Source organism: Ahaetulla prasina, chromosome 2 (assembly GCF_028640845.1).
Source record: "Ahaetulla prasina isolate Xishuangbanna chromosome 2, ASM2864084v1, whole genome shotgun sequence".
NCBI classification, from domain to species: domain Eukaryota; kingdom Metazoa; phylum Chordata; class Lepidosauria; order Squamata; family Colubridae; genus Ahaetulla; species Ahaetulla prasina.
In genome coordinates, this window is record NC_080540.1 from 61,563,543 (window position 1) to 61,618,547 (window position 55,005).

General features: G+C 40.3%; 1 protein-coding gene and 1 long non-coding RNA gene across 2 annotated transcripts; one reads left to right on the forward strand and one right to left on the reverse strand.

Annotated features, from left to right (window-relative positions):
• The first annotated feature begins 18,513 nt into the window (after positions 1-18,513).
• Positions 18,514-22,520, forward strand: LOC131190138 (uncharacterized). The gene is made up of 3 exons (XR_009153233.1): positions 18,514-18,543; positions 20,330-20,392; positions 22,397-22,520. It is a non-coding gene; the product is annotated as an uncharacterized LOC131190138 (long non-coding RNA).
• Positions 22,521-24,700: 2,180 nt separating this feature from the next.
• On the reverse strand, positions 24,701-45,028 carry LOC131190136 (cytochrome b-c1 complex subunit 1, mitochondrial). Its single transcript, XM_058167161.1, has 13 exons — positions 44,870-45,028; positions 42,316-42,456; positions 39,980-40,066; positions 38,754-38,883; positions 38,140-38,338; positions 35,009-35,088; positions 33,464-33,579; positions 31,777-31,920; positions 30,851-31,011; positions 30,049-30,134; positions 26,703-26,791; positions 25,625-25,700; positions 24,701-24,920 (listed from the first exon to the last, which is right to left on the reverse strand). Exons 1-13 carry the CDS (start codon positions 44,942-44,944, stop codon positions 24,856-24,858), a joined length of 1,449 nt encoding a protein of 482 aa, XP_058023144.1. The 5' UTR covers positions 44,945-45,028; the 3' UTR covers positions 24,701-24,855.
• Positions 45,029-55,005: the final 9,977 nt, after the last annotated feature.

The window sequence follows — 55,005 nt, forward strand, 5'->3', positions numbered from 1 at the left end:
CCATAAGGGCAATTTGATTGACACATCTGCTGAATAGGTGCAGACGAATTAAGGCAGGAATTCCCCAAGGAGACTTTCCCTTGAAGAGGAATGAACTTTATCACCTCTACCAATACACAGGGCATAAATCATTGACTTGTGGACAGCCATACATTTCACACCAGGGAAAAAATTGTACTGCATTGAACTCTGTAACCGAATTAAAATATCACAGAATCCCTAGTACGGTTCTGCCTTGCCAGAGCGTATTTTTCTATTGGCCTCCATAGCTACCTATCTTTTCCATTGAGAACAAATCCCAAAATTCAAGATCATATACAAGACTAGAGAATGGTGCAAGGAGATACCTCTTTTCTCTATGAAGGTTAGTGAGGATTCATTAAGATAGAAGATCCTCGGTCATTGGAGTATAATCAGTTTTTCAATCTTGTGAATCTGTCTGAACTGGGAGCTTGCAGAACCATGTAATAAAACACAGAAAACTTAAGTCTTCAGAATTTTAGTGGGGTAAGAGACCCTGACCAGAATATTCAGTCATGCATCTACAACCCAAAATGGTTTCGTTCAAGGACAAATGTATCTCCTTATCAGGTTATTGTGAGACTTGAGTTTTAGAGTCATCTATCAAGGACACGGAAGAATGCTTTGGGAAGGGATGTCTATGCTAATCTTCTTTTTTTTTTGTCACTCAAAACATGCAAGTTAATGGCTGCTTAGCAAAGTGGATGAAGCATCTGAAGAGTTATTGGCCTTGATGCAAGTCTTGATGCGGAATTTCTCCTTTGGGTGAAGCGTAGGCTTCCAGCTAGCCAGCCAGCCAAGTCCATTAACGTGGAAAGGGGATACCCCTGAGAAGAGGTCAGCAGCTAGAGGAGGTAGACAGGAAGTGCCTCTGGCCCCTGGATGGAGACAGACAGATGAGGGCCCTGAAATTTCAGCCCTGCCCCAGACCTGCTGAAACATGCTGCAGGAATGTTCTTAGAGTGCCAGCAACCAGCAGGACCTCAGTACTGGGATCGTTCCTGCTCTCACGTCAGACTGATGAAGACCAGCAGTCAAAGGAAGAAGCCACATCATCTAAAGTAAGAAGTGTGACTGCCATTCTTGCTCTAGTCTGCCCTCCTTACTAAACTAGTGGCAGGGAGGGTTGATTTTTTTTGGGGGGGGGGGTGGGAGTCTTTTGAGGATATTTGTAGGAAGAAAAGAATTCATGCTGGAATTCATGAGGTAAACATTGTCTTTTGGCTTCAAAGTCTCTTAGGATGAAATTCATGCTTGTAAAGACATCAGTGGACTAGAAGTTTCCAAGACACTCCACTTCCCTCCCTGGAGGCTTTTGATCTAAAGCCAAACCATTCTCCCAGACAACACCGGCCTGCTATAATGGTTCCAGACCCCCTGAGATCTAAAACATAAAGCTTCCATTTTACATGGCCTGGACTCTCTCCTCCTCCACAACAGATGTGAAAGTTTCCAAGATCACTATATATAATTGAACAAGATATAATTGAGAGCTAGTCATCCAGTAGTTTCTGAGATGTGATAAAACCTGGATTGATTAATTTTATCACAGTGTAAGAAATCTAGGGCTACTGTACCTGGCCTACAAAATCTAAGCTGGCCACTAGATGGCAGCAAAGAGATGCTGTCATCTTTGCTGCCATCTGCTGTAACTCTTTGCTCTAATCTTAATATTTCTGTTTTCCAGATGTATAGTAGCCCAGGTTATAGCTCGTCACATGGCAACCAGGAATGGAGTGAGCAACCACAATTGGTTCATCACTTTACGCTTTGATAAATAGTCTAGCACACTGCCTTTTGATCTGGATATAGCCCAAACAGATGAGAAGAAAATTAGGGTTCAGATCAGCCCAGCCTGGGTCCCAATATGTGGATTTCAGCTTCTGAAATTTTGAACAATGGCCATGCTGACTGGGCAAATCTGGGAAACTGACTCAATATATCTGGAGGCCAGATTGTGAAAGGCTGTTTTAGATTTCCTGAAGTCTGTTCCGAGCTGCTCCAAAGGGACAAATTAATAGTTTCCTTAATTCAGTAAGCACTCCAGATCTTTGGAATGTGTGCTGCAAAAACATTCCTTTGGTGTCCACAGCTGGAAATTAGCTCCTGGATTAAATGGATGCCCACTGTTCAGACCCAAGTAGACTCTTGCAGGAGGAAGGTGCCCTGTTAATAATTGCCCTGCTTTTCCAGAGCAAAAGAAACGATCTTCCACAATCTGCGAAAGCTTTCAATTGCTTAATGATCAGGCCCATTCTGCAGAGTGCAGGTTTCAAACAGGAGGCGGTTCTTTGTTCAGATTCAAGTGGTCCACAATGACTGCACAATTAGGGTGCCATTTGCTCCAAAGATACATAGAAAAAGGGTTCTCACTTGAGTACCTGGTTTCCGAGCAATTCCGACCTGACCTAACTGCAGGCGAATGCCCTGTTTGCAGCTCCTGGAGAGTTAAGTCGCCTTCTGATTTCCAATCAGCAAAGGCATCGTATCCTCCATCACGGCCTCCACAAAAGTTCTTAAAGCAACCAGTCAGCTGAGAGAGAGAGATCCTCAAGGGCAGGAAAGAAAGGAAGCTGCTGCGGTATGGGGCCTATACCGGTTATGGTATGGGCCCCGTATCGTACCGTAACCGGTTACTGCATGGAGTAACAGTAGGTTACTGCATGGAGCGAGTCACTCTTTCTCTGGGCGACCCTCCCGTGCATCTTAGCAAAGTCCTCTGGAATCCCGAAACACAGACTCAATTAACAGCCGAAGCAAGAGGCCGGCTTCCCCCTCCCACACATATTCCAGCTTCTCTCTTGTTCTCGCAGCAGATGGCCGCCCATCACTTCGTTCCCGCAGCAACACCTGCAGCAACCAAAGAGAAGGCACAAAACGTGGGAGAGGGGAATGTTTCAGTGAGGCAGCCCTCATGGGGCCTCTGTCCTGAATTGATTATAATCGTTTATAATACACATCATTTTTTTTACTCTTTTTTTTTTATGCAGGGCGATGCTAGCAGGAGTGGAATGGAAAGGAAAATCACTATTTTCATTTCACCATTTTGCTCAAGGATGAAGAACTTACAGCCTGCCAGATGTTGTTGAATAATGACTTCCACCGATATATGAGGCTGAATAACGACTTCCTCCAGTAGTACCTGGAGGACAGTGTATTTGGCATCTGATGAAATGGCCCGGTGATTACTACACTACATGGCGGCTGTAAGTCAGGGGTGTCAAACTCACGGCGTCACATTGTCACGTAACATATCGTGTCTTTTTTCCCCTTTGCTAAAATGGGGCTGGGCATGGCCAGAGCGTGACACATTTGTCCTGTGGGCCGCGAGTTTGACTGTAAGTTCTGCAAAGCTGCCAAATTGAACTGCATGTCTGTATGGGAAATCCTGATAGTTTACTGAGCCAAGTGAAGGGTGACATAATTCCACAGCCTCTGCAGGAGGTCCCCTGTCTCACAGGGTGTTCTGGGCATTATATTTGGGTCCTTAGAGTGGATTATGTGCGCAAATGTTTGTGCCTTGAGCAGAGGGAGGAGAGCTACAGGTCTCCCTGCTCCACCTATTCTCAGTGCATTCTGCAAATTGACAGGTTCTGGTGAGCCACCTCTGATTAACCGTATGCTGTCTACGTGCTGTACTTGACAGGGTGGCTCAGTCTCAGCAGGTGGAGTCGGGTCTGCAGCGGGTGGGAGGCAGGCAGGCAGGTTATTGAATTGCTTGGTCTTATGTGAGCAGGAGCAGCTGGGCAAAACGCCAGCAGATCCTTCTAGACCTGTTTTAAAGATGACTAACACAGTTCTTATCAAAAGGTGCAACAAGGAAACTTCATACTTCTTCAGGAAGGCAGCTTAATTATTCGTCCCTGCAGGTTACTTTGGCTCACCTGGAGTGTGAGGGACTGCCTAGATTAACCCCTAGATTCAGTGGTGGGCATTGCTCCCTAAAGCTGATTTATAGGCAGCTCACAGTGCTAGGACTCCACCTTCAAAGTCAGATGGTAAAGCAATTAGATCATTTCACCCAGTTCTTGTTTTATTTTTTTATTGGAGGGAGGCTTAAATTGTTTGCATCTTTTTTTCCTGAAAGAAAGAAAACTTCACATTTAAGATGGCAACTCTGTATGTAGGTATCTGCCTTGTGTGCCACCCTTTGCTGTACCAAACACGAGATTGGTAGAGTTGTATGTTGTCCTTGTGTAGAATACATATAAAACGTTCTCTATACTGTTCCAATTTAATTATATAAGTCACTGAAACAATCCGTCATGGAAGGGTTCACCAGGGTTGATTCATTTGATCTGTCTAGCTAGGTGTGTGTGTGTATGTCATCTTCCTTTCTCACTGCTCGATATACATCCCTCACAAATGAAGATGTAGAATGACCAGATGGAGCTTCTTCAATGAGTATATGATCAATACGACCTAAGTTGTAAAGGTTAGGTATGATCGATCTTCGAGTTGAACCTACTTAATGGACAAATCCATTTACTTTTCTTGACACCACAAAAATGCAACGTAGTTTTGGCATTTCTGGTGATCTTCCATCCAGGTGCTAGTTGGATTCAACTATGTTGGCTTTTGAGAACAACCAAGATATGTAAACTGTTGCTACTCTAGCAGATATACAAAAAAATTAAAAAAGTCACACAGAGGCTGTGAATTTGATGACCTATAGTGCATTTCTTTCTAAAATAAGCACAGCCTCCAGAAAAAAAGAAATTTGTGAATGTGAGTCTGAGTGCATACATGCCTATCCTATAGTAGTGATGGCGAACCTTTTTGCCATCACATGCCAAAAGCGGGAGGAGCGCCGGGGTTTTTTTTCGCACATGTGTCCACACCAATAATTCTATGCGCCCTGTCCCTGCACATGCGCACGCAACATTTCCCATGCTCCCCCCCACCCCCGCTTTTGGCATGGTGGGCTCGGTAGGCCCATTTTTTTGCTCTCATCAGGCTTCAGAGCCTTTCTAGGAACCGGAAGTTGGCAAACAGGCTGTTTTTGGCCTCCGGAGGGCTTCCGGGTGTGCGTGAGGAAGGCTGTTTCCCACCCCAGGCTCCTAGAAAGGCTCTGGAGCATGAAGAGAGCAAAAAATAGGCCTTCCCCACTCCCACCAGGCCCTCCGAAAGTAGGAAACAGCCTTTTCCCCTATTGAGGTAGGCCCAGAAGGCCCGAAAATCAGCTGGCGTGCTGGAGCTGAGCTCACGTGCCCAGCACTTGTGGCCTGTGTGCCATAGGTTCACCATCATGATCCTATAGTTATATTTATCTGGCCACTGTGGGGAATTGCCTTTTATATGTGTTTGAAGAAACTGTCAGCTGTTAAAGAATACATTTTCCAGATCTTACTAGAAAATTTTACTGGATCTTATTCTAGTTAGTTTGGGACAAAATTAAAATGGTACTTAAACTGCCAAAGCTGAGGAACAATGGCCTCAAAATGAGGTTAACAAAGAGCAACACAATCAAGCAAAATATTTACCTGTCAAATATGCATGTAGAGATGCCCATTTAGAAGCAATTACTCATAGCATCATCCAAGCCATCCATATATCAATGTAATAGTAACGAAGAGAGGTTTATAGCACAGGTTGGGCGATGCTGTGAAGATCCACTACGTTGTTAGGAGGAGATCTTTGTATATAATGTTTGTGCACAAGAAGCATGTAGATCACACGATTATCCAACCTTTTGGCTTGCCTGGGCTACAGTGAGTGAAGAGGCGTCTTGAGTTGCATATAAAATATATAGTATAATTAGATAATTGTTTTCTGAGGTTTTCGCGGGTATTTGTATGTAGGTCTTTGGTTATTCGGGTTTTCTCCCACGTAAAATTGGAAGTGTCTTGGCGACGTTTCGACAAAGTCTCATTCGTCATCTTCAGGCTTCAGCTTCGTGCTTCTGGGAGCAATGTGTGATTGCAGCTGTTTCTTTCTTTTTAACTGCTAGTGGGGGTTTGAACTGATTGGTTGGGAGCTTGGCTGTGCTCTGATTGGATGGGGTTTTTTGTGCTCTGATTGGCTGGGGGTGTGTTCTGTTTGGGTGGGGGCTTGGTTGTGCTCAGATTAGTCTGAATTGCAGGGGGATTTGAGCTTGTGAGCTGCATTGCTGTTGTTTGGCTTCGTGTTCGTGGTCGTGCTACATCTTCATAGTGGGTGTCAGTCTGCTGCATGTATGGATTGGAGGGGTTTGAAATGGCTAATGTTGCAGCTGCGGTCTGGCTTCTGGTCCTTGGTCGTGCTAACCAGACCCACACTCACGAGGTCCACCCAGAAAGCAGACCCAAACCCACACTGATCATGAAGCACGACCAAGGACCAGAAGCCACACTGCAGCTGCAACATTAGCCATTTCAAACCCCTCCAATCCATACATGCAGCAGACTGACACCCACTATGAAGATGTAGCACGACCACAAACACGAAGCCAAACAACAGCAATGCAGCTCACAAGCTCAAATCCCCCTGCAATTCAGACTAATCTGAGCACAACCAAGCCCCCACCCAAACAGAACACACCCCCAGCCAATCAGAGCACAAAAAACCCCATCCAATCAGAGCACAGCCAAGCTCCCAACCAATCAGTTCAAAACCCCACTAGCAGTTAAAAAGGAAGAAACAGCTGCAATCACACATTGCTCCCAGAAGCACGAAGCTGAAGCCTGAAGATGACGAATGAGACTTCGTTGAAACGTCGCCAAGAGACTTCCAATTTTACGCAGGAGAAAACCCGAATAACCAAAGACCTACATATAATTAGATAACTATATATAAATAATACACTCCCCTTTATATGTATGCTTTTATTATCTTGTAGTGTTGCATTACTAGCTGTTCAGGTTCACATGTGGCCCATGGGGTATTGGGTTGGACATGCCTGATGTAGAGTGAGAGGCTCTACAAGAAATCTAAAAGTTTGCAAGAAATCTAAAGTTCTCCCAAAGTAGTTGTTTATTCATTCAAGCATGAAATTTCCATCCTGTCTTAATTCAGTTGGACTTAGGTGATATATAATAAAATACAGTAATGGCTATAGAGCAGGGGTGTCAAACTCGTGTCATCATGGCATTGTCACATGACGTATCATCACTTTTTTCCCTTCGCTAAACTGGGCATGGGCATGCCCAGTACATGACGTGGACTGCGAGTTTGACACTCCTGCTGTAGAGTATGAAATCATAAAACAGAAAAGAACATCACAATAAAACTCATTCAAGAGTCCATGTCTCTACAATCAGTCCCCCACAAAAAAATCTTCAGAAAAACCAGGTCTTTATAAATTTCCAGAGGGCTGTGAGAGTTGGGCCTCCTCTCACCATGATAAGGAAGAACCTTAGCAAGATCTCTGAGGCAAGCAGGCAGGTTCTATCTTACCTCAAGCCTGGTTACCACCAAATTTCAATTATTATGTGACCAATGGGGAACATTATTAAATACAGTGTTTTAAACAATAAAAATATTATATAATTAAAAAAGGGGCAGTTTGCTGTACTGGTGAAGGTGCTGGATGATGGGTTTTAGGCTTCCCTTAGGCATGAAAACCAACTGGATAAGAGTCTGCTCTTAAAAAAATAGTTTCATTTGCTACAAAATATGAATTTCTTGGTAAGTTTTTATTTGGCCCTCATTACTTAAGGATTGTCTGATTTTAAAATATGGGACATCAGATTCCTATTTTTAAATAAGGAAGGAAAAGCAAGTACTGTAGGTGGAAAACCTAAAACACTGACGAAATTTGAAGAGAATGCATACAATATTGTTGCCTTTTTTTTTTTTTCTTTTGCAACCTAAAAGTGATTCACTGGGCTGGAAGAAAAATTACTAAAAATTTGCCCCTTTCTTTGGATTTAATTGGCATTACTTTCTGATGGAATATGGCCCAATGACCATACATTAGCTTTTTAATATTTTATGCCATCCTAGTGAATCTCCATCAATTATAACCAACATGTCTTATAGTTATGCTATACGTTGGGATTGATGAAAGCTGTAATTCACCCCATCAGATTGCCAGAAAATTAGCAAGAGGAAAGGAAGAGAGATATAATCTCTGAATTGCTTCAGAGTGGCTGCATTCGGCTTCTTTGATCTCTTTCCAGATGAAATCCTTTCATTGTTCATTCAGGTTTGGGTGGGCTGTGACTGGGCATCTGCAAGCGATGATTCAAAAACTCCTCAGATTCAAAAACTCCTCAGATCTTAAGTCAGAACACCAGTGTCCCAACAACAGCAGATCTACGAAACTGACTTAGCAGAGTCCTCTGAGCCAGCTGTGCATCTTGAGGTGGGCTTATTCTCTTTACTCTTTACTCTTCCTCTAAATCAGGGATGTCAAACTTAATTTCTTCAAGGGCCGGATCAGCATTGTAGTTCTCCATGGGCTGCCCCTGCAACATATTGCTGGCCAAAATGGGGCACGCAGGGCCTGTGCACCCCCGCCCCCCATACCCTGTTTTACCTGCCAGAGGCATTGCGGGCTGGTCCTTTCCTATTTCCAGACTGGCCCTGTGGGCCAGATTAAAGCGCCCTGTGGTCCAGATCCGGCCCACAGGCCTTGAGTTTAACACCTCTGCTCTAAATCCGCACTGACCTGGTTTGGACCTTATACTGAGACTACAGTTCAGTGCAAGATAAATGAATGTATCTCCCTCCTCCTTTAGTCTGTTCTAAACTCTAACTAGATTTTCACATGAGGAAATTGAAAGCTTGCACGTTTTTAGCGATCCAGTGAGATGTTGCCTTTAAAAAAAATGAAATATACATGTTTACATTTTTATTAAGCCTATGAATTCCACATCACTGCTGGAGCTACTGCTGTGATTAGACCTGAGAAATTACCATTAATTTTATTGTTTCTCACTTCTTTTCACCAAAGATAGATAACATCAACTATGGACAATGCACAATAGTGTTGGTAATATAAAAGTAGACCCTTCTATTTTTTTCGTGAATGCCTTTGATTCTTAATACTTGCCAAGTCTCACTGAAACTTATTCTCCTCCTTGTTCACGTGAAATCTGAATTTGGCCTTTCTGGAAGGTTCACAAAATGCAGAACTCACATGGAACAATTAGAAAAAAAAAACCCTTATTTACGGATATCTAAGTATAATTGCAGCTCTTCTGTTCAGTTTCAAGAAACATCAAGAATAGAAGTAAAAAGGAAAGGATAACATTTTTTTAAAAAAAAAATTAGGTCTAGATGAAGTGGTGAAAGACAGGAACAGGTCCAACCCTACCAACAGGCAGAAGAAGGATAGTGGATGCTGTTTAGCAGTTGGAAGCAGTATTTTGGTAAATAAAAACTGCCCCATGCAGTTCGCCTTCAAGTCTCCATTAGTTTGAGCCCTCAAGTATGATAGTTAGTGTTGAAGTTGACATTTGGATCAGATGGTGTGTGAGGAATGAAGATGCAGGGATTGACACAATCTTGATTTTCTTCTAACAAAATCTCATCGGGTAATTTGGGGAGGGGGTAGCATCATTTTCCCAATTCTGTTTGAAGAAATGCCATAATTTCTTACCAGTAGTCCATATTTGTTTCTATATTTCGATCCTCTTTATTTTCTCCCCAGGATTTTACCAATAAAGAGAATATCTGTAGCTCAGACTCTGAACTACAGAGTCTTTGGTGCTCTCTGAACTTGGTTGTTTTCTTGCAGAGACATTTCATTACCTGGCTAGGTAAAATCATCAGTGCTAGAAGGCAGTTAACACTTCCAATGTTAGAAACCCCACTGCCTTCTAGCACTGAAAATGTTGCTTAGCCAAGTAATGAAACATCTGCAAGAAAACAATCAAGGTTAAAGAGGACTAAGAACTCCACATGCCTTATTTTTATCACTGTGTAAATGCAAACGTATTTAATGACTATAGTCTGCTGAAGATGTCCTTCCTTCTGTATCTATGAATAGAGGGGGGCAGGGTATACCTTCCCTTCTGAACCCCACCAATACTTAGCCTGTATTGGCAAGAAGATCATGTGCAATAAGCAGAACATACAAGCAGGGATCATCCACAACAGATGTTTGTTAGACACCACTAACACATTTTGTAAAGCAGATCCAGATGGTTCAAACACAGGAGCCAGCCAAGTATTACAAGGAAGGAAATAAAGCTGTATCTGGTCTTGCCAGCTACTTAGTTTGCAGAGACTTTATTTCTGGTCCACAATGTAGTAATTCCTTCTAAGCTTTGGAACCATTTGATGCCACTCCTGATTACTTCATCTCAGAGGTGCTCACTTTTTTTCTTTAGCCCTTCAGTCTCCAGGGAATCCACGAACAAAAGTTCTTTCTCTGGCACCAGAGAAAATCCTTTCCTTACCCAGATTTGTAATTAAAGCAGGCTGAACTGGAGGTTGCTTTTGGCAATCACAGCATTAGTAGCAGTGGAGATTGCAAATAAATGGAGAAGACAGTTGCACTACAAAGCTTTAACCAAAAACTGTCTACTATTGACCTCACCCCATTCCTAAGAGGTCTGTAAGGGGGGGTGCATAAGAGCACAAACGTGCCTACCGTTCCTATCCTATTGTTTCCTTTCATTATATCCAATTAATATAGTTATTACATACTCATGCTCATATATATGCTTATATATTATATAGTTATTTTCATGCTTATGCTTATATATACTGTTGTGACAAAATAAATAAATAAATAAATAAATAAATAAATAAATAAATAAATAAATAAATAAATAAATAAAAATACATTAAGAGAACAGCTAAGCTGTGTCAGAGAGGAGGGCTTCTTTACTTGGGGCCCAGGAGAGTTTTCTGAGGGGGCTGTGGGGAATGAAGACTTTGGCAAACAGTTCAAGAGCTCCTGCTTTGAACAGGCAGGAAGGAAGGATCCCGCATCTGGCTGTGGGGTGACTAAAGATTTCTCTAACTTTTATAGTTAGGAACAGCAGGTCAGCTTGTATTTATGCTGCATGAGTCAAATCTGCATCCCTGTCTCCAAGATCACTTCACCATATGGTCGTGTTATAAACTCAGCTACAGCTAAAATCAAACAGAAACAGACCTCCCTGATTGGAGATCCACACACACTTAGCCCTAGACAGGCACTTTTCTTGCCTTTGTGCCTATTCTGATTCTGATTCTCATAAATTCTCCATGAGATTCCCGAACTTCTACCTGTTGTTAACCTTTCCCCAAGCATCCCTTATAAACTTGTTCCCAACCTGCTAATCATGTTGGATTGGGCTGATGGAACCTGCCCTCTAACAACTTCAGCAGAGCCAGGTCAGAAGGTTCACACCTGTTCACCTATTGAAGTTTCTACAATACCAGTATTTTGGTAATATTAATAAAGCAGAATCGGTCAGACCAACATGAATTTTTCTCTAGGCAGCATGGAAAACTAATTATTGTCTAGGAAACATGTATAGGTTTTTCAACTTTATTCCATGTTTCCTTGGGGAGTTCAAAGTTCTCCCCCATTCTCTTCCCACAAACAACCCTCAGAGGTAGGCTCAGCTGAGAAACAGTGATTGACCAAAGGAAAGTAGGGGCCTGTTAATATTCTTTCCTTCATTGTTTCTGACAGATTTTCTGCTTCTTTTCCTTCCTTCCCTTTGGCCATGTAGGCAATAGGATAAGAAAGAGCAAGACTTGGGAAACCCCAATTTCAGCGAATTAACAACCTCTCTCAACCCTTTTTACACAACCCAGCTGAGCCCAGGGCAATTGCAAGCCAAGATTAAGTGGTATTTCTTAATTCTCACAGTTAGTTGTACGTGTTTTGGTCATCACATAATAGCCTTGCTTGGCTCAATTAAAAACATATGAATTTTTATAGCTTGAGGGTGGCTTGCAATCTGGATTGCTCTGATCCAAGTCCAATATTTAAATCACTACAGAAATCCTGGTGCTCTTGGTAAAGACTCAAAATCCAGATGCCCTAAATCAGGGGTGCTATTCAGCAGGTTCTGGAGAACTGGTAGCAGAAATTTTGAGTACTTTGGAGAACCAGCAAATACCACTTCTGGCTGGCCCCAGAGTGGAGTGGGAATGGAGATTTTGCAATATCCTTCCCCCAGGAGTGGGGAGGGAATGGGAATTTTGCAGTATCCTTCCCTTGCCACGCCAACCAAGCCACGCCCACAGAACCAGTGGTAAAAAAAATTGAATTCCACCACTGCCCTAAATATATGTCTGACTGTGGAGGCAGCAGAGGTGAGCAAGAGGAGCAGAGAGAGATTAATGAGCTGATAAAAGGCACAAGGAAGTCTTCTGAGAGGAAGGGAACTAGAGGGTCTTACAATAAAAAGGGATATGAAGGTGGTTTGCAGTAGTTTAAATATCTGCTCACCAATCTTTCAATTATATTGGGAATCTGAACTCAAATCGTGCTCATTTCCTTATTTGAAGAAAATGATCGTGGGCTATTTCTGCCTGCTGCCATGACCAACCTGCTTTTCAGATGTCATGGCCATGCCCTGGCATATCCCTATGCTGGAATTGAAGATTATGCTACAATTCAAATTTATTTATAGATCTTAGCAGGCAGCCTGCACACCATTGGTTTTCTTGTTGGCACTGCTATGAGGAAAGTGCTCAAGTTTTAAAGCCCTGATCCTAGCCGTCCTCTTAGTACAGATAGTATCTAGGTTTCTGCTTCATAAATGCAGAGTTAACTGGGAGAGGGGTCGTATCATTTGCTTGCAGGCCTTATTCTAACCTCAGCTCCTCCACTGATTCATCTGAGAATGTAACTTTTTGAGGCACAAAATGGAAAATCCCATTTTCTTCTCTGCAGCTGTGGGAAACATATACTTCCCATCTCATAATTTTCCAGTGTGTTACACATAAATGTTTTAAATGTCACTACTACAAGCCAGATGTCATGTATGCAACTTGTTATCCAGCATTGGAAAGAAAGAGAAAGACAATCCAGATATTTGTTTCTTTATCGGATGTTTCTACTTGTGTAGTTTGAAGTTACTAATTATCGGCATCAGGTTATTTTTGTTCTTTGGGAATAACACATGACTCATGCCTTGTCTGGTTTCCTACAGTTTTATTTATTATTTTGTTTGCTTACAGTAGACATATACATCTCTCTTTTTGAAACTTTCTCAGGGCATACAGCAAAAATAATTTAAATGATTGTAAAAATGTGTTTTTTAAAAAGATTGTCTATGATTAGAAACATTCTTAACAATTAGTTTAAATGCATCAAATCCTGGGCCTGTTTATTCAAATTCAAGGGACCTACTCCTAGAAAACTACAATACAGATAGTAGTTTTTCCCAACCTAACGATAATGACTCCCCAGCCTGTGACTTGAGAATTATTTGGGCTGAAATATAAGGATCCAGTAGTGATTTAATTGCTAGAGAACCCTTCTAGAGTTGAACAGGCTCATTACAGGTAATCTTTATTTAACTATGACAATTGGGACCGGAATTTCCATTACTAAGTGATGCATTTGTAGAACATGATGCCGCATCACTGACTTATGACCATTGTAGTAGTCCCTAGTTACCACCATTAAGTGAATCCCCATGGATCATTAAGCAAGGAGCTTATGTGACTGCAACTTGCAACCTTCCCTACTGGCTCCTCCATTGATTTTGCTTGTGAGAAGCTGGCAAGGAAGGTCATAAGTCACAATCACATGACCAAGGATTCTGCAACAGCCAGAACTTTGAGGGCTGGTTGTAAGTACCACTTTTTCGTTGCCATCGTACAGTTTAATGGACACAGTGGCTGTTAATTGAGGACTACTTGCAGTAGACTGAATCTTCTTCCCCATATGCTGATCTGTTCTGTAAGGTTGGGAGAGTCTTCAGAAATCAATTAAAGAGCATCAGGAAGACTGTTGGAGGAGAGAAAGTAAAGATAAGCTTCCTTCAAGCAACAGAAACTCTGCTTGCCTAAAGTTGAGGGTGTGTAAATTTATCCCCACCCCAACCCCATGCATTACTTATCTGGAAAATCTTATATTTCCTTCCTGGCAGGCAAAACATTTTTCTCCCCCTCCCCTCCTTTTAAATGTGTAAAAGAGATTTATCTTGGTTCAATTGAGTATAACATGTGAATTAACTTGGATCCTGTAAGCTGCAGGCTTCTACATGCTATATCTGATAGCAAAAATATGTAAATACAGAGTTGCTAAAGCAATAAGACATTTAGTTGTTTGCTGTTTCCATTCGTAAAGAAGGTATAAAGAACATACGAGAAGTAACTAGGATGCAATACAGGGAAAACAAGCAAGATGTCTTACAGATGTTTGGGGGGCCCATAGCTCATGGTGGCGGGAAATTTCTCTTCGGAGGCAGAGACTAGCAAGTGGGTCAGATGCTGCAATTTGGACTTTAATATCATGGTTGGCTAAAGCTTTCTCTCTTGCCCTCTGTGCCAAGTAGTTGTTGCAGGCAACCCCTTTCTGGTAAGTTAAGTAAGGACAATGCTGACACATGCCGTAGATTCCTTTCTTGCAGAACAATTTTGCCAGGTCCAGCATCACCTTTTCAAATCATTTTTTTATTTGTTTACCTAGGAATGTGCAGTCCCTGCTGCTTCCACTGCCATTTCTCCTCATTATGACACAGTTTTCCACGCCAACCCACAGCCCTGAGCTCCAGACTCTCTGTCTGCTCATGAGCAAAATATTACCTGAGTCTGACCAACCTGGACATAAGTTGATGTATAAAAACCAACTAAAGACACCATCTTTTAATGGCATAGGGAACTAAATGCAAAAACTCTTGCAGCAGGTTTTTTTTTTTTTTTTTTGGTGTAGCTGGCATGATACAGCTCGTCCTGGGTGTTCTCTTTAATTTGGCATATTTTGGATGAAAGCCTGCTCTAGAAAGAGAACAGGCCACATACAGTTCCCAACCTGCCCCTCCAAGGTGAATTATTATCTGTTGCCATGTGAACTCCTTCCCTATAAAGTCCCACACAGGCTGACTTCATATCTCTCCAAAATAGGTAGACTGTGCCACCCTTCAGCTGCCACCCATCTGCTTTCATAGCCTTGGATGAGGGCATCTGGGATGTGGTTTTCTTATTCTTGTGAAATGCAATGACATTTGCTATGGGAAGCGATTCACACTGTCGTACCCTTTCTAGTTTCCTCACACAGAACTTCTCTCTCCAGCAAACAAATATTTTGGGTTTGGCAGGTCTTAATTTATGTTTGCTAAACTTTCAACGAATGGAAATAAAAAGTATTTTCTGTGGTAGCTCCATTTTCTTTGTTGAGGAAAGAGACACCACTCCAATTTTGCCAGCAATTGGGAGACTTGCAAAAACATCTTTGTTCTAGACTACATAATTGGGCTTAATCTGCTCTGCTTTTCATTATGCTTTAGCCTGCCTTTCTTTTTGATGTTTTAAAATTTTATATTTTGAAAATTGCTTTTGTTTTATGTACTGTTCAACTTATAATCTTTCTGACGGATGGCATGGCAACTTTCTGGCATGTTTTAACCCTCCAAGAAAGCTATAAATAGATTACACTTAAATTATGCAAAGGGATGTTTAGATTTTACATACGTCTTTGCCAGACCGTGCACATTTGGAGACTACACACACACACACACAAAAAGTAAAGTGAGAGTGACTATTTCTTTGTCAAGACAGAAGAATATGCACTATCAGTAAGAAGCCTATGTTGGTTTTCCTCTGTGTTACAATGCTGTCATCGCGTTAATATTGAGGCATATTTTGGCATTAGTAGCTGAGAAACTATCCAAAGGTGAAATATATGGCCAGAGCTCATAGACCTGCCTTTAAAAACAAAACACCCAGGGATTACTGTAGCGCTTTGGGGACGAGGGAAAATAAACTCAACAAGTCTTAACTGCTCAGAATATTTTCAGAAGATGGAATTTGGAAATTCCACTAGGCATAAAACGCAGAGAGAGAGAGTTTTCTACCAAGTAAGCATAATGTTCAGTTTTTAATATGCCTTTTCAATAGATTCTTCCAGAGTTTTCAAGAATAATTTAAACATGATGAATAACGTCATATAAGAGATAAAAGCAGCACAATCCAAACACAGAAATAAATCACATTCAGTTGAAAATTCTGGAAAATGATTGATTCTTAATTATGTGCAAATCATATTAAAGTTGACATCAGGAGACCTTCTCTGGAAAATGTTTTCCATGGACAGGAAACAATAACTAAAGTGTAAATGTAGTAGTAATAGAACTGTGTTAGTCCAGGGTTTCCAGCCCTGAAACCTATTAAAATCTGAAATTAGGTCTATAAATGGAATTGTCCTAATATTTAAGGAAAGGTCATTTGAAAGCAAGCAAAGAAAAATTAACCCCAGTAGGTCTTCTTGGATTCTAGCAGCTCTCTAAAGAAGACAGAGCTTTCTGAAGAGTGCTGTGACCAAATAGCAGTGGGAAATGGTGGTGGGTACTGATGGTACAGAGTCAGCAGCTCTCCCTTCCTCTTTATGGAATTAGCTTTACGGGTTTAGGGATAAACGTAGAAGTGCATGGCAGTGCCTTAAAATGCCAGGAGTGTTTGCTGGGTGAATAGAAGGGAGGGAAGGAAGGAATGCCAAGCAGTATCTTTAACCATCCCTTTGCGTGCTACTTTTATTCATTTTGCTTTATAAAAGACAATAAAGCAATGGATCTAAAAATAAAATATCACTATGCTTATTTCCTTTTTACAAAATTTGTTTCTGCTGAGAATTAAGGCCAGGTGTTTCATTCTATCTTCTTGTTCCCGGCTTCCCCATATTTCTTTTACAAATGTTAACTTTTTTCATTATTGGTGCTAAGAACAAATGTTTTTCCATGTTGAGTATACCTAAGATCGATAGGCTACAAATTAATTGTACTTATTTCGTACATTAATTTAATGCTCAATATCTACATTGTAAGTGCTGTACCTAAGTTTGATAGTTGATCCATCTTTCTTGATCATCTGTCCTTCTTTTTTGCTGCACATTTTGTGTAGTTCTACAAATACAGGCGAATTGCTAAACAAATTTATTTTGGCCATCTAAAATATTTTGGCAGGCTTTATAAATATTTTTTTTCAGTATGAAGTGATCACTTTTCAAATATCTCTTCCATATCTCTTCCATATTTCTGATAGAAAGAATACAGTTAAATCTAAATATTTATTCTGTAAGGTTTCCTCAAAAAATCCTTATCCCAATGTTTAGGGTCCACTTGATTTTTTTAAAAAAGAGTGAAACAGGAATCATTTGTACAGTCTTAATTTGCAAAGTTTCAGATACATAATTTGGGCTATGTAGATATTTTACTGGATTGGAAAAAGTTGCAGTGATCACAGGGTAATCTAGCCTAATGGTATTCTTTAACCAGCAGTCCAAGCAGTGATCTGACAAACTCATTTCACATTCTATATACAGTATTCGTTGCCAAGGTCCTAATTGGATGACCGTTTAGAAATTTGGACCATTGTTTATATTTTATGTTTAATTTCCTGCTTTTTCTATTGTTAAGTAAAATGTTACTGATAATATGGCAGAAGGTAAATGTATTCATAATGCTGGTTATCAAAATGAGTATAAAAGGGATGTGTGCTTTTTCCTTTTTTCCCCTTCCATTTTTTTAAAAAAAATCTTCTTGCATAGGCAAATAAAATTAAGTCCCCTATCCTATCAGGCAAAAATTTTCACTTGGCACCTGCTACTAACTGAAACTGTTGCCCCACATGCTGAAACTTGATGAGAAGTATATTTATTGGCAGCATAACAATATTAATGTGTAGGCAACCGGTGATGGTGAGGAGTTCTCCCTGCGTTTCCCACCAGATAGTAGCAATCTGGAGCAACAGATCCCCAAGACTGGATTTCAAGCTTCTTCCCCCACGCCATGGGAATCCTGTCCAAGAGCTCTGCGTCCCAGCTGCTCTTGTAATCTTCGTAACATGAGTTAAACCCTTTGCTTCCTGCAAAGTTACAAATACAGCCCGGTCTGCTTACAGCCTGTGAACATGTAAATAAGCCAGCATAAACTGAAAGGGATCTGAACCTTTTGGTGTCCTAGATCTAGCAGGGCTCGGAGCCAGGCGAAGCTCCCCTGGACTCACCCCAAAATGAACCTATAGAAATTAAGAAGCAACACTGACATCCTTTCCGGTTGAAAGGTTCTCTGAGGACAAGCAGGGCTTTGTACCTCTGCTTAGCATCGAGAACAATCCTGAAGTGGGGAGGGGGCAGTAATTTAGTGCAGGTGAGGCAATTACAGTCAATTGGCTGCTACAGCATGTCCTTTGGCAAGAGACGTAAATTCCAACCAAGGGCTTCTCATATATCAAAGGAGTTAGCTTGTTCCAAAAGTAAAATACTCCCTGCTCCACAAGGCCGACAACCTCTAGGCTGGGAGCAGAGAGTAATTCAGTTCCAATGGAAAACCATTCACTTTGAAACAAGTTGAAACAAAAGCTTCTTTTGAGATTTCCAGCGTGCCCAGATGGCCAGGTTTCCTTTCCTGGCTTATTCCGGGTCTTTTGCTCTTGGCAGAGAGAGGAGACAGGAGAGTCAGTTGCTGCCGTAGAGCCACCCAGGAGGTAATGAACAACAAAGAAGGAACCTGATTGTATAAGAGGCCAAAGGATTCAAATGTAGAGAGCAGTGGGAAAGCAGTATGCCGGGAGATACGCAAACATTGGACGAAAAGAAAAAAGTCTGAACTATCATTCAATTAGAAAGTCTTTGTTTAGAGAAATCAGCTTAAGCTGGGAGACTAGCTAAGTTCAGAGCTCCACTAATTTTAGGACAGAACAGTGGAACTAGTCAATAAAAGAGCCTGTTATAGGTGAAATGATCCTTCTACTGTAAAGCACATTTACTGTTATGGCTTTACCACTGATATACTTACTGTAGGTGAGAAACGAAGAAAAAGTGGGCAAGAGAGAGCAGGTGGCTTCATGTTTTCTGAGTAGCAGCGTGCAAGGATATGTCTTTTTCCAGATGGAAAATTTGCTCGGATAAAAAGCTGCTCCTGAATGAATGGCAGAGCTGATCTGGGCTGCTAGTTTAGCAGTGGCTTTGTGCCAGCTGGTTTCATCTTTCATGTCCTCCAGGTAGGCAGTTCTTGAGCCAGCATAGCAAGTACATGGCAACCAGGTGACTCAGCGAACCACTAAAATATGATCAAACTACAAGCTCCTTGTAAAGCTCCAGGCAGAATTCCATTTCTACACCTTTAGCAACTCCTCCATGGCCCTAACTCAGATTCCAGTTCATATATGCTGTTTCTAGAAGAATTCCTCTAATGTTACTTCCATATTCTCTCAGCATGTCAACATATTGCACATATTACTGGTTGATGGAATATGGCAAACAATATGTTGGCTTCCAAATTAGTCTCTGAATTAGAGATCCTAGTTTGAAGGAACAGGGTGAGCAAGTTTTGGGATATGGTTGTATTAGGGCACAGGTCTCCAAACTTGGCAACTTTAAGACTTGTGGACTTCCAACTCCCAGTGTTGAAGTCCACAAGTCTTAAAGTTACCAAGTTTGGAAGCCCCTGCTTTACAGCATATTGGCCACAATTTGCCAAAGGCTAACTAGTTTCATTTCCCTCCCATTAGAAGGCACTAAGGCTGCTAATCAAATTGTTTTTTTATATCTTACTAAAATATTAATTAAAAGACTTCGTAGGAAAGCCATGCTGGGTGATGAAAGTTACTAATATTCAGGGCCATCTATTGACCATCTCTGTATATGAAAGATATATTCTTTCCGACTGTACAGCCATCAATTTTCATGCAGTAGCTATGAATTGTAAAAGAAAATTATACGGTATGACTGAAATATTAGGCCCTGTCTAAAAGCCGAATTAATATTTGTTTAAATTGTTTATGGCTCCCATCTCAAATGCATGGCTTTAGATAAAAACAAAACAGAAACATTGTAAAAGCTACCAAAATTAAAAACAACAGAAAGAACAATGGATCAGTTGGGAACACTTATTTAACAGTCATGACCAGGAAACAGGCTTACTTGTGCTATCAGGGCCCCAGGCTTGATGAAAAAAAATGGATTTCCAATGCCTTGCAAAAGGCCAGCAGGATTCAGGCAAGTCTAATCTCTGGGGGAATGCCAGAGGGTTGGGTACTAGAGCAGAAAAGGTTGTTCAGATGGAACTCTCTTGTGGATAGGACCCAGAGCATGCTACTCCTGCTGGATCAAACAGGATGGGTAGACACCACAGGAGACAGATGATTCTGTAGCCTAATAATACTTCTTCCCCAAAATTAACATCTTTAGGACATTACAAAACATATGTTTTAATGAAGCATTGTTATGTCAAATAACACAGATTTACTCACTTGTTTTGTATACAAACAGGGCAGGATGCAGTAAGTCTGAAATATGAATATGATCTGATATTACTGAATGAAGCTGATGAAGGTAATCACAGAAAATGGAAATTTAGGTGTAATTCCAAACAATAAGGCCAAAATCAGTAGGTACAAATTTGTGTCATTTAGATTGTTACGGGTGTTTGGGAGAAGTGTATAATGAGAATGAGCAAAATCTGGCAAATGCAGTGTGAGGTAGGGGTGGTGCAGATCAAAAATTTTGTGGTTTTTTTGGTAGTCATTGTAAAATTTATGAATCTTGGAAAGTTTACTGTAGATTTGGTAATTCAGAGGACGCAGATGATAAAGTAAATAGGCTTGAATTGTAGTGTGTTGTAAAACGTTAAAACTTGCTTGCTAAATAGCATGTGATATATAATGCACATAAGTAAAGAATTTTTAATCAATGAATGTTTACTAAATCGTTCCATACTCAGCAGGGAATAGAACAAGGATGGATGATGTCCCTTTGATCATTTACTGTATGTACAGATCAAGATGTAAAGAATATCGTCCATTAAAACGTATGTTTCTGTAATAGAAGCTAAGAATCAGGGCAAAATGGAAACTTGAAGGAAATAATTGATTGGCCCATAAATATTCAGGTAGAATGGAAGCTTATATTTGGAAGTTCAGTGGAGATACAACAAGCCAGAGCCTGTAACCAGCTTCATTACAAATTACAGCAAAAAAATAATGTTTCAAATGTGTGTAATATCCTGTATGTTCAGACATTCTGTAAATAAGAATTCAGATTCAGAATAAATGGTTTATATACTGGATTAATCTAAAGCGCTCTGACTAATTCCTGGAACTTTGGATACTATTTCTAAAGTTGTTGTCAGGACAATATCTAAAAATGAAGCAGAGTTTCTTGAATATATAACTCAAAAGTTTATGTGCACAAAAATAGATTTTGAAATACTCAGGATGGAGGAATAGCTGATGAAAATGACAGAATTAGCAGAGATGGCAAAATTGACTTCCTTGATCAGAGAAAGGATCATTGTATTTATTAGGGACTAGAAATTCCTTATGGATGTTTGCTGAACAAAGAAGAAAATGAACTTGTGATTTATGGGTTTGATGATTACAAGGGATGGACTATAGAAAGGTGGATTATAGAAAGAAGGAAATTATATTATAATCTTAGAAAGTACAATTTGAACAAACTGTTTGTAGCTGCTAAGTTTAGAAGCTGCTACTTTACAACTTTTTTGTTTTCTTCTTGCTATTTCTTTTCTTTCTTATTTACTATTTTTGTCTGTTTTATTTTTTCCCCTAAAATTTGTATTGTTATTTATCTTGATAAAGACCTTTTAAATAAAAATTGCATTGCAAATATTTAACCCAAACACAGAACTTTGAGAATAACCACATAGCTGGCATCTTCTTTAAACTACCGCCATCTTGTGGATATTTTTATTTTTGCCATATTCACAATGTACGGTAGGCTTTAGAAAGCATAATGTAGCAGAGGCTTGAGCTTTTTAAATGTGATTCCAAATTGACCGTAGAACTTTGTCCTTTATTATTTCTATTTGAAAGTTTAATGCATGCAGCTCCATGTATATTTGAAAAACTATAAATAAAAATCACTCAGTGAACTCCACCAAAAAAGGGAATTCTCCTATGAAAATTTCACCACAAAAAATATCTACTTCACATTTCTCAACCTTTTACTTAGCTATCCACCAGATTTGGCATTTCTCTGTAGGTAATAGTTAAAATTGGCTCAGTTTAAACTAGCCTAATGATGTTTATGTGCCATCAAGTCAACTCTTACTATATAGATATTCTGGATCTGTCCCCAGTTTGCTGCTGTAATTGAGTATGTCCCTCTTTCCTGCAGTATTAGAGCACTCTCCAGAGTCAAGACTTGCATAAGGTGTCCAAAATAGGATAATTTGAACCTTGATTTCTTTGTTTGATGAACCATTTCTTTGCTTTCTTCGCTGTCCATTGTGTTCTCAGGATTCTTCTCCACTTTCACAATTCAAAAGCATCAAAACTTTCTCCTGGCTTCTTCGAAATCCAACTTTTATTTCCACAGTGTCGTGTCCCACTCCTCCGCTGACGGCCGGGTCAGGGAAATCCGAATCAGGCTTGCCTCTGCAGCTCTGCCCAAAGTCCTAGCAAAGTCCTCAGAGCAGGCAGAAGACCAGTAAGTGACTTCAGCAAGATAAGTTCGACTTTGCCTGACTCAGAGACTGCCAGAAAGCAGATCCTTTATATAGGCCATAGGGTGTGGCTCCATGACTCAGCACTCATTAAGGCTTGCCCCTCGCTTCCTTCTGTTGCCTCCGCCTATCCAGTCTTCTGATGCGAGGGTCACTCCAATCAGCAGCTGTTGGAAATAAACTTTCCTCAGGCTCACATGCTGTGGAGGAGGGGGAGGGGTCTAGCTGCTCCGTTTGCCTGGGCATGGAGCCAGGGCTGGGGCCGGGGGGTGCTCCCTCCTCTGCAGCCTGCTTGGGCATGGAGCCAGGGCTTGGACCGGGAGGTGCCCCCTCCTCTTCAGCTTGTCTGGGCATGGAGCCAGGACTAGGGCTGGGAGGCATACATTCCTCCGTGTTCGGGAGCAGATAAGAAGGCCCTGGCTGCTGTGAGAGCGGGCAAGACACAACACAAAGTGCGTCACAAGGAAAACCCACTGACTACATAATTCTGATCTTTATCGCTCTCTAGATGTATCAAGGCATCCAAACATGTTTGCCAGGGTGTTCACTGTTACTCTACCCAGTGCTAGCCTTTTGACTCCAAAGAACATCTTTGACAGGCAATGTTAATCTAAAACAGATTCTGTAAAACAAACAGTCAAAAAAAAAATGCTCAAACAAATGGAGAGTTAAATAAAACATGGGCAGGGTTTTAAAAAAGTTTATACTGGAAATGGAATTATAATCAGAAAAAATCAATATCGATCAGAAATAGATTTGTCCATTTTCCCCCCCTGAAAATTCTACTTAGTTTTTCACAAGAGACATTGCTATTTAAGCCATTGCACACCTTATTTATATGATTTACCCCCAACAGCCAGAAGAACTTGCCATATCAATCTATAAATTCTATAGTGATGTAGAACAAAATCATGGTGTAGCAGAGGCATTCCATGCTTATTTCTAAGAAAAGCATCTGGGTTATTCATTCATTATTGGACATATGATACAAGTACTTCTGCCCACTATTATTAGAAGCTTGTAATTATATTACATTAGAGGGCAGTATAATTTTTTTTTTGAAGAAACCCAAATACTATCGTTCCCCACTTTCTAGGGAGGCTTTCCCTTCTCTTCCAGTTTTTTCTTAAAGCATGCTTCACAAGCAAATTGCAGGTGTCCTGTGGGCAACTACTTGCAAAAATAATTGAACCTTGTGCCTAGTTCTGCTCCACCACTGACCTGCTAAGGTGTACATAAAGAGTATGCAAATCTTTCCAGGGTGGTGTGATGTGGAATCTTTAGGGGAACCTCCCACTGAATCAAAGGGCAAAACAAACCAATTTCATCTGTTGGTTCCTTACCGTGGTTGCTCTTGTTGATATTGCTTTTGGCTAGAGTCTGAAAGTAGAGGAGCATACAGCTGTAGGTCCTCTGGCTACAGACCAATGGTGTATGTATATAGAGTCCTTGGATTAACTGGCCAGTTAGCTTCCATTTGAAATTACAACACCCCCTCCCCCAAAAGGTACTTATGATCAGTTTCTGGCATTCCAACAGTTGCGCCCCTGTGGTCACATGATTGCATTTCAGGTGCTTGGCAGTCAGGCCACATTTATGGCCATCTGTAGTGTCCCACAGTCATGTGAAGGGATTTACATTTTTTGCCAAAATCTGGTCTTTGTTTCCGGTTTCTGGCCAAAGCCAGCCATAGCGAATAATGTGCTTGATTAATGACAACAGTATTAACTTAACCATAACAAAAGTAGAATTGAGTTCTTCCTGTAATGACTCACTTTATGACTGTCACAATGTATGATCATATTCCCAGGCTTAATTATGGTTCTAAGTCGAGATAGTACATCAGATACATTAAAAAAAAGTATTCTCCATTAGGAACATTGGCTTAAAATTTTGTAGTCTTAAAAAGTTAATGCAACAGAGTTCTAGAGGCAGATAGCATGACCAACCTGAATGAAGCAGCTGAATGAAGCAGGTGTTATTTACCAATCAAAATTGAGAAATATCTCTATTAGTTTAAAACTCCTTTTGTACTGCATTTTAAATTAAGGTTATTGGAAGGCCCAGGTAAATATGCAGTTCTCTATTAAAGAACTCAACATCTATGCTAAGCAGCTATACAAACAAGTTGCAAGCATAATTCACTTTTATTCCCTCGTTAACATAAATACTGGATACCAACTTCCTTAAATTTATTTTGCTCTCTGATGTCACTTACATAGTTATAAAGCATTTTTATACAGAATGTATGGGATCCATTTTGCCACTGGGACACAAAAGACCACAAGAAAATCTAGACGATCCAGAGGATTTCCATCTTGCACTGGACTGCTTAGTAACGGTTCAAATATGTCCAAGTGCGGTTGTAGTTGTAATCCAGAAGTTGCTCAACAGGTCCTGAAAGAAGAACCAATTTGTTTGAGATACTGTAAAGAAACCCCTGGCATTACTTAATAAGCTTGAAAAGAAGAGCTAGATAGAAGTTTTACTGGTTTTCTACAAACCGTTGTCAGATCAGATGTAACAATACTTCTCTGTTCAAGGTTTCCAAGTAGCCTAAACCCTCTGAATATAAATTGGATTCAATTATACATCAAAATTCAAGTCAGACATTTTGAAAAAAGTTGGCATTTGAGAGTGAGGAAAGATTTTATTTCCTATTTGTCTGGAAACTGCCTTCAAAGAGCTTTGCTTTAAAGTTTCAGACAGAATCTTAACAACTACACTGGATGATGGCGGAAATCAGCAATTCTAAGGCATCTACCTGTTCAGGCAGGTTTCAAGAGAAAGCTTTCCTGGGCTGACAGGTAAACATTGAAAGGTACAACTACAAACAGATAATTCATGTCATAGGACAAATTTGATCTCAGAAATAACATTTTCACAAACATTCTTAAGAGTTCAATTTCATTATGGCTGCCTTAGAATGGGATTGCAAGAAGGGTGGCATGCAGATCTGGGATGATACTGAATTCAGTTTTGTCATAAATAACCAGAATATGATCTAGCAAAATTAATCTGAAGCATTTTAAACATACCAAAATAGACAACAGATTGTTTCCTCCTTCCTTAGCAATCACAACTCAAAGTTATCAACTTACCAACTCCTGCAACAATTGGACATTTGTCATACACGTATTTACTGCAGACATCCTGAACCATTTGGGTATTAATTTCCTAGAAGACAGAAAAAATTAAATATACTTTCAGAAGAAAATTAGACAATTTGCTAATTACATACACTGACTACCAACCAAAACTGTACATCATTAGCAAAACTCAAATTGACATTGCTCTCATCTACTTGAGTGTGTTCCAAGAATACAATATTCTCTTCAAAAATACAGAGCACCTTCATATATTACTTCCTTCAATGATTACCTGAATCAGAAACCAGCACCCCACAAATTAGAACTCCTTGAACGTCATGAGAAACACCTCAAATTTCCTAAGGATTTTTGCATGTTGCAAAATAGGCTCCAGAATTGCAGAAAACCAACATACCATGCTTGATATTGTAGTAATGAGTAGAATGCCATTAAATCTTAGCATTTATCAAACACTAATGCAAACACTAAACAGCACTAGTTCGATTGGAGCAACACAAAAATAATCGGCCACGCTATCACCCGCCATGCTCCTGAATTCATAAAAGCCTGGCACTCCACAAGCAATTCCATCAACATACACACTGACCTGCAACCAGCCTACGAACTCCTCAGAATCCAAATCAACCGCACAAATTCTCAGCCAACCCATGCAATCCCCCCCCACCCGAGTTCACTCCCCAATGATCCTGATCTGATGTAATCTCCTTATTACACCCATCACAAGACTCACTGATGACTCACAGCTGACCCATCATAAAACCCTCACTTGACACACCCATACCTGAAGCTCTTATAAACAGAAAAACACTGACATGGACATCCCCTAAACTCTGCTGAAGATGTTACCTAACCTAGTTATGAAACATTCGGCAACATTTCATAACCTAGTTATGAAACAACCCACAAGCTCAGAGAACGAACCTTCACCCTCATCCTACACCTGAGCTACAGATATTCACCATTATTGCAAAGTAATGAAAATAACTGCTGTTTCAGCTATAATCTAGAAATGTGAGAAGATTCGTGAAATTAAGCTACCTCTTTCATCAAACAAAACAATAATACTTACAGAAATTCTGGCATCCCATTCTGCCAAAGGTATCCGACGATCATAGCTCAGAAGCTGGGTGGCAATACTCTCACACATTGGAGTAGTACCTGAAAAATAATAGTAGATTGTCAATGGAATCATTAAATATCTTTTCAAGAAGTGAAGCAGATTCCACAATACACAAACAATTATATATTGTTAATGAATACCATTCAAAAATCCTTGTAGTCAGGTATTTCTTCCATATAGGACATTACTAGTGTGCAAATTTTGAAGTTCTTCATCATCAATGATATTACCAAAAAGCAGATGAGGAAGAGCTGATGTTTGGGCCAGAAGTTTGAGTCAACCACCTGCTTTTCAAAGCTAGTCTCAAAACAGAAATTGTGGACTGAATATTTTTTAGTGGTAGATATCATTAATATCAGGCTACACCTAGCATGGAGGGATAAAGACAGTGGTTGCTTCCAACTCTAAAAATGCACTCTGTCTCCTGTTTATGGCAAAATGCACAGAGAGAAGTAATAATGAAACACTTTTCATAGTAACTTTGTGCTGTCCTACCAAATGCAGAAAGAAAGAGTTAACCAAATCAAATTGGTCTACAGTGTATTGCTTAATCGAGGTCAAACTTTAAAATTATTTCTTCAACCTGCAGCAAATACTACGCATAATCAAGCACTAATGATGCTGCCATTAACATATTTATTTATTTATATTTTATTTTATTCATTAAACATGAAACTCAGTCAACTGAACATTTGAAGATGTATCATAAATATTATTGACTGGCACTGATACAGGTTGTTGCCAGCATCCTAGGTATCAGCCAAGTGTCTTCTTAAAATGTATGTTCCGAGTAGCACAGTTTTTTGCAGTTTCACTGGTGTTATTGCAGGAAACTGTTAATTTTTTGATGTATTTTGTAAAATTCTTGGACATGGTGCCAAGTGCCCCAATGACAACGAGTAGCACTATCACATGTTTCATCCATAATTGCGTAGTTTCAATGGTCAGGTTGTGATAGTTCATTATTTTTTTCTTGTTCTTTTTCTTTGCCTCTGGAGTCTCCTAGTACAGCAATATCAATAAATTGTACGCTTTAGTTTTCGACAACTGTGATATCTGGTGTGTTGTGTTCTAAATGATGATTCGACTGTATTCGAAAGTCACACAAGATCTTCACCTTCTCATATTATTATTATTATTGTTGTTGTTTTGTTAGTATTATTGTTACTATTATTTATTTTCCATTTGGAGATTTCATTTCATTGCTAAAATAGTAAGCTTAGACTTCCTTGTTTTTTTCCTAATTTTAACAATTTCCTTGATAAATATTCAATCCAAAAGCTTGTGTGTGCATGCCTACATTTTCATGAATTCTAATATTATTCTGTGATACTGATTGATCTTTATGAAGATATTACACAACTACAGAGTTATAGATTGATAAAGGAATGATTTCTTGTTGTGACCTGTTCTGTAAATAATTTAGGAAGGCTAAGAACTTTGATTTCTGGAAGTTTAGTTTTGTTCTGTGTAACTGAATACTGTTTGTATTGGGTTATATCCATTCCAGAAATAACTGAGCAATTGTTCTAAATAGATTTGCAATAGCATAACATGTGTAAAAACAGACAATCTAGTTTATTTTATTTTCACTTACTACTTTGTTTCACCGAAAATAAGGCCTTGCTTGATTTTTCTGTGCGCCTAATATAAGCCCTACCCCAAAAACAAGCCCTAGTTAAGACCCTACCCACTCCATCCCACCATCTGGTTGTGCAAAGTAGGGCGAGGTGCGTGCGTAAAAATCAAGCTTGGGTGGAGCTGCCCCACGAGTCCTGCACCCTTACCTTAGGATTGCCACAGACACACCCCGACACTTGTTGTGCTGCTGCCACTTGTCTGTGGCTGCTTGTGAGCAGCATCAGTACAACAAGCCATGCGGTGTCTGGCCATTAGCGGCGGCACCAGCGTGATGCACCACGTGGCATCTGGCCGCAAGTGGCTGCAGAAGTCGGGTAGTGGCAAGACAGGTGTCGGGGCATGGGGCACCTGGCTGTGGCGATCCTAAATGGGTAAGACATCACCTGAAAATAAGACCTGGTGCTCATTTTGGGGCCCAAAAGAAAATAAGACAGGGTCTTATTTTTAGGGAAACACGATAATTCACCATATTTAGATTGCATTTCTTCAATTAAAAGCATTTTGCATGACATTAAGTGGGTTGCTTTTGAGAGGAACTGTTATATTATTCATTCAGAAATTTCAACCAGGTACAAACTCATGGCATCTATGTGTAGCATTAATTCCTAACTTTAAATGTGACCAGGTTCAGTCCAGACATCCCACCCAAAATAATGAACTGATCTGCTGCATCCAAAAAGTTTAAATGAAGTTGGAAGTTGACCGACACTACTTTTGCCTTAAGTTTGTAACATTTGCAATGGTTTATATCATTTGAGTAACACATGTCATTTCACCACAAATTACATCATTCTGGAAGGTCATGCAAATAAGATTAGATGTAGTAAATGAGACATTTTGCATTATTTTGTAGTCACATTGTTATACATGTTACTGTGTTTCCCCGAAAATAAGACCCTGTCTTATATTTTTTTGAACCCTGAAATAAGCACTTGGCCTTATTGCCATGTGGTCACAAACCCAGTTGGGCTTATTATCAGGGGATGTCTTATTTTGGGGAAAACAGGGTATAAATTGCCACAACGATGTGCTTATATATTTTGGAACACTTGAGAATAGTGTTATCCCTTTGTTCAAGTAGTGTGCAAAAAGAGGTTTCATTGTGTGTGCATCTATATTTATATACAAACATAAAACCATATAAAGTACAAACAACAGAAATTGAAGAGAGCAAGATTATCTTCAGAAACAGTATTTCATAGAAGGTTGTGTCTTCTAAAACAATGGCTTTGGTAACATTTATGTATCATCTAAAAAACAAAGTTTGCTTCTGAATGTGGTGTTTCTGTTTTTTGATAAATTTCCTGATTGCTTGGAGCTAATAAGGTAATATTCTTTATAGTGAATGGTAGACTACAAATTTTCCAGGGAGACTGATAGGTGCCTTCCATAAAGTCAGATGGAACAGGAAGTTATACAACTCAAAGAAAATAGAGAGACCTGCAGGGGCCTGGGCTAGCAGATCTATCTTCATGTTCCATCTGCAGAATTGTCAGTTTAGACATTAGAATGTGCTGGGTATCACAGAAGAAAGAGCAGCAAACATTTGAAATAGAGAGGAATTCAGGAAAAATGTTACTTTCATTACACTTTTCGCAAGAAAGAAAAACCTGCTCAGAAGGTGTTAAAATTGAAACTGTGTTAGGAGACATACCATCTAGTTGGGCCACCAAGTTCCTTCGAAGAACTTTTTTGCCTCTCTCCAAGTCGTGTTTGGGCAAATCAGTGCAAACGCGCATCCTGTACAAACAGCAGAGTTGAAGAAAGATATTAATCAAATGTAATACATCTTTAAATGACAATTCCCTTCCATTTTAGAAATCTTATGCTTGTTGATAGCAAGGAAACCAGGTTTGTTATTCTACATCAGGAGTGTCAAATTGCATTTCTTTTACGCCTGGATCAGCATTGTACTTCTCCATGGGCCGTTTGAGGATAGGGAGACGGGACGGCCGCCTCCTGCAGCACCCTGCCAGCCAAAACAGGCCATGGGGGACAGCACACGCCCCCCAATCCCCCGTGCCCTGTTTTGGCTGCCAGAGGCACTGCAGGTTGGTCCTTTGCTATTTCCAGGCTGGCCCTGCAGGCCAGATTTAAGAACCCCGCAGCTGAGTTTGACACCCCTGTTCTACATAAAAGCTGAAGGAAGAAGATCACCAAAGTACAAACGTATAAGATGAATACAGAAAGAGTAGTATACACTTGAGCTAATATTTAAATGAAAACTCTCTGTAGAGGCTTAATAAATTCTAATGTAGAAGCTGCAATACACTATCTCACAGTAGAAACTTTCAGAACAGGTTTTGAGATTATTTTGCTTCTACTTCACTTTCCCATTTGCAAATATTTTTTCATCAATCCTTGGAGAGCTATTTCCTGAAGTCCATTTGCAGCCCCATATAGCACTGTTTTCTTACAAAATAAAAATAACATAATAGAAATGAAACCATCCTTACCATTCGTATCTTCCCCAATCACTTGAGTGCAAAATATTGAAACGATCAGTGACAAAATAAAAACCAAAAAGTCCTGTATCAGAGTAGCTAATGTTGAAGGTCTGGAAACTTTGACAGAGGTCATGTTCAGCAAAATCAGCAGCCATTTTGCTATACAGATTCTATAAACAGATAGTTATAATTTACTATGCAAAAATGCAGACATGACTCAATACCAATGAAGTATTCATTCACAGTCATTCACCTTGAAATAGCCGTTATTCAGTTTTATCAGTACATTAATCACCTAAGCCAGACAAGTAAAGGAAGCCTAACAAAGTCATTAGAGAATTTCTTAAACTTGACATGAAAAGATCCTTGCCACAGAATTCAGATATCATAATGCAAATCAGCACCTGTCCAATAAAATTGAATTCCTAGAAAAAATAAACTGAATGCAAAAAGGGACTTTACTTAAACCAGAATATTAGCTATGCCATTCATCTGTAATATTAGGGAAATTAAATCAGCATTAGATAACCAAGTGTTTTGGACAAAATGGCTTGTGGGAAGTTCGAACAAGGAATTCTCCATTTTGGCAAAGATTCCTGAAAATTTCAGGCACGGTCAAGAAATGGATCATCATACAAGTCAATTCAGAGTTCTCACTCAAGGCACAAAATACAAGGTACTTTGGACACATTACGCAAAAACCCAGCTTTCCGGAAAAGGCTTTAATGTAGGGAATGTAGGTGGTACATAAGAGAAAAAGAGGATGATCAACAGCAAGATGGATGGATGTAGTTACAGTGGAGATGGGTGCACTATAGGAGACTTGAAGGACCAGATTAGGGACAGATTGTCATGGAGAAAATCTATCTATGTGGTTGCTAAGTGTCAACATTGACGTGATAATCAAAATGAACACGCCAATCACAGTGCCTTACCTTACTTCCACCAAAGGTACGGTCATAGCGTCCTATGATTGAATTAATTAACATAAGGACAAGATGGTCTGGACTATTCCAGCCAGGCCCCTCCACTGCGAAAGCAACATGAGCCAAAGGTAATTCATCATCTCTGACCGTGACCTAAAAAGGGCAAAAACAAGAAAAGAGCATAAAAACCCAGTCATATCATTTTGCAAAAAGATAACATTTCCCCTTTTATCTATTAAACCAAAACCAAAACAGAGAATTCATCTTTTATTTTTAAAATATTTTCATCCCACTTTTTAAAAAATTGTGAATCTTGTAGAGCAGCTGTGATAAACATGAACATTCAGCCTTGTTATTGCTGTGATAGCCAAGAAAAGTAGGCAAGGAATTTAAGGGAAAGAAGTGAACATAAAGAAAGGGCCAATTTTAATACCTTAACGTGCTTCAACACTAAACGTATTTCAGATGTAAAATAAGTAGCTACTTCGCATGGAAGTGTTGAGTTACTAAAAATAGTTATACTATGAGAAGAAAATATTCAAGGCCAGATACACATTTATTTAAATGATTTATATGGCCGCTCATCTCACAACAATGATTCTGGGCTGTGTACAAGAATTAAAGTAACAGCTACAATCTGTAAACAATGATGCACAAGATAAAGCAATATACCTCAATAACAAAAACCTACATCAGCAGCAGAGCTTGCTTAACTTTCTGGCCAAAAGACTTGAGGGGAGAGAAAAAGACAGGCTAAGGGCCATCAGAATTGCCAGAGGGAAGCTCTTCACTACCATTTATTATGGTATATAGCATAATACTATGGACACGCCTGTAGATGGGTCCAACAAGCTGACACTGTTTAATAAAGAAGATCTACAGCATACTCTGATAGATCTGGTGGGCCAAGCAAAAAGAATGGAAGAGCTGGTCTCACAAAGAGCCTAGCCTATGCCAAGTAGAGCTTTATAGATCAGACTTCCCCAAACTTTCTGGCTTTGCAGACCAGAGTGGGGGAAGAGAGAGTGGATGGTTCTGTGTGAGCAGCGGGCCCACGGGGTCCCCCACTTGTGCAAATGGAGCACCCACGGTTCTGAGTGGGGATGCATATGTGCGCATTTACCCAGCACTTCTGCAGCCTGGTTCCAAAGGGTTAAAGGCCTAGTAGTGGGCTATGGCCTGGGGTTGTTACGGATGATAAGCCTATAGGTGATAAGAATCACCATGAATTAATAATACTCAGAAGTCTACTTTCTTTGCCACTGCATTCTGGGCAGTCCCATATAGAGGGCATTACATTAATCAAAATGGGAGATGACTAAAGCAATAGTCACCATGCATAAGGAACACAGTAGTGTCTGTCACAGGCTCATCAAACAAGATCTGTCAATCCAGGCAGAGTTAAGGATAGAAAATATCCAGAGCAGGAAACCATTAAAATCCACAGCAGATCAGTCTTGTCAGGGTTGAGCCAAAGCCTTTCTTCCCATTCAGAGCCTCACAGCCTCCAGGTACTGGGAAAGCACCTCAGTGGCATTGCTTGCTCAGCCCAGGGTGGAGATGTACACCTGGACATCATCAGCATACTCACATTCAAGAAGCCACTTTAATAAAAAATGATCTAAGTAGAATTTATACTGCGTTATTTCCATGTACATTTTATTTTATGATAATGCCAGGCCAGGAAGACTCTTACCTGACTCCCACTGAAACGACTGTGGGACAAAATAGGTGTGGAATCACCTTTGTAGTTAAAAGGAACATTGCCAAAATGCTGCTGGGCAAGATCCACCAGTTCTTTATGTCCAACATCTATTAAAAAATTAAGCAATATGAATATTAATGAATACGAATATTATTTCTTCAAACTTCCAGGGACTGCTAAAAGAGAAATCTTTGCTGAACAGCTGCAAAACTATTCTCCAAACTGATATAAAATTAAAAAATCCCTACCTATGACTTTTTTTGAACATACCCGGTGAAATCTCTCTGGATGACAACCCTATAACAGACGCTAAAAGTTAGACCTTGACTACAGGGAGTAGTAGCAGAATCTTAAAAGTCTGTATTTTCCCTCCCCTCCCTCTTATACCCCAGCAAATAACAGTACATCCAGTCTGAGCTTCCTTCGCATTCTTTCTGTTTCTTGGGCTTAATGCATTTTCTATAATTATTTCTGCATAGTTTCTCAAGGTCAACTCTGTGGTTCTCTATACTGGGCCTTTGGTTCTATTAGAAATGGTGGGAACTATTTATAGCTCCGGGGGTAGAAGTAGTTGATGCTAGTTTTCTTCTCCAAGCTTGTTTGGAAACTAAACAACAAGCTTGGAGAACAAGCCACCACTAAGCCCTTGGTTCTATTGTCTATTCCTAGTGATAGGATATTTTTTTCTGCCTTCCTATAATTTCAGTCCATTATTTGGGGTTCCTCAGTAGAGCATTTTGGGGCATTTTGGTTCAAGCACAGAATGAAGATATTCTGGATAGGAATTATAGGGGGGAGGGGTGGAGAAGGGCGAGAACAGTGAAAAAGCCAAAGATATCAGTGGTAGAGGGAGAGGCCGCTTCCTTAGCACAGCCTCAGAGATGGCCATCCCCAAGTTTTCCAGTCTTTTGCTTTTGCCATAATAGAAATGTGTATATTCCCCTTAGTTTAACAAGTTGATCTGACTAGATGTGCTTCACTATCTTAAACATGTTGGTTTTTGCTTGTATCATATACTCATGATTACACTCTTGATAACATTAGCATTAGCCCTGAAGTTGGCTGAACTGTGGCCATTTTATTTTTGTAGCTTTTCTCCAAGGAGTTTCTTTTCTCGCTGCTTCAGGGCTGACACAACCTGGAGTGAAGGGGCCAGGGAGTGGGGTGTAGAGATAGCTAGAGTGTTGTAGCCAAAATAAAATTCTTTCTCCTAGGAATCAAGGACATTAGTGCAGGTGTTTGAAAGGTGGAGACTGAGGTCACCTAGCAACTGGACTACATGCTGATTGGATCATGTTATTGGTGTCTCTGGTGGGAAGTGACAAAATTTTACTTTTAATTGGGTGTAAAACCAGTGGAAATGCACAGCCGCTTTTCCACCAAGAATATGCCAATTTGGTATGTCCCAATAAAAATGTTCTTTGAGGAATATGTCTGCCTCGGAGTTCTTATGGAATGGGATGTTTTACTTGGAACCCTGACAATTAGAACCTATTTATAAAAGATGAGATTAAAAGAAGACCAGTTTACACTAACCTCCAGCAGCTACCAGGACCATGCGAGGTGCTTTGAGATGAGTTTCCATGTATTCTGCTATATCTGCACGAGTCAAACTCCTAGAAGAAGTAAAAAATACTTTTCATAATTTACAATTTGTAAAAAGTATGCTGTTGTGTTGAATGTGGCATCTGTGAGCTTAGAAACATGCTGTCTTTTCATTTTTTTAAACATATGTGTTATTTAGTATAATCTAGGGCTTGTTGAAATCAAAAGGGTAAAAAAAAATCCTTTTGAATGTCCAAGAGGGCTCTTCAAACCAACTGTCTTCTTTGGATTGCTCTGCATCTGTGCAGACTGAAAAAGTCACAATAGCTTTATGTGCCATTTTGCTCTTTTGTCCAAGGTAGCGGCTGGAACTGCAGTTGATTTTACGATTTGGGAAAGGTTTCAATCTTGTATCATGTTGCTTCTAATGTTGGATTTACTCATGGTTTGCTTTTTTTTATAATTATCTAGCTTTTTGCCCCAATAGGATTTTTCTCCTTAAATGCATCTTAGAAACATAAGTCATCCGGTGTCTCTTCAGCATTCAGTATGAGGATAATACTGAACTAATTTCAGAAATACTAAGTGAGGAAAAAACCCCCACAGAATTATTTAAAACAAAGTTAGAATGTCTTCCTCATGTATCCTCTCAGAATTTGATGCATACATATGTCGATCACCCAACACCAGACATTTCCACAGATCTGCATGAAATCTGAGTAATTAAATTAAAAAGTAATCGTGCCTGGAGAAGACCAGATTCCTATAAAGCTCTTTGATCTCATTTTGCAGAAGGAACTGAGACGGAGGAGAAAAGATGGGGGTGGGATACGAGTCTGCAATGAGCAAAGAACTGCAATTGTGTGACTATACCTTTCTTTGTGTGATGGGGGAAATGAAAAGTATAAAATACAAGGCTGGAAGTGAGAGAGGATCTTATGCTAGTGAGTCTGGACTGGGAAAGAGTGTCAAAAGCAACTCACTGTATTTTTCGGAGTATAAAACACAACTTTTCCCCCCCTAAAAGGGGGTGAAAATTTGGATGCATCTTATACACCGAATGTAGCCCCGCCGACCCTTGGCCCCCACCCTTTGGCCTCTGCGTCCCAGCAATTTACCTCCTTGCAGCAAGCAGCAAGCAGCAAGCAGCAAACAGCCAGTTTCAGCTTCAGCACAGCCTAATTAGTAGAAGTTAATTGTCCTTGGATCAGCCTCCCGACTCTCAGCTGTTTCAGGCTGCAGGGATTGCCATTGCCTATTGCTGCGCAGGTCTCTGCTGCTTGCTGCAAGGGGATAAATTGCTGGGAGCAATTTTTTTTTCTTATGCTAATCAAGCTATGCTGAAAATGAAAATGAAAGTAAGGCAGGCTGCTTGCTGCAATGAGGCAAAATTGCTGGGAGGCAGAGGCAGATTCTTTTTCTTGTTTTCCTCACCAAAAACGGTAGGTGCGTCTTATAGTCTTATAACGGTAGGTGCGTCTTATACATCTTATACTCCGAAAAATACGGTAAGTGCTTTTAGCTATAGATTTTTAAGAACCATTTCCGAGTGCTTACAAAGTTTGAGAACCCCGGCTTTAAAGGATTGTATATAACATTTGTATTAAAGTTTGTAATAAAGCTGTAGCTTATAACAACGAAAACTTATTTCACCCCTGTATGTGACACAAAAAAACCATTCAAGCACTCCTGGTGACTTACTTCCTTTCTTTAAAAAACCTGGTGAAAGAAGCCAAGCAACAGCTTATTAAGAGTCATAGCTTCTGTACTACATGTGTATATGTGCACATATAAGTTATCCACAGGCAATATTTTATAATTATGCCATAGCGATATGGGATAATTATAGCATAAGATCTAATACATTGGATTTAAATTAAGACACTACCTTCCATCCATGACATGGCATATAAGTGATGCTTGACCAGGATCTGGGATGCTACACATCCTCTCCATGACCAGTTTTCTTTGTTACCTTCCGGGAGGAGGCTCCACAGAACCCGAAGCAGAACAAGTAGATACTGTTATAGCTTTATACCATATAGTAGCAACCTTGCTAACTCTTTTTTCTGCTATATATTCTAAATCAGGGGTCTCCAACCTTGGCAACTTTAAGCCTGGCGGACTTCAACTCCCAGAAATTCCCCAGCCAGCTTTGCTGTTTTAAATGGTCTGTGATTAATATGTGTGTGTGTATAGCATGTTATGTGCATGTATATGTATGTGATCATGAAACGCCAGGCAAGATCTTCTACCAATCTTCTTTTTCAATTATAGGCCTCTCAAAAAAGTTTAATAAAATATTTATTTTTAAAAAATAAATTAAATTAAAAATAAATATTTTGAATCCTGTTCTAGATTTAAAAAAAAAATCAAACTGTCACTGTTTTTTTTCTTTTCAATCTACTTCCCCACCCCCACCAGTCACAGTTTATGTAGACAATTTTTTTGAATACACAGAACACATTTACATTAACTAATAGGAGATATTTTCTTGGAAGCCAAAAAAAAAAGCAGCAGTAAGCAAGTAGAACTGTGTATTTCAGATCTGTATCACAATGATTGCACCAGGTATAGCTGACTTGATACTGCTAGAGCAGTGAAGGCAAACCTTTCAGGGTTGGCATGTCAAAAATTCAAAATATGCCTAACTTGAGTCTTGGACCTCCAGTTGTCCTAATGCCACCGGTGCCATTCAAGCAGTCCACCTCATGCTGTTCCCCAAGGGGTTCAAGCCTTGGAAATCGGTGCAATTGCCCCATGGCCCAGAGCTTCCCAGAAAATGGTGTGAGAACAGAATGTTCTTTTGAGAACCATTGTTCTCAATTGTTGGTAAATGTTGGCTAGTCATCCAAAAAGTAGTGGTGTATCACCTTTGGCACGTATATCATAGGTTCACCATTACTGGTATAGACTCTTTAACTATAACTCCAACACTCAGTTTCCCTAACGTACATTGTAGTAATTAAGATAAATGGCTGTTATTTTTCTGTGCAAAGGTATTTGATCATTGTTGTTTAGACCTCTGCAACTTAAATAAGACTCGTATTTATTTCACCCTTTATTTCAGTTAACTAACTGAAATTTGTGTGTCTTAATCATGTCACTTCTGTTCAACTTACTTTATATTTGCTGTTGTCCCTTCAGCTGTCTTGGCCAAAGGTGTGCCTTGATAAGCCGAAGTATGAAGATAATTAAAGAGGACAGCAGTCAGACAAGAATCGGATTCTTTCATCTCCTGAAGGATGACATTCCGCTCCTTCTCAATCTGAGAATCTTCCAAGCTGCAGTTCTGTGTTATTTCAGCCAGAATTTCAATTGCTAAAAAAGACGTGCTATTTGAATCATCAAGTCAAATTAAATTAAAAAGTTACCACGACATTCCGGGATGAGAACCCTACCCCCCACCCCCACTAAATTAGAGAGCAATTTATAGCTTTGCAAGCCACAGCCAATGTCAATCCTTTTGTATCTCCTGCCCATAAATGAATTCCTCTCCTAGCCTACTAATTGTCTACTTCTTCTGCAAATCTTTTACTTTTAACTTCAACCACCCATCTCCTTTTTTTCAGATGCCAATTGCTGAGAAAGTATAAATTATTATTACTATTGATGCAAGAGAATAACAATAGTAATGGAAGAGAATAATAGTATCATTACTATTGTTCAATAAAAGCAAATATGCAAACAAAGCAATTTTGTCAAACTGTCTATAATTGTCTATAATTTACATTACCTTTGGGCAAATCTTTGGGTAGAATTTTCATGTAAAAGGCTGTCTTTTCACGGTTGTAGTAGCTGTCAAGATGTGCACCAATGCTTTCCACTTCTTTTTCAAATTGGGCATAAGGATATTTACTTGTGCCCTAATAAAACATCAATAATCAATGCTGTGTTTAATGCTTGCAGCAATTTCAGTATTTATGAAGTTCATATTAGCGCAAGGATTTTCATTCTATAAGGTCTATCGCCACATCAATTAAGTTAGAATACAAGCTCTGGTTTAAAGGAAGACTACCTTGAGGTAGCATATGGTGAGATGGTCTTACATTCATCCTAACAGGCAAATTCAAAGAATCAAAACTCTGGTTTTCAACTAATAAGATGTCCCAGCAAGCTAATGGACTTCCTCGCTGAGAAAATAGAGAGAGGAATATCAGTTTGGCAGGAAGTTCAAGAAGACATCCCTAACAAGTATTACCCCCAGGTGGCATAGTTAGATTGAGCAGAAAACAAGAAGAAATGAAAACTTTTCTAAATGCATTAAGAAGCAGAAGCGAAGGAACATGATTCTGCAATCCTGATTAGTTCTGATTTGCTATGGCAGGTTTATGTTCTTGCGCAGATGAAGTCAGAAAGGCCAAAACTCAGAATGAACCGTATTTGGTAAAGGATGCTAGAACAACTTTTATATATAGCCTTCAAATCAGGTGACTACCTGGGCTAGGTACTCTTTTACAGTACTTGTATTTTCTTTCAATTCTTACATATGACAAATCCTATTGGATATAATCATTTATACGTATTTTTGTTAGTCAAAAATGATACAAGAATTTTAGTTCCTTTATATTTTTTAAAAAACTGTAAGCTGAACAAACAATATATCTACATAGTAGTATTTGTTCCTTAATCTTTTTCATTTAAATATAATTTAACTTGTTAGAAAGACATACTTTTAAATTACACAGTATCACGGTGTAGAAGTGCACTGGTGTTATCTAGTTTGGGAACGAAATGTCTACAAGAAAACCACCAAGTTTAGACAGCACTAAGACTCCACACAGCAAAATTTCTTAGGACTAAAAATGCCCTAAATAAATTTAAATCAGACTGGAAAGTAACATAATAATGACTAAAAGTTTATTTCTGAAATATGGAAATCCTTTTAAAGTTTCTCTGGATTCAGAGCAGTAGGTCACACACATGTAGGAAGCAGTACAATCCAATAATATTGCAGCTCACCTTGAATGCCAGGTGTTCCATAAAGTTTCCAACTCCATTATTCTTCTCAGTTTCATAACGACTTCCTAAATGAATCCATACGCCAACCTGATTAAAAAAATAATTGATTAAATATATTAAATATCAGGGCAGCTTTACTGGATATTGTAAACTGATATTGTATTTTATTTAATTTTTGTACGATTGCTTGTTTTTATTTTGTTTGATGCCCAGAGTCACTTGAGGTGGGCAGGTATACAAATAGAATGAATTATAATAGACTGTGAAAGCAAGTGCTTCAATTGCACAGAGAATAATCACCCTTACATCCCCTATTGTTCTATATATCTTGCAATTTACGTAACTTTCCTTAATTTGGCTAGAAATATAGAAGCTGCAGGTGTCAACAAATCAAAATCTAAGCATGGCCAATGCATTCGACAAATCTTATTAAATGCCAGTCATTCAACAAATCCTAATGCAGTTCTGAATCTGCATTCCTTTTAATACTTCTGGATTTTGTATGATTAATATACTTTTAAAATATGTTTTACATTAACTACAGCTGCACTATATTATAAGCATACTTTGTTGATATTGCCGATTGAGTGCCATACCACTGTAATAAGGTGAGTATCACAAAAAAGTCGAAGAATTTTTTTGATTTTCCAGTGCATATAAAAGTTATGATTACACTATACTATAATCCAAGTGTGCAATAGCTTAATTAAAAATACTGTATTGCTAAAAATGCTAACCATCATCTGGGATTTTTATATATACACAATGTGTGTGTGTGTATTAGTTTAGTAAAATATAAAATACAGAGATGCAAAGAAAAATGAAAATAATGGAAAATAGGGGAAGCAGTGGGGAAGAGTAAAAAGCATAAGATAAAGGGGGGGGGGGAAGAAAAGCACCAACTCTGATTCTTTTTGGTACAGTAAAATAAGGTGCAACTTGTTACTTTTACATAATAATATATATGTAGCCATTTTGATAACAACAACCTAGTTGATTAGCAAAACCGAAAATCAAAGTTTAATTTTTTTCCACCTCAAACACAAAGTGAAAAAGTGGTTTCCAAGTAGAAATGAAATTAATTATATTCTTTAATCAAAACAATCAATTTAGCCCTCTCTGCTAACTCCATCAATGTTTGCAGCCATTCGACTGTTGTGGGAATCAAGTCTCCTTCCATCTTTCTGCTGCCAGCATATATAACATCAGAGTTCCATTTTTTTCAGTTCTTTATCCATTAAGCAAAAAAGAAAAGTTTTATCTTTATATCACTTTGAGAATCTTCTGTATCGAGATGTGAATCCTACAGAGTATTTCTTTGCTTTATCACTTGTCCACCATAAATGGTAAAAGGTTCCTTCGTTACATTTACATTTCCAACCTTCATTTGAAATATCTTTACAGATTCTTGAAAATTTATTTGCATTAGAATAAGCAGTTTAAATGATATTTAAAGGTTATTAATGTACATTTTAAACCTTTTCCACATGGAAAAACATGTTTTCTCATTGCTCAAGCATCATATTATATCCAAAATTCTTTGCCCACTGAATAATACAATGCTTCACATACTCATTCTCCAAGTTCAATTTCAATAGCAATTTAATAAGCTTAACAATATGTTCATCATTACCACACAACAGAATTTCCAGTAAAATATTGGAAATTTTGATATTCTATACTGAAATAGTTCCTTCATTTCATTTCAATCAATTCTGCCGAAGAAGACCTGTGCTAGCAGAAATTTCAAAGTAACCTAAAGCATATTAAAATTCACAACATGCAATTGCAAGACCAGTTGAGCTTTGTAACTGTTCTATCTGAATTGAAAATTAATTCTAGAATATACTCACTTGTTAGACATTAAAAAAGTAAAAGCAGAAATGATAGCCATCTGCAGGATAACAACCAAGCTCAGAGAACTCCAAAAATCTGACATAGTGACCATATTTCAAAAATGGTCTGCTGCAGGAAAGTTATCTTGGCTTTTCTGCTATGGAGTCTCTGACTTCTCTGGAATAAGAAGTATAGATTATATTTCTCTGAATAGCTTGGAAGCAATAAAAGACTCAGTTGGGAGTCTACTATTTATTAAGTTGGTTTTAGGACTTTCATTTTTTGGGAAAGTTACTTTCTATCAGAAATATGTAAATGTAATCAGTCTAGTCACTCTATGCATCTGATGAAGTGAGCCGAAACTTACAAAAACTTATACTTTTTAAAGGTTTTACTAGATTCCTTCCATTAAATATATCAAGCCTGAATTGAATATAGACCTGTCTGAAAAAACAGGAATTCCAACATTTTTTTTAAAAAAAACCCAAATTAAAACTTACTGTACATGTAGGGTGGTTTGACTTTTCTGATGCTATTCGTAAGCCATTCTCTAAAGTAGTAACTTCTGTTTCAGGAAGATTGGATAGCACATTGGCATAGGTTGCAGTACTTCCTCTTTTCACCAAGCCCTGCAAGGATATCTAAAAAATGTTTATTAATTAATACAATATAAAAGAGCATATGTATTAAAATTATAGAATATCTATAACAAATTATTTTATTCTGAGATTATATATTTTAACCACAGTGTCTTATGTGCAAGTTATGACACAAATCAAAAGAGTAAGAAAGGGTTTTTAAAAAAAATCTGAGGCACCAAAGTCTATGGAAAAGGAATACATTAACTAAATATTAATAGCACCAAATATATGAGACTTCAGAAGCTATCCAACAAACTGCAATTATACTAAAAAGTCAGAATTATTTAGAATGACTTTGGGAAGAAAATTAATGAATATTTGAACACAATCTTGTATTTCTCTCTGAGGAACAAGAGACAATTGGAAAATAATTTTAGTATCTATCCTCTTGAAGCAAACCAAAATGAAATTCACTTTACAATGCAGAATAATTTACATAATCATTCAATTTAATACAAGAATATTTACTAAAAGTAATGCTTTCAAAACAAAGATCTCTATTTCCAAATTGATACAAAAATAAAACATGATTGTAAAAAATAATACATAATAAATAATACATAATAATACATACAAAATAAAACAAATTGATACAAAAATAAAACATGAACAATAAACAAAAACAAATTTGTACATTTCAGATTTTTGACATAATTGGTCAGATACTTTCCAAATAAAATAATCACAAAGCAATTAAGCCTAGGGCTCTAATGTAGACTAAAATATTAACAAAGCCTATATCACTGAATTTGGGTTCATACAATGTCCTAAAATCATGATCTTTCATTCATTTGAATGACTAAAGCCACCTTGGGTGGATTCAAAACCAAACATACAGATTATACCTTACAGTATGTTGTATGTTGCGTACAGTACAAACAGTTCAAATATTCCCTAACAAGATATATATTATAAGTTCAAATCAGCAACATTTCCATATATTCCTTAATAGCTTTTTCCAGACAGAACTGTCTGACAAGTAAGGGCTGAATTAAAAGGGGCAGAGATTTTATTATCATCCATTACTTTTGCTATTGACTGCCGGCTGCCGGTAGTTTGGCAGTTTGAATCTCACCGGCTCAAGGTTGACTCAGCCTTCCATTCTTCTGAGGTCAGTAAAATGAGGACCCAGATTGTTGGGGGCAATAGGTTGACTCTGTACTTAGAGAGGGCGGTAAAGCACTGTAAAACGGTATATGAGTCTAAGTGCTATTGCTACTACTAAATTTCTACTTACTTTATCTTTTCATATAGGTCTTTAGCCAGACATATGTAGCAATTAAGCCTGAATTCAGCAGCAGAACAAAATAAGGCGGCATACAGAAAAACATTAGCGTTAAGATACTCAGAGATAACAAATCCCTTGGCTGTTTCATCCTATGTCCAATTCACCCACTTGAGGTTTTATTTTCATATTCTTGGAATCGTAAAACACCAGCAAGAAACTTAAAATCACCCCATAACTGTACAGACAACAGAAACTTCCTTGAAAGTTAACAACTTTCATAGAAAGCGCTTTCCCCTTGTCTTTCTTGCATCCCCCAAAGCCTACTAGATTTGAACTTCTGTCATCCCGATTTTCACAGCCTGGGTTACTATCCCATGCTAGGATATAAATGACCAATAAATGAAGAGATGATGTGCGGGCTAAGGGGCTGAAAACTGCAGCCTTTCAACATTTGGAATCAAGGTTTGGCCCATGTTCTCCGGGCATGGCCACTACTCCTTAGCTGCCAAAACAAGCTGCCCAAGTTGCTGGTGAGGGAAGGTGGCGGGCTTCATGTTTAGACAGGGTGTCCTCAGGGGACAGAGGAGGGGCGGGGTCTGAGCAACTCTGTGTCTGTCTAGTGCAGGGCTCTCCAACCTTGGCCCCTTTAAGACTTGTGGACTTCAACTCCCAGAGTTCCTCAGCCAGCTCTGCTGGCTGAGGAACTCTGGGAGTTGAAGTCCACAAGTCTTAAAGGGGCCAAGGTTGGAGAGCCCTGGTTTAGTGGCTCTCATTTACCGCGATCTACTCGGTCCACGAAAAACTAAAACGTGGAATGAAAGGCTGGTCCCAAAAGCACCTTTGGGACAACAACCATGTCCTGGATGCCTGAGAATCTCCATAGAGACGTTCATGAAAGGCTCGCTGCAATACCGCCCAAAGGATAAAGACGGAGCAAAATGGTCGGGACGAGGCTCGTCAAGGGCGTAAATATCTGCCGGTATTTTATTATTATATTTTATTTTTCCCGTTATTCGGACTGGACCGAGGAAGCGTTTCCACCGACCGGTCTTTCCTTGCTGTGACCTTCGCGGACGGTGAAGGAGGCGGACTCCGCCGTCTTCCCCGATCGGTTTGCTTTACCCTCCCCCCTCCAAGGCACCCCCGTCGCCCTTTTGCCAGGGATCCCACCGGGCACCGACTCACCGGTGTGCAGGAGCCGCGAAGGAGAGCCCGGCTAGCAACAGAGCCCAGAGCCCGGTACACAGACCCCGCCGCCATCTTGCCACTGACAGGAAGGCCGCCAACTGCGCCTGCGTGCTGCTTGAGTTACGCAGAGGTCTTCAACTTTGGCAGCTTTAAGACTTGCGGACTTCAACTCCCAGAATTTTTCTAGCCAGCTATGCTATGCTATGCTAGCTAGAGAATTCTGGGAATTGAAGTCCATAAGTCTTAAAGCGGCCAAGTTTGAAGATCTCTGAGTTCTAGGGAGGCGCAAGCGCGAGTTTCAAAGGTGAGGTGGGAAGGTCCCTAGGAAGAGGACGAAGCCTCTTGTGCTAAGGACTGCGAGGTTGGTTCCCTGCTTTCCGCTGGAAAAGCGGGCCTCGAGCCGCCTTTCTCTCTGTGTCTTTTCCTGGCTACACAGTAACAGAGTTGTTAATGCTTGGAATACACTACCTGACTCTGTGGTCTCTTACCAAAATCCCCAAAGCTTCAACCAAAAACTATCTACCGTTGACCTCACCCCATTCCTAAGAGGTCTGTAAGGGGTGTGCATAAGAGCACAAACGTGCCTACCGTTCCTGTCCTATTGTTTCCTTTCGTTATATCCAATTAATATAGTTGTTACATACTCATACTTATATATATATGCTTATATATTGTATAGTACAGGGGACGCGGTGGCTCAGGGGCTAGGATGTTGAGCTTGTTGATCGAAAGGTCGGCAGCTCAGCGGTTCAAATCCCTAGTGCTGCTGTGTAACGGAGTGAGCTCCTAGCAGTTTCGAAAGCACGTAAAAATGCAAGTAGAAAAAATAGGGACCACCTTGGTGGGAAGGGAACAGCCTTCCGTGCGCCTTTGGCGTTGAGTCATGCCGGCCACATGACCACGGAGACGTCTTAGGACAGCGCTGGTTCTTCGGCTTTGAAACGGAGATGAGCACCACCCCCTAGAGTCGGCAACGACTAGCACGTATGTGCGAGGGGAACCTTTACCTTTACCTTAAATTGTATAGTTATTACATGCTTATGTATATATATATACTGTGTGACTAAATAAACAAACAAACAATATAGTACTATCTTCCAGATACTTGCAGCTCTACCAAGGCACTGCCAAGATCATTCCCCCTAAGAATTAAAAAAATAAATAAATTACTGTAGACGCGCAAGTCTGCTATAATGGCTATAATTCTATTGTGCTGTAGCTCCTCCTGACCGTGGTGACCCAATGAGATTGTTGACATTTTGAATGAAAAAAGCAAAGTGGATTCAATGTTAAATCAGATAAAATCTAGGATAAAACTATTGATAAAATCCCCCTCAAAAAACCTGCAAGGTCAGCAAAGACATGATTGCTCATTCTTGCTAGCCCAGACTATATTTTCTATGATTTTAAATTTTTTTTTAAAAAAATATTCTTCCTTGTTATTTATATGCATAGATTAAAAAAATAGGGGTTATTTTATCTGGGCTGTGCTAATACTTCACATGATCTTGATAGTATTTCTCTGTTGATGCAACCTAAGAATGCATTTCCTTTTTTGCAGAATGCAGCTCACTCATATTTATTTGGTTGTCCACTAGGACTCCTAAGATTCCTGACACAGTTATGTACTACTGTTAAACCAGGTACCACCTATTCTGTACCTTTGCATTTGGTTTTTCTTGTCAAAGTGTAAAACCTTACTTTTCTTGCCACTGAATATTTTCAAAATTTCGCACAGAAGCTTCTTCACAGACTTCATCAGTCACCACAAACTACCAGTCAGGTAAATAATGTTTTGGCATCCAGAGCCTTAGGAAAGGTGGTGACATTGTGGTTAATCGTAAGCCTTCCAGAGTGAAAAGCTACAGTAGTCTTTATTTAGTGGCCACAACTGAGACCAGCAACTTGGTCCTTGAGTGAAGCAAATGCTAAATGAAACTGTGTCTGTACTGATCTTACTTCAGTTTTCCTTTGCTTTACAGACCTGTGAAGATTGTAAATGAGAAGATTGGTTGTAAAATTATTTTTCCATCAGTGTCGTAATTGTGAACAGTCTCTACACAAAATAGTCACTAAATGAGGACTACCTATACTGATTTCTGGGATAGTAAAGAGTTCACTGTGAGCAAGAGACACTAGCATATCAAGGGATGCCCATTACTGGACCAATTGAAGCTTCTGGGTAGTTTTCAAGGGCAGCCCCATATACTATGGTATCCATTACAGTAGTTAAGCTGTATGATGACTAGGGCTTAAGTCAGGGGTGAAATGTAAAATTTGTTACTACCAGTTCTGTGGGTGTGGCTTGGTGGGGGAGGTAATGTGACTGGGTGGATGTGGCCAACTTTTTTTTTTTTAATTTTTAAAAGCATTTTTTCTACAAGCTCTTTCAGTAGAAAAAATGCTTTGAAAGGTTCTGACAATCCCAGCTGAGTTGCCTGATTGCCAGAACCTTTTAAAAGGATTTTTTCTACAACCCCTTCAGCTGAAGAACTTGTAGAAAACATGCTTTTAAGAGCCTGTGATGATCAGGCAACTCAGCTGGGATCGCCAGAAGAAAAAAAGCTTTTAAAGGGTTCTGACAATCCCAGCTGAGCCGTGTGATCATCAGAGGCTTTTTTAAAATTATTTTTAAAAGCTTTTTTTCGGCAGAAGAAAAAATGCTTTTAAAAGTAAAAAAAAAACAACTTTGATGATCACGCGGCTCAGCTACGCATGTGGGGGGGGGGCAGGGATTTTTGCTACCGGTTCTCTGAACCACCCGCCACTATCACTACCGGATTGGGCGATTTGGTCCAAACCGGGAGCATTTCACCCCTGGCTTAAATGATTGTCCAAAGCACACCTGATCTAGGAAAGGACTATGCATTTTATATATAATCTGGTAATCAGATTTTTTCTCTTTTATAGATCTTTATTGGTAGGCATGTATTTGTACATAAGTAAGCTGGCTTCCCAAATGAAAACAGCTCCTTATCATCAACCACAGGCCGTGCAACAAACTCAAAGTGGACACGAAACACCAACCCCACCCTTTCTCTCATGTTTAGGACTTGGCTTTGGACTATTTATCCTGGACTTAAGACCTCATATTTATTGGACCAAACTAAGATCTGGTTCCGGATATTGAACAGGAGATACCATCATGATTGTCCATTGACCGGATCATTATACGTCCGTCCTTAACTGAGGACTAACCTTATATTATCATCTCAGCCAATTTCGAGATGGAGCCAATTTTTTCGCCGACTTTATTATGCGATATTCCTCAATTGAACTCTTGCGCCTGCGAGGTGCCCCCGCCTCGCAGGAATGGCCCCCTACACTACCGAGGGCCGGTCTCAATGACGGGTCTTGGGATCCACAGAGGTGGCATGCGCGTAGAAAGAACCTGTGGGGATTTTTAGATAGGGAATTTTTAAGGGAGGGGAGGGTAAGGGCGGGTATTGGGGGTAGCTCGCCGAGGGAGGGGCCAGTCACCGCACGTGTTTGCAGCGGGGTTTTAAAAGGTCCGAAGGTTTTGGGGGAGAGTGATGTTCCTGAAGATGAGTGTGGTTCCATCTGTGTGGTTAGTGGGAGAGGCAGATATGGCGGAGGGGGGGGGGCGTATCGAGAGCTGGGAGCACGTGTTCGATGCCTGAAAGCGATCACGTGCTCCGGCCCCCCAGTTCCTACCCGTTCCTCGGGCGGCCATGATCCTCAGAGCTTGGATCTTCGGTTGATGTTATGCAATGCCCGGTCCGTGGCTAACAAAGCTCCCCTGATTTGCGATCTTATTCAGGGGGAGTCCGCGGACCTTATGGGCATTACGGAAACCTGGTTGGGTCCAGAGGGGGGGGTTCCCCTTGTTGAGCTGTGCCCTCCAGGTTTCCGAGCATTTCATCAGCCGAGGGCCCAAGGTAGGGGTGGAGGGGTGGCGGTTGTCATTAAGGAAGATCTAGAGCCGGAGGAGGCCACTGTTCCTCAGATTGCGGCTGTGAATCCCTCTATGTGAGGTGGGGCCATAGGAATCAGTTGGGCTTGTTGATCGCGTACCTGGCTCCTTGCTGCGTGACCACAGCCCTGCCCGAGCTGTTGGAGGTACTCGCCGCTGTGGCGGTTGAGACCCCCAGACTTATAGTCATGGGGGATTTCAACCTGCCATCAGCTGGCCTGTTATCGACTGCAGCTCGGGAGTTCAAACCTCCATGATGGCCTTGGACCTGATTCGAGTAAATGATGGCCCTACGCACATTGGGGGAGGCACGCTGGATTTGATTTATATCTCTGGACAGTGGTTAAATGATCTGGTATGAGATGATATAGTAACAGAACCAATGTCATGGGACGATCATTTCCTCCTTCGTCTAGACTTCGAACCGCCACCCACCATCGCAGGGAGACGGAACCTATTCGTTGGTTCCGTCCCAGGCGCCTGATGGACCCCGAGAGGTTCCTGACGGAGCTTGGGCCATTTCCTGAGGATCTGGCCCACGGCACGACTGAGGAACTAGTCGTGGCCTGGGAACAGGCCGCGGCTGGGGCCTTGGACCGTGTCGTGCCTTTGCGGCCTCTGACCCGGCGCAGATCTCGTCCGGCCCCTTGGTTCTCCGAGGGGCTGAGGGAGATGAAACGCCGGAGAAGACGCCTAGAGAGCACCTGGAGGTCCAGCCGTTCCGAAGCTGATCGGACACTAGTTAGGACCTATTCTAGGACCTACCTAGTGGCAATGAGGGAGGCGAGGCGTTCTTACGCCTCCACCCTCATTGCGTCGGCAGATAACCGCCCGGCCGCCCTGTTTCGGGTGACCCGCTCCCTCCTTCATCAGGAGGTGCGGGATGACCCGTTGCAGGGACGTGCCGAGGAGTTTAGTGGTTATCTATACGATAAAATCGCTCAGCTCCGGGATGGTCTGGACCGAAATTGGGATGATCCAAGCGAGGGAGAGGAGGCACGTCTTGTTGAGTCTGTTTGGGATGAGTTTGACCCTGTGGCTCCCGAGGACGTGGACAGGTTGTTGGGGAGGCTTCACGCCACTACATGTTTACTGGACCCGTGTCCTTCCTGGCTGGTACTGGCCACTCAGGAGGTGACACGAGGCTGGCTCCAGAGGATTATCAATGCTTCCTTGTTGGAAGGGGTCTTCCCTGCCGCCTTGAAAGAGGCGGTGGTGAGACCCCTCCTCAAGAAGCCCTCTTTGGACCCAGCTATTTTGGGTAATTATCGTCCAGTCTCCAACCTTCGCTTTGTTGCGAAGGTTGTAGAGAGTGCTGTGGCGCGACAGCTACCCCAATACCTGGATGAATCCGTCTATCTAGACCCGTTCCAGTCCGGCTTCCGACCCGGATACAGCACGGAGACAGCTTTGGTCGCATTGGTGGATGATCTCTGGAGGGCCAGGGACAGGGGTTATTCCTCTGCCCTGGTCCTATTAGACCTCTCAGCGGCTTTTGATACCATCGACCATGGTATCTTGCTGCGCCGGTTGGGGGGATTGGGAGTGGGAGGCACCGTGTATCGGTGATTCTCCCCCTATCTCTCTGACCGGCCGCAGACGGTGTTGACAGGGGGGCAGAGGTCGACCGCGAGGTGCCTCACTTGTGGGGTGCCGCAGGGGTCGATTCTCTTGCCCCTTCTGTTCAACATCTATATGAAGCCGTTGGGTGAGATCATCAGTGGCTTCGGGGTGAGATATCAGCAGTACACTGATGACACCCAGCTGTATTTTTCCACCCCGGCCACCCCAATGAAGTTGTTGAAGTGCTGTCCCGGTGTTTGGAGGCCGTCGGGTCTGGATGGGGAGAAACAGGCTCAAGCTTAATCCTCCAAGACGGAGTGGCTGTGGATGCCGGCATCCCGATTCAGTCAGCTGCAGCCGCAGCTGACTGTTGGAGGCAGTTATTGGCCCCAAAGGATAGGGTGCGCAACTTAGGTGTCCTCCTGGATGAACGGCTGTCGCTTGAAGATCATTTGACGGCCGCTCCAGGAGGGCCTTCCACCAGGTTCGCCTGGTTCGCAGTTGCGCCTTCCTTGATCGGGATGCCTTGTGCACAGTCACTCACGCGCTCGTTACCTCTCGCTGGATTATTGTAATGCTCTCTACATGGGGCTCCTTGAGGTGCACCCGGAGGCTTCAGTTAGTCCAGAAGGCAGCTGCGCGGGTGATAGAGGGAGCTACCCGTAGCTCCCACGTAACACCGCCCCTGCGCAGACTGCACTGGCTACCTGTGGCCTTTCGAGTGCACTTTAAGGTTTTGGTTACGACCTTTAAAGCGCTCCATGGCTTAGGGCCTGGGTACTTACGGGACCGCCTGCTGTTACCTCATGCCTCCCACCGACCCGTACGCTCTCACAGAGAGGGACTTCTCAGGGTGCCGTCCGCCAAGCAATGCCGGCTGGTGGCCCCCAGGGGAAGGTCCTTCTCTGTGGGGGCTCCCACACTCTGGAACGAGCTTCCCCCGGGTTTACGCCAAATACCTGACCTTCGGACCTTCCGCCGCGAACTGAAGACACATCTTTTCATTCGCGCGGGGCTGGCTTGAATTTTATTGGTCTTTTAAATTTTCTTAAATTTTTAATATCAATTTTAAATGGGATTTTAGTTTTTTATATATTTTAAATATAATAACTTATTATAATAAGTTTTTTAATTTACATTTTAAATTGTACATTGTATTGTCTTTTTTACTTCTGCCTGTACACCGCCCTGAGTCCTTCGGGAGAAGGGCGGTATAAAAATCAAATAAAATAAATAAAATAAAATAAAAAAGCTATACAGGGAATAAACCCAGTAGTCTTTGCAGTTGCCAATTCATTCTACATATCTATTCTGGCAATGCTGTGACAAGACCTAATAATTCAATCCATTGCATTACGGTTTCATGCTCCATGCTCCTAATATGAGATAGATAGCAGACAGAAACAAAGTTACTAATAAAGGAGAATATTTGTAAATCCTGAGGGGTCCTTGGTGCTCTCTGAGCTTGCTTTACTCAAACTAGGTAACATCATCAGTGCTGGTGTATCAGGATAGCATTGGTGATATTATCCAGTGTGGGTAATGAAACATCTGCAAGAAAACAAGTAAGCTCAGAAAACAAGGACCCTCAGAAACAAAGTTACTCATCAGCAACAATGTAACCAGTCAATTCTACACATATACACATACACACAAAAAACTGGGGGCAATTCTGACATCAGAAATGACAATTTTCAAAAACATTTGGAGAACCCTGCACCTTGAGAACTCTCTGTTACTGATTTGTACATATATTCATCGTCTCATCAGACCAGTAACTATGTTTCTGCAGGGTCTCTGCTCACAGAATGATAGAAGACATGAGTGGGAAGGTGAGGTGTCTCCTCTCGCAAGTTACATCCTTTAAAAAAGGTGTAAAATCCTATTATAGCTCCCTAGTCTTCTCATTTGTAAGCTTATGAAGAAAGGAGAAACCAATCCTCAATAAAAAAAAAGAAAAAGTCCAACTTTGGTTTTATATTTTCCCTTATCCAGCCACAGATGTGTAAGTATGTGTGTGTGTGCGTGTATGTGCATCTCTGTTGATTTTTGTTGACAACTGTGGCTGCTGTTTTTTGCTGTAATACAAACATATGAAGTGTTAGTACCACTTTATAATGCTGTGATAAGACCACACTTGGAATACTGCATCCAGTTTTGGACACTGCAGTATAAAAAAAAGATACTGAGACTGCACAGAGTGCAGAGAAGAACTACAAAGTTGATTAGGAGGCTGGGAACTAAAGATATGAAGAATGGTTGCAGGAATTGGGTATGTCTAGTTGAATGAAAAAACGGACTAGGTGTGACATGATAGCGTTCCAATATTTGAGGGGTTGCCACAAAGAAGAGGGAGTCGGGCTGTTCTCCAAAGCACCTGAAGGCAGGACAAGAAACAATGGATGGAAACTAATCAAGGAGAGAGACAACCTAGAACTAGGGAGAAATTTCCTGACGGCTAGAACAATTAATCAGTGGAATGACTTGCCTCCAAAAGTTGTGGGTGCTCCGACACTGGAGATTTTAAAGAAGAGATTGGACAGCCATTTGACTGAAATGGTAGGATATTCTGCTTGTGCAGTGGTTGGACTAGAAGTCCTCCAAGGTCTCTTCCAACTCTGTTATCCTGAATGATATTCCTAGAATAATTTTTTGAAAGTATCTGTCCTTTCTGCGGTTGTACACTAGAGGGTGATAGTTTTCTTTCTTCTGCCAATTCCTGTTCATATTTTAGATGCGTTGTGGCTTTTATGTAATGATCAGAAATAAGACTCTTGTAAGACTCTGAATATTCTTAAGCCTCAACTTTAGGAAGCAGTTGTGTTTGGATTGATTAAATGCCATCAAGTAGTTTTTGATTCTAGCAACCACATAACATTTTCTCCACAAGAATCTTGTTTTTTTTACATCTTCTAACATTGCACCCATTGCCACTGTATCTGAGTCCATCCACCTTGCTGTTGTTCCATCCTCTTCTTTCCCTTCCTTCCACCCTTCCCAGCATCAGAGCCTTTTGCAGATATCTGGATCTTCACATAATATGTCCAAAATTAGGATAATTTGAACCTGGTTGTTTACGTTTTGAGTGAGAACTCTGGATTGATCTGACTGATGAGCCATTTGTTTGGGTGGGGTTTTTTGTGTTTGGTGGAGGGGCTGTTTATGGTATTTTCAGAAGTCTTCTCCAACATGAACGTTCAAAGATATCAATGCTTTTCCTATCTTGTTACTTCAACTCTGTGGAACTTTTGCTTCCACAGAATGTCTCAGGGACTATTCTTATCATTGTAGGTATAGAGACATCATATTTGAATATCTTTTCTAAGGTCTTCATGGCTGTTGTATAGTACCGTACCAAATATTAGTCTGCAGCTTATTTGTTGACAGCTTGTTCCTTTACTGTTGATGGTTGATCCTAAAAGGCAGAAGGCAAAAGCTACACAACTGTAGTATCTTCAGTGCTACTTAAGGGTGGTTACTCTACCTGTTGTCATTAGTTAGGTTCTTTTTTATATTTAATTTTAATTCAGGAGCTTGCAGATCCTTTGAGGTTTTGGCTATCAGGACAATGTAATCAGCATAGTGCAGTTTATTGATGTTCCTTCCTCCAATTTTAAAATCAGAAGCATCTTTCAATTCATCTTCCCTTAATATGTATTCATGCAGGTAGTCTGTGCGTAATTATCATAACTGGCACAAGGATTTCCGTTGCTAAGTGAAAGACTCATTAGGTAAAGCATCATTATTGATGGCAGTTCTGGTAGTCTCAGCTGGGGTTGTTAGGCCAGGGCTATGCCACTAATCAGCAAGGGCCTCACACTTCTCCTGCCTGCTGTGCTCATCCCCACTTCAACTTTAAAACTTAAAAAATAGTTTATTTATATCTCTTGTCATAACATATACTATTCAATGTCAAAGGAGACTGTAGGAGCCACCTTGACAAAATTATCAAAATACAACATTTCCAGTAAAGATATTTATTTTGAGTGTAGACAGACCACAAGACATTTTTCACTGTTAAATTCCAAACAAAGAAAGAAAAGGGGGATATCTATTCAAAGCATGAGAAACAGTAGTACATGAAATGTAAGAGTCAAATAAAGACATATATGCTGATAAAATGGTTAGGTCAATGAGGATATATCTGAACATTGTGGATTCTGGCCTGATTATTGGCCTGAATATTGAATATTGGCTTAATGTTTCAGGACAGGTCATGTAATTCCGAATTCTCTTAACACCTTGCAGCCTTACCTCATGACATCTGCTTCTGGAGTTGCCGCATTTTGATATTCACAGAGCTGATCTGTATACACATTTAATTTATGTTAATAGGATGCCTACCCCCAAAATTTTTCTCAGACCAGACCTTTATTTATCTTTTGAGTTCAATGCCTGCTTTTTCCTCCCAGAAATAATAATGACTTCAGAGTTCATACATACTCTGTTTCTTAACAATTTGCAATAAAAGTTCCACTTCCTGTTTCCTATGCATTGTCTCAGTAATCAAGTCTACCGAAATCAAGCAATTTTAGTGAAAGAAGCAGCAGAGGTCTTCCCAAAGGTGCTTTTTCAAGAGGCAAATGGACTTTCTGGTTTTTCTTTGAAGACGTTTCGCTTCTCATAGATTAGTTTA

Coding starts and splice junctions, on each gene's coding strand:
- LOC131190136 (XM_058167161.1), bottom strand. CDS start 44,944: ATGGCGGCGGGGTCTGTGTACCGGGCTCTGGGCTCTGTTGCTAGCCGG. Junction 33,580..35,008: donor GGTCCTGGTAGCTGCTGGAG/GTTAGTGTAAAC, acceptor ATTTTTTAATAG/ATGTTGGACATAAAGAACTG. Junction 31,921..33,463: donor GTCGTTTCAGTGGGAGTCAG/GTAAGAGTCTTC, acceptor TGCCCTTTTTAG/GTCACGGTCAGAGATGATGA.